Genomic DNA, 60,948 nt, shown 5'->3' with positions numbered 1-60,948 from the left:
GAATTTGATTTAAAACTATTTTAACTTCATTTTAATCATCATTTTTTTTATTTTAAAAGTTCACATTTTAGACCAAAAGGCTGAATACAGCCACAAATCCTTTTCTTATGATCTTCTATTTTCTTTTCTTTTACCAATATTAAAATGAATCTTTCCATGTAGGCTGAAACGGTTCAGTGCAGCTAATATTTTTTTTTAATAGGTTCGGAAGTCCCTGTATTTACGGGTTCGTTTTAATTGAATCTTTTAATTTTAGAAATGATCAATTGAATCCCTAATTTAACATAATTAAATAATAATACCTTTTCTTTTAAATACAACGAACGGCGTTAATTTTTTAAACAGGAGACATGCTCACGTATCATTTTATTTGCAGGTGGCAGAGTCTCTGACCTGAATACATCGACCTCGGATATATGAAGGATGTATGAAGGGTGAGGATGACGGGTGAGTTACCGCCCTTTCTATATCACTCACTCTTGCTTCTGTATCTGATTTTCTCCGACAACCAAATCTATGGCTTCCGATTCTTCTCCGAATTTCAACAACGGTTCGTGCCGCTCCTCTCTCTGTCTCTTCTTTCGGTTTTCATTTTCCGAATTTTCTGATTTGTTAATTTATTCAAACCTCCTTTCTGATAGGTCCTTCTTCCCCCGACGACTCCCTTTCCAGCCCCATCAGCAACACCTTCTCTTCTCCGGGAAGTAGGCGCCGCCGCCGCCGCTCCTCCACTCCCTCCGCATTCGCCACTCCGTCGGAGCGCTGATCTCGATTCGCCTCCTCCGAAGCCACCCCAACCGCGCCGCGCTCCCGCTAAGGCGTCGGCGGAGGTGGGCGCGTTCCCGTCACACCTACGTCCACAACATATGACGCGGCGGCCTCGTCTGACGGCGGCGATGGCTACGACATGGACGACGCCAGGCCCACCTTTGTGTGGGGCACTAACATAAGGGTGGAAGACGTGAACGATGCTATTCACAGGTTTTTGAGGGACTTTAGGGAAGTGTCTTCGTCGCAGGGCGAGGATGACAGGTTGAACTTGCACACCGAAGGGAAGTATGAGAAATTAGGGATGACGGGTTTAACCGCCTATGCCCTCTACATCAACCTCCTCAACCGCCACGCCTTCTCCTTCTCGTCCAGGAATGGATATATGAAGGATGTACTGAAAGAACAAACCTTGTCCCAGGAAGCTTCAGGATCAAACAATTTGGCAAATTTTGAAGGCGAGAAGTGACCATCCTATTTTTAAACCTATTTTTATTGTGGGAATTTCAATTTCTTTTTTTGTGTGCTCTGTCTCAGTATATTAAAAAGAAAGAAAATGGTCAGTGTTTCCGTGCTAAAAGAAAAAAGAAAGAGAAATTGAAAGATAAGCCCGGGATTGCGGTGACAAATCCATTTTGCACACCTCATTGGAAGAAATACCGAACATCTACGCATGCCCTTATAATAGTATGCTGAAGTGATGTGATGCCTCTGTGTTGTGTGTTCTGTGTTTAAGACAAAAGTGTTTTTTTTTTGTTTTTTCTATTGGTTTACATCTTGAGATGGATTCATCCATCACCTTCGATTGTGTTGTGCTGTGTGTTGTGTATGTGACTCTTGATTCTGTCCACCACAGTCCAAAGAAAAAGTAGCTTATGTTTAAATTTTTTAACGGTTTTTACATGTGTACATTTACTTTTCGTATCTCCACGTCCAAGAACTAGATCTCTTCAGCAGCCAACAGACACAGAATTTACAAGACCGGTTTTTGCTCCTTATCTTAAGCTTCTGTAAAAGTTTTATCTCGCCTTCACACAACATTGCCACCTACCATTTGCTGTAGTTTTTTTGGTTTTTCAAATCTTGGGGTTGTTGAAAGTTCTGAACTTTCTTGATTCAATTGCAAGTATGGTCTTGAATGCATACTTCTAAGAAAAGGGTACCTTTCAACTTTTTGAACGCTTCTTCTTCGTCATGTATGTATCTATGTACTTGATGAGCATGTGCTGCCTCGTGTCATTGGATGTGTGAATTTTCTTAACTCATTTCACAGAGGTCATGCATTATTCTGGCTCCTACTGCTGCTTCTCTCTGCATCCAAGACCTGGTGTCGGTTTAGACTTAGAATTCCTGATTCCGGATTGTTGAAGTAAGTAAACTTATTACCAGTGTTTGGTTAATGGGAGATTTATTATTCAGTATTCTCTTGAGATTTATTAGTGTTTGGTTTTTCTTCCTTAATTTGAATTTTCCTGAAGAAATTATGGTTATTGTATTCTGCTTATATTAAAGAAAATTTTAATTTTATTACAGCTGTAATATATGTATGTGTGTGTATGTATATGTATGTATGCGTGCGTGATTTATTTATTTACTGATAGTTATTATGTTTTTTCAGTGTTTAATTGTCTTTTTCTGCTGTGAATCTGACAAGTTTTAAGGACATGTTTGGATGTGTACCAGGTAGATTGGTATTCTATCACACATTCCAGATTCTTGTTTAAATAGGTTTATTGTTCCGTAGATCTGAATCATACCAGTGAGAAGAAATTTTGAGTGAAATTGGGTGTTGGGATTTTGGATTTAACTGACGAGGAGGCTAATTCACGTGTTTGTTACGGTATAGGTGTAAGGTGGAGACCCCTTCAATCCTCTGGCATTTGCATGTTCCGAATTTGAGAAGCTTAATAGGATTTTGCTGAAGAAATTTAGGATCTGCAGTAATTTGAATGGGGCATTCTGCAGCCGTATGGGACTATAGAGCAGCAACTGAAATTACAAAGGACTGGAATGGAATTGATCAAGTTCTGCTTCGGACCCTAAGGGGTTCTTCGGCACGGGTGAGAAATTGTTCATTGCAAAACTGGTGTCGGTTTTAACATTTGGTAAAGTTATGATTTTAAAATTTACTATGACATCCAATGCGAATTCTTGATGTGGATAACTTGGTCTGTAAAAATATTTGTAGTTTGAGTAATTTAATTACTACGATTACTTAGATTAACTGTTTTTTCTCGAAATTAGGTAAGCTTACATGGGGCGCAGGTCACTTCATGGCGGAATGAGCACGGGGAAGAACTTCTATTCACAAGCAGCAAGGTATGTCTTTCAATTTTGATTGAAAATCAATTTGTACATTTTAAATTATATGAATTTTGTTAGTTGTCAGCGCTGATAAGGAAAACATGTCAATATTTCATAATCTTAGCTTTCTGAAAATTTTCATTTTGGGATAATCTGCATTATATTGCAACTGGCATGTGAAGGGCATTGGCCGAAATAATCAATAAATTTAAGAAGAGTTTGGATTTTGATGAATCATAGTATTCTATGCTGTCCATCAATCACATCGATGCAAGAGAAAAACAGGGAAGAATGGTGCATTGTAGTGCTTTTGTCCTTTGGAACCACTGGGGTTGAATACTGGTATAATGAAAAACTTTGACGGCAAAACCAACTTCTTAACTGATGCTTTTGTAGGAACACAGAACTTTAATCAATTATACTTTTTAAAGAGGCAAGTAGTAATAACTAACTGTTTTGTTTCCTTTTCCATTATCTGTAGGCAATTTTCAAGGCTCCAAAAGCAATTCGAGGAGGAATTCCCATGTGTTTTCCACAGGCAAGCTTATTCCTTTTTACGTTCATTTTATATAACTTGTAACATGCATACTTACATATCTTGAGCTGAATTTGTTTCACAGTTTGGAAACTGTGGATCGCTGGAGCAGCATGGTTTTGCAAGAAATAGAATGTGGGCAATTGATGAAAACCCTCCTCCTCTTCCTGGGAATGACTCCAGTGGGAAATCCTTCATTGACCTGGTGCTAAAATCATCTGAAGAAGATATGAAGTGCTGGCCACACAGGTATGAATAGCATGATGTGACAGTATAACAGGGATATCCACTCTCCATGTGTTTGATAATTTGAATCTGGCATATATGCACTCGATATTACTTTTTCCTGTGTTTGGCAGTAAATTTCAAGCAGTAGTAATCTAACGATTGTTTAATAATTGTACCAGTTTTGAATTCCGTCTTCGGGTGTCTCTTGCAGCAGATGGGGACCTGACTTTGATATCTAGAGTCAGGAATATAAATGGCAAGCCATTTAGTTTCTCATTCGCGGATCACACATACTTATTGGTTTCTGACATTAGGTATGGATAATTCTTTGTTGTACTTGGTCTGCATTCCCTTTTCTGAGTGTGTGGGATGATGTCCAACCATCATTTTTCTTTTCCATAGTAAATTGATTGCTGAACACTTGATCGGAGTTTTATTAGCACTAATGGTACTTCCTTGTTCAATATTTATAGTAGACAAATATATTTGGTTTTTGTTCTGAAACGTGTAGTTTCTGCATTTGCTGAATGCTTTAAATTGTGGGATTTTAACATTCAAGCAGATCTTAGAGGACTGTTTCTCTTCTTTAGAAACTAATAACAACTTACACTCTAATCATTTGAAACTAGCATGGATACTCTATATATTAGGTGGATTCTTCTCCGAATACTGGAATTATGAGTTTTATTCATGTCAGTTATCGGGAAATATGTAAACAAGTGATCAGTCGTAATGAAAGTACAAAGTTCTTACACAGCCTATAGAATTTGTAAGCATTTGAAGCAAACTACTGTTTGCAATGCTTGTTACCTATATAGATTCTTGTTTACATATTTTTACTTGAACTACCTCTCTTTTGATTGTTTTAGAACAGGAAATTTTATTTTAAGATTGACAATCATTATTAACGTCACATTAACAATTTTTATAGTGAGATAAGGATTGAAGGTCTGGAGACACTGAACTACCTAGACAACCTTTTCAAAAAAGAACGATTTACTGAACAAGGAGATGCAATAACATTTGAATCTGAGGTAAACCCTTCTAGGTTATATTGATGTTAACAAAATGTAGACATTTATAGTTCCACGCTGCAATTTAAGCTATTACTTCAGGTTGAGATAAATAGAGCACTATATTCCTGGCCTATGCTGCAGTTTTGTCAATCACACACAGTATCCACTACTAAAGTCTTTTGGTTTTGACACAATGAAGGCTAATGAAGATGTTTTTAATATCCATACTTCCTTCATGGCAGGCGGATCGAGTTTATCTTAGCTCTCCAAACATAATTGCAGTGCTAGATCATGAGAAGAAGCGAACATTTGTTATAAGGAAGGAAGGTCTCCCTGATGTTGGTAAGCTCTAAGTAGCAAATTTTTTCCACAAACAAAATACAAACGTAGATAAGGTTTCGAGTTGTAGAAAATATAAAATCAGTCCTTTTCATCTTAACTTTTATGGTGTGTTCAGCTGTGTGGAATCCATGGGAAAAGAAATCAAAATCCATGGTAGATTTTGGTGATGAAGAGTACAAACAGATGCTTTGTGTTGACGGGGCGGTGATAGAGAAACCGGTGAGCTTGAAGCCGGGAGAGGAATGGACCGGTCGGCTGCAGCTATCAGTTGTGCCATCAAGTTTTTGCAGTTACCGTCTTGGTCTTGACAGAAGTGGTCTTTGAGGAATTGTACAAAATGGGTCTGAGTTAATGCTGCTACTACATCCAGCAATGTAGCAGCATCTAGTTGTAGAAATAGTGCTGTTCAGTAGGAGTGTCAGGTTTTATGTTGTTATGATCTTAGGCTAGAAATAGTGCTTTATAGAGGCCTATGTTTTTTGTGAGAATGGCTTTCAAGTGTTACCAGGTCATTAGTCAGTTGGTTCCTTCCGTTCTGCTATGGATGCTCCTTCTTTAAGCATTAGATTTGTTGAGTTGGTGCCGAGTTTATTCTCTCCATGGATTTGATGATATGTTCCACGGCATGGATAATTTAGCTTTGGTGTTCCAATTTGCTTATATTGGATGGTTACGGCTATGATCTGCCTCTCATGACAGAGATAAAACGAGTGATTAGTGGACAATGTGATCATGCATCTTTTTTTGGCATTTTCCATTTTACAGTGATACGTGCATAATTCAATAACCTTCACATAAATTTTGTATACTATCACTGTTTTTATTTCATGGTTAGTTGGCTGAATTATGCTATAAATGGCTTTTAAAGTAATCTAGAAGTCAATATTTTTATTATAAATGATGTTTACAATTGAATGACATTGTCAAGAATTCTGATGTTGACTGTGATGTAATTGAATTCATGTCTGTATTCAATAAAGTGGGTCAAAAGTGGTGCGTCAAAAGTGGGACCGATGGGCTGTGCATTAAAAGGTTGAAGTTGCTGAGATTCGAGACATTGCGGTTGGTTATTCAAACTATGAATCGGTATTTACTTTTTTCCAACTGAGCTTCATATGTTCATCTGCACTTATAATTATCTTAATTTTTTCATCATTTACCAGTGGTTTCTTTTAAGAGGTAAAATTTTTGTGTTCAATTATATTCTCGTTATATCACTCTCCATTCATAATTCTCATAACTTCAAACTTATTTTTATAAATAGTTAGTATTATAATATATTTTTTAATGAAGTCTGGTATTAGTTGAAAACAAACTCAACCACCAAAATACTTTCCTTTACCATAGAAATAATCCTAAAATTCTCTTGATCATTAACTTTCAGGTTAACTTTTTCTGTGAAATTTTTTTCCCAGAAAAATTAACATTTTTCCATACAATATTATTACTTCAAATACTTTTTTTTCTTCTAAATCTGTATTAGTGATGCTTCAAACTTACAGTATTCAACTCTACCAAAAAACTTCAGTATTCCGCTCTAGCATGCGTATTTAAAAGAAATAAAAAAATGTTAACTTAATTAAACTACTTTATATTTACCAGGATTTAGAAATTACTATAAATTATTTACTTTTTATATTTACATAATTAATCAGTTTAACTCGTTATATCAAGACTTTAACTGCAATACAAACATTTAACACCAAAGCTGTCTTTATCAAACTGTATCGTACCCAAAAAGGAAATTTAGGAAACTAACCATTGAAATTAGTTAGCAATTAAATTGTCAATACTGATGTCATTGCTTTTTCTGAGGATGCAATCACCGTGTACACACACTCAACCAACCCACTGATTATTTTGATTCTAACTTCAATCATTAATTCTTCATTCGTTGAAGTGTCAGATCATTAGTTCCATTCCACACGTCTTATTTTGGGGGATTGGTGGAAATTCAGAAAGTGGTCCCAAAATAAATCATAATTTTGCTACCTTTTATTCATAGTGATAAGGTGACAGAAATGAGAAACGAATTCTACAACAAATTTCCGTTTTATTCAGCACCGTATGCTAAAAACAAAATTGTTCCACGTAAATACAAGAGAATTCTCCTCCATAACCAAAAAAAAGCACAAATGCTGAAAGAACGGACCTACAAATCTGGAAAACCGTGACCACAGGTAATAATAATCATAGCATCATTTCTGCTATAAAAACTATACACCTCGTCGATACTCCAGTTGCTTTGTGTTCTCCAGCAAAATCTGCCAGCCAACAAAGAAACAGGATTTAAGCAGTGAAATTAATGTAAAACTTGTTTGGACTCCTCTTAGTATAATCACAAAAGTGTCAGCAGGTTCTTACTTCTCGAATGTAGTTTGCTATTGCTTTGCAGCCTTCGATTACCAGTTGCATAACATTTTCCAAAATGTCAATTGGTAGTTTAGAATCCATCTATAGACAGTAACAACAGAAATTAGTGCAAATAAAATTAAACTAGGAGCTTTTCCATTCTAAACTACGGAATATGGCAGGGAGTGAACGAATGAAATAAGCTGGATGAGAAAAGAAAAGCATTGCATGCTTTTCATAATAATGATAGTAGTAAATTTCTGATTAAAACTTTGAAGGTTCACAATCTCAACCAGCCTTTACATAGTGGCACGTGTTCGAAACAAATTTAACTCCATAATATCAATCTAAGAATGGGAGCAATAAACTGACTGATAAACTGTCATTGGAAAAAATCTATGCCAGCCCCACCAAATGAAGTTACCCTCCCTCTCTGTTTTGTGGACCATACATGAATTTCATCCTATAATAAGGTGGCGGAAAGAATATATCAACTATATTTCTTCAGTCAAAATTTAAAGTATCAACAAAAGATCTGCAACTAAAAAAGTAAAAGATGCTGAACTGGAATTCCAAATAAAGAGTTACCAAGTATGATACTAGTGAAAATTAAGTTACACTTGATCAAACATTAACTCAGACTAAAAAGAAGATTTGTCATGACATAACTCCATCAATGGGTACAACAGCAAATCACTCTATCAGGAACCTTCGTAAGAAGTATCTGTTGATTAAAAAACAACTGATATTTGAAAAAAGATTCATGTGTACAGCAAACTATTAAGTTGTTAAATCTGAGGCGAGCTTAGATAAGCTTCTTTTGGGGATTTCCGAACATGCACCTATTCCCTCGAGTAATCAAGGGTTAAAACTCTACTGTTCTCTCCAAAATCTCTAATAACAAGAACAGTTTTTGAAGGAAGAGGAATTACAGCTTCAACACCACCAGACTCTTTACTACGTGAGTACCAATGACTGAGAGAGCAATAAAAAGTTTTCCTTTCTGTTGAACTAATTTACCTGGTTGACTACACAATAGATACAGAGAAAATAACAAGACATGAATTAACCTGAAGCAGTGTTACTTTATCCAACTTTGGCAGAATTCCTAGGGTTACATCAGGACCTCCAGCACTGTCTTCTACACAGTTCAAATCTGTACACATTCAGAAACCTTTAATAATTAGGGCAGCCCGTGCATCAGAAGTAGACAGAAACAAAACAGACATACCACACTTGTATTTAGCCAGTTCAAATTTAGAGTAAAAACAGATATGTACCAAGCAGACTTGTGCTGTTAAGGTATCCGGCACTGCAGGATGTTACAAGATCACGCATAGGGATCCCAGCATCGGCAAGGGCCAAAGTTGCAGCATTTATACAAGCAGATCTAGTTCCTATAAAAGACATGTCAACATCACCCAAAATTAATGTACATATTAAATGAGTAAAGAGAGAAAATAAAATGGCAATGACAGAAGAGAATCACAAGATCCCATTATCAAGTCTTAGTTACCTCCATCTGCTTGGAGAACTTGGACATATATATCTATCTGCAAATTTAATAAGTAAAACATTAGGGAGGACTAGGGGAAAGCAAAGCACATGACAAAATTTTTATTTTATTCTAGCACTCCCCGAATTTCAACAAATTTCTAAAGGAGAATGAGCAGGCTTTTAGTTTAATAGTTACAGAAGAAAGATTTGGGTCAATTATATATGAGAAGGACAGTGTTCCCTTCCCACTTAATAAACTAACAACACAGAGCAATGATTTTAGTGACTCGGTTATGCTATAGATCAATTTTATGGTTGAGTGGTATGCAAGTTCAAGGTGCAGGATTTTTAAGAAGACACATCTATTGCCTCGATCTCAGGTTTTATTACACATTAAGAACTTATTTTGTCATGTGCTTTGCTTTCCCCTAGTCCTCCCTAATGTTTTACTTATTAAATTTGCAGATAGATATATATGTCCAAGTTCTCCAAGCAGATGGAGGTAACTAAGACTTGATAATGGGATCTTGTGATTCTCTTTTGTCATTGCCATTTTATTTTCTCTCTTTACTCATTTAATATGTACATTAATTTTGGGTGATGTTGACATGTCTTTTATAGGAACTAGATCTGCTTGTATAAATGCTGCAACTTTGGCCCTTGCCGATGCTGGGATCCCTATGCGTGATCTTGTAACATCCTGCAGTGCCGGATACCTTAACAGCACAAGTCTGCTTGGTACATATCTGTTTTTACTCTAAATTTGAACTGGCTAAATACAAGTGTGGTATGTCTGTTTTGTTTCTGTCTACTTCTGATGCACGGGCTGCCCTAATTATTAAAGGTTTCTGAATGTGTACAGATTTGAACTGTGTAGAAGACAGTGCTGGAGGTCCTGATGTAACCCTAGGAATTCTGCCAAAGTTGGATAAAGTAACACTGCTTCAGGTTAATTCATGTCTTGTTATTTTCTCTGTATCTATTGTGTAGTCAACCAGGTAAATTAGTTCAACAGAAAGGAAAACTTTTTATTGCTCTCTCAGTCATTGATACTCACGTAGTAAAGAGTCTGGTGGTGTTGAAGCTGTAATTCCTCTTCCTTCAAAAACTGTTCTTGTTATTAGAGATTTTGGAGAGAACAGTAGAGTTTTAACCCTTGATTACTCGAGGGAATAGGTGCATGTTCGGAAATCCCCAAAAGAAGCTTATCTAAGCTCGCCTCAGATTTAACAACTTAATAGTTTGCTGTACACATGAATCTTTTTTCAAATATCAGTTGTTTTTTAATCAACAGATACTTCTTACGAAGGTTCCTGATAGAGTGATTTGCTGTTGTACCCATTGATGGAGTTATGTCATGACAAATCTTCTTTTTAGTCTGAGTTAATGTTTGATCAAGTGTAACTTAATTTTCACTAGTATCATACTTGGTAACTCTTTATTTGGAATTCCAGTTCAGCATCTTTTACTTTTTTAGTTGCAGATCTTTTGTTGATACTTTAAATTTTGACTGAAGAAATATAGTTGATATATTCTTTCCGCCACCTTATTATAGGATGAAATTCATGTATGGTCCACAAAACAGAGAGGGAGGGTAACTTCATTTGGTGGGGCTGGCATAGATTTTTTCCAATGACAGTTTATCAGTCAGTTTATTGCTCCCATTCTTAGATTGATATTATGGAGTTAAATTTGTTTCGAACACGTGCCACTATGTAAAGGCTGGTTGAGATTGTGAACCTTCAAAGTTTTAATCAGAAATTTACTACTATCATTATTATGAAAAGCATGCAATGCTTTTCTTTTCTCATCCAGCTTATTTCATTCGTTCACTCCCTGCCATATTCCGTAGTTTAGAATGGAAAAGCTCCTAGTTTAATTTTATTTGCACTAATTTCTGTTGTTACTGTCTATAGATGGATTCTAAACTACCAATTGACATTTTGGAAAATGTTATGCAACTGGCAATCGAAGGCTGCAAAGCAATAGCAAACTACATTCGAGAAGTAAGAACCTGCTGACACTTTTGTGATTATACTAAGAGGAGTCCAAACAAGTTTTACATTAATTTCACTGCTTAAATCCTGTTTCTTTGTTGGCTGGCAGATTTTGCTGGAGAACACAAAGCAACTGGAGTATCGACGAGGTGTATAGTTTTTATAGCAGAAATGATGCTATGATTATTATTACCTGTGGTCACGGTTTTCCAGATTTGTAGGTCCGTTCTTTCAGCATTTGTGCTTTTTTTTGGTTATGGAGGAGAATTCTCTTGTATTTACGTGGAACAATTTTGTTTTTAGCATACGGTGCTGAATAAAACGGAAATTTGTTGTAGAATTCGTTTCTCATTTCTGTCACCTTATCACTATGAATAAAAGGTAGCAAAATTATGATTTATTTTGGGACCACTTTCTGAATTTCCACCAATCCCCCAAAATAAGACGTGTGGAATGGAACTAATGATCTGACACTTCAACGAATGAAGAATTAATGATTGAAGTTAGAATCAAAATAATCAGTGGGTTGGTTGAGTGTGTGTACACGGTGATTGCATCCTCAGAAAAAGCAATGACATCAGTATTGACAATTTAATTGCTAACTAATTTCAATGGTTAGTTTCCTAAATTTCCTTTTTGGGTACGATACAGTTTGATAAAGACAGCTTTGGTGTTAAATGTTTGTATTGCAGTTAAAGTCTTGATATAACGAGTTAAACTGATTAATTATGTAAATATAAAAAGTAAATAATTTATAGTAATTTCTAAATCCTGGTAAATATAAAGTAGTTTAATTAAGTTAACATTTTTTTATTTCTTTTAAATACGTATGCTAGAGCGGAATACTGAAGTTTTTTGGTAGAGTTGAATACTGTAAGTTTGAAACATCACTAATACAGATTTAGAAGAAAAAAAAGTATTTGAAATAATAATATTGTATGGAAAAATGTTAATTTTTCTGGGAAAAAAATTTCACAGAAAAAGTTAACCTGAAAGTTAATGATCAAGAGAATTTTAGGATTATTTCTATGGTAAAGGAAAGTATTTTGGTGGTTGAGTTTGTTTTCAACTAATACCAGACTTCATTAAAAAATATATTATAATACTAACTATTTATAAAAATAAGTTTGAAGTTATGAGAATTATGAATGGAGAGTGATATTGTAACATCCCAAGAAATAGTAATTACTATTAATCAGAACTAATCACATTTACAGAAATTACAGTGCAGTCTTAATATTTACAACAGCTGCTCAAAAATAAAAACCGAACGTACAAAGTTACACAGCGTTCAGTTTTCTAACTACCAGGCTTCACAAATCTGGGCGAACGGCCTTACGAAATAAATAACCGAACGTCTCAAAATACAGCACATAAACGCTAGCAATTCCTAAAGAACGAACACTCTACTGTTCAGCTTTAACCTCTACTTCTACCAAGTTAGCATCCTCCAAATTTTCTTCTTCCAGCATTGCTTCAAGGGGTGCCTCACCATCTGCTCACATCCACAACGGATGATCATTGCATTGACAAGACGGACATACAAAAACAGTAGACAACACAAGGAAATTGCAAGGGTAAGCTTAGGTAATTTAATTCATACCACCAACATAAACTTTAACATATAAAATCAATAGTACAAATCAATAACAGTACATACGCAAAGCATAATATAACTCATCCAAATTCTCATAAATGACGACTGTCCGGACTGTATGAAGCCATGTATCTACAGGCGTTCTTGCACCCGGGTGGTGTAGTAACTGGGATGCCCTCAACAGCTGCCACCCGAGGTTAACCCTATCAGTCCAAAGTACTCAGTAGGACTAGGGTCTCCTGCCATTCCCACGCATGACCTACTCCCCTCTACATGAGGATGAGCACTCACGGAATATCAGGATGAACAGCCATCAGCAGCTTTACCATGGTCATACTACATAACTTCTAACATTCACATCATGGAGACGTTCCTCCTTGGAACGCTCATTCACAATTCACTTCAATAAAGTTCATTCAAATACCATTCGCACATATTAACCAGTTCTCTTATTCACATTTTCATTCTATGTTCCACTCTCTTAATTTAAAGAACGTCCATCTTTTAATGAACAAAGACGAACGAATTACAGTACACTGCAACCTCGTTCCTGAACAAAAGAAACGAACCCTTATCCATTCACGGACGTTAAGAACACTTAATAATTTAATTGAGATTGAGACTACAAGATCAGAATAATACTTAGGAAACTTCTAAGTATAAAGACTTTAGGTTGAATCAAAAGGATAAATAGATTTTAAATATATTTAAATAAAGAATCAGAGTATTATTAAATTCGGAAGCAAACACTGCCAGTCAATGACCGAACGTAAATTAAGAATTTGGACGAACGCTAGTTACGTTCGCTCACGAAGCAATGATAAGGACGAGCGTTCAGTTATAGAACCGAACCCTGCTTAGGACGAACGCTAAGTCAATGACCGAGCACCAAATAGAACGAACGTTCGGTATTAAACCGAATGCGAATTAGGACGAACGCTCGATCTAAGACCGAGAGCTCATTTGGACGAACGCTCAGTATAATACTAAGCGCTACTTATGACGAACGCTGGTAAACAAAACCGAGCGTTCTAAATACTCTTCAATTTATTTTAAATGGTTGGATACGCTAAGCTGAGCCGAACGCTCAAAACTAGCTCTTCACACAATTAACGCTCGTTCTCAATCAGAATCCTCTCCAAATGAAAGAATTCTTATTCTAAGTTATTTTCCAGGGAAACCGAACGGTATAAGACCGTTCGATGACGAGCGTACATCATCAATCAGAAAAGATCAGATTTCCAGATTTTTCATTCACATTAACTTCAAAATTTTCATACGATCCCTAACTTAAAATTTATTTTTAACACAAATCTCATACATTACAGAATTCATATCATCATTTCCTCAATACAGAATCTTCCATTTTCCAGTTTCAAACATATCATCATCAACATCCAGTTCCAAGTATTATCATTCCAAATCATGCAGAAATTCAATCATATTCCAAATCATACATCTCATTCTCTGCATACGATTCAAACAACATTCATAATATACATCCAGGGCAATCATGCTTATTCAGGCACAATCAAAATTCATATATTTCATACATTTTAGATAACCAGTACACTTCATTACTGTCATAGACATCAAACCAGTATTAAATTAAATTACTGAAGCTTCCCTTACCTGGTCTAGCAGTGCACTTCCAAATGCTTATGATTTCTCTAGTGCTCTCACGGCTTTCTACTCAACGAGTCACCCCACGATTTTTCACTAAATCTAAGATACCAAAAATGACACAAAGTTCAGACCTATAACTCATGCATGCAACCAGAATCTGGTTCGCATGAACTAAATAGATGAAGGTGCAGAGACGAGAACTTACCAGTTCAGTTCTCAGTTCTGTTCGGATCAAAATGATGCTCACGGTGCAGAGAATGTTTCTACGGTGTCTGAAATGAGATTGGAGAGAATGACGGTGAGTTATCTTAGAGAGAAGATGAAAATGGTTTAGAGAGAAGCTGGAGAATTTGAAACGTTTGGTTCAGAGGAAGAAGAAAGGTGTATGCGTGAATGGGGAGAAGGTTTTTCAGAAAATCAATTCCCTTCTCACGTAGGACGTGTATCCAATTCACGGATGCCACTTGTCTTCCACTACAAATTTCCAAAGGTTCCAGCCTTGACACTTGGCAGGCGCATGCAGAGTGGAAGTGAGTGGGTTTTGACGTGGCACGGTGCCATAAATGATGATCAGAGAATGGATTTGTGTACTAATTAAATCAGGTTCTCACATTCCCCCTAACTACAAAAATTTTCGTCCTCGAAAATTCTAAAGCTTGCCAGGAAATAGGTGCGGGTACAATTCCTTCACAGCCTCTTCAACCTCCCATGTTGAGTCGCCAGTCTTTTCGTTCCACACCACTTTCACGAGACGAATTTCCTTTCCTTTGTAGAATCTGGTGCGGCTGTCTTCCACACAAACAGGTTGCATTTCCAGTGTCCGGTCTGGGCGAAGTTGGATGTCTTCTAACTCCAGTACGTGTGATGGATCAGCTATATATTTTCGGAGTTGAGAAACATGAAAGACTGGATGAAGGTTGGACAGCTGAGGTGGTAAAGCTAGCTCATACGCCACTGATCCAATCTTCTTCAGAATCTGATATGGCCCTACGAACTTGGGTGAAAGCTTCTTTGGACGAAGGATTCTTCCCACTCCAGTGATTGGATTCAGCCTCAGAAAAACATGATCTCCAGCAGCAAACTCTAAGGGTCTTCTTCTCTTATCAGCATACGATTTCTGCCTGCTTTGAGACGTCTTCAATCGTTCTTGAATCAGCTTCACTTTCTCGGTTGTTTGCTGGATTAATTCAGGTCCGGTTAATGCAGTCTCGCCTTCTTGGAACCAACATAAAGGAGTTCTACACTTTCTTCCATAAAGAGCTTCAAACGGTGCCATTCCTATGCTTGCTTGAAAGCTGTTATTGTATGTGAATTCAACAAGCGGCAGAACTTCATCCCATACTCCCATATGATCTATAACACACGTCCTCAACAAGTCTTCAAGAGTCTGGATGGTTCGTTCAGATTGGCCATCCGTCTGAGGGTGATAGGCAGAACTCATCTGCAATTTGCTTCCCAATTCCCCTTGCAATGACTGCCAAAAACGAGATGTGAATCTCGTGTCTCGGTCTGAAATAATGCTTGAAGGAACTCCATGCAACCGAACAATCTCTTTAACGTACAGCTTGGCCAGGTTTGTCATGGACATCTTCAAATTAACGGCCAGGAAGTGGGCGCTCTTAGTTAATCTATCTACAATCACCCAAATTGAATCATGGTTTCGGACTGTACGTGGCAGATGAGTCACGAAATCCATAGAGATGCTGTCCCACTTCCATTCTGGAATTTCCAATGGCTGCAGCAATCCTCCTGGTCTTTGGTGTTCAGCCTTTGCACGCTGACAAGTTAAACAAGAAGACACAAAACGCGCAATGTCCCTCTTCATTCCAGGCCACCAGAATGATAAACGGAGGTCTTGATACATCTTAGTCATACCAGGGTGTATGCTAAGACGACTATGATGCGCTTCTTCCAGGATGATCCGTTTCAGTTCGCCATCATTGGGAACACACGTCCTACCAAGGTAACGTAGCATACCGTCCGTCCCAGCATTAAACTCCTTGGCCTGATCTGTACCAAGCACGCTCAAAATTTTCACCAATTCTTCATCCTCACGTTGCTTCCTCCAAATTCGGTCAAACACATCACTGGAAATTCTAAGGTTACAGCACCTGATAACGTTCGTTCCTAAGTCGAACTGTAACCTTAGATCTCTAAAACTCTCCACCAAGTTCAGCTCCTTAACCATCATTGCCGAGACCCTTACTGCCTTCCTACTCAATGCATCCGCAACCACATTGGCTTTCCCAGGATGATACAGCAGTTCGAATTCATAATCCTTCAAGAATTCAAGCCACCTCCTTTGCCTCATATTCAATTCCTTTTGATCAAAGAGGTACTTGAGACTCTTGTGATCACTAAACACTTGAAATGTTGCACCATACAGATAATGCCTCCATATTTTCAAAGCAAACACCACTGCTGCCAGCTCCAAATCGTGTGTGGGGTAATTCTTCTCATGGATTTTCAACTGTCTGGAAGCGTAAGCCACTGCCCTCTTTTCCTGCATCAGTACACAGCCCAAACCTTGATACGATGCATCACAATACACTTCAAAAGGTTTGGCCGTGTCTGGAATGACCAACACAGGAGCACTCGTTAATTTCCTCTTCAATTCCTGGAAGCTCTCTTCACAACGATCCGTCCAAGCAAAAGGCTGGTCCTTCCTAGTGAGGTAAGTCAGAGGGGCTACTATCTTAGAAAATCCCTCAATGAATCTCCTATAGTAACCCGCGAGCCCCACAAAGCTTCTAACCTCCGTGACTGAACGTGGGCTCTCCCAATCCAGCACTGCTTTCACCTTGGCTGGATCCACTGCAATACCACCAGCAGAAACAACATGCCCCAAGAATTGGATCTCCTTCATCCAAAATTCACACTTTGAACGTTTGGCATACAACTCTTTCTCCCTCAACACGCTCAAGACGATCCTCAAATGTTCCTCATGTTCGTCAACGCTCTTGGAGTAAATAAGGATGTCATCAATAAATACCACCACAAATCTATCAAGGTACGGCCTGAAAATTCTGTTCATGTAATCCATGAAGATTGCAGGTGCGTTTGTCACTCCAAAGGGCATCACCACGTACTCGTAATGGCCATAGCGAGACCGAAATGCAGTCTTCTGAATGTCCTCCTCTTTCACTCTAATTTGATGGTAGCCCGAACGTAAATCAATCTTAGAAAACACACACGCACCATGCAACTGATCCAGCAGGTCGTCTATCCTTGGAAGAGGATACTTGTTCTTGATGGTCAGCTTATTAAGTTGTCTATAATCAATGCATAGCCTTGAGCTGCCATCCTTCTTCTTCACCAATAATACAGGTGCTCCCCAAGGTGAAGCACTTGGACGGATGAACCTCTTGTCCATCAATTCTTCAATCTGCTTCTTGAGTTCCAATAATTCAGCTGGTGCCATTCTGTAAGGTTGAACCGAGATTGGTGCAGCAGTAGTTACCAGATCAATCGTGAATTCAACCTCACGAATGGGAGGTAGACCCGGGACTTCATCCGGAAAGACATCCGGAAATTCATCTATTATTGTTCGTCCTCTACTGCTCTCATTGTTGGACGAACGCTCTACCTCATTGTCTTCATACGTCATGATCAAGAAACAGCTTGCTCCCTCCATGATGTCCTCCTTCAACTGACCGAGAGTGAGTGACAATTCTTCCTCTTCTTCCTCTGGAAAGACTAACTCCTTTTTCCCACAATCAATGAGGATCCGATTGGTAGCCAACCAATCCATCCCCAAAATTACTTCTAAGTCTTGAAGGGGTAAGCAAATGAGATTAACCTTATATCTACGCCCCTCAACTTCTATAGGACATCTTACACAAACTGTAGACGTCTTGATCCCACCAGCCGCTGGGGTTGACACCACCAAGTCGAACTGTAATTCACTCTCCACTAGCCCCAGTTTCTCAACACACGCCTTCGAGATGAAGGAATGAGTTGCCCCCGAATCATACAACACACCACATGGCTTTCCAAACAATAAGCAAGTGCTGGTGATGAGTGTACCTGAACGAGCAGCTTCAGCACCCGTAATAGCATAAACTCTTCCTGTTGCTTGCGCACGTCCACCCCTTCCTTGTTGCGCTCTTCCAGCATTTGGCGGCCTCATTGCCGCACGTCCTCCCATATTGCACTCGTTCTCCAAATGTCCATTCTGCCGGCAACGAGTACAATATTTTCCTCCTGATAATTGTGGACAAGCCCACCGAAAATGCGGTCCTCCACACTGATAACAAGTTAAGTTTCTCGGCTGTCCAGATTGGCCGACAGTGACCACGGCTTGGGATCCGCTTGCATGAGATGGCTGGTTTGGACGAGCGTAAGGTAGTCTCCTTTGAACAGAACCTCCCCTGGACACTATTGGTCCCCTATTCACTTGTTGTTGCTTCTTGTGCTTCTCCGCCTCTGCCATGTTCTTCTCCAACACCTTTGCCCTCTCAACCATGGCAGGAAAAGTTCGTATGCACAAGCTTGAAATCATAACCTTCAAATCACTTCTTAAACCGTTCTCGAACTTCCTGCACTGCCACTCTTCACTGGTGGCCATTGTATTGAACCGAACAAGGTGCTTGAACTTGTTGGTATACTCAGAAACGGACATACTGCCTTGAACGAGCTGTAAAAATTCAACCTCTTTGGCAAAACGTACGCTGTCAGGGAAGTATTCTTCATAAAACTTGTTTCTGAAAACTTCCCAAGTGATTGGTTGTTGAGCATCCGTTAGAATGGCCCTAGCGCTCGCCCACCAGTGGCTCGCCTCTCCCGTCAACAAGTATTCAGTGTATGCCAAGCGGTTCTCATCCGGACACCTCTTGGCATTGAAAATTCTCTCCATATCCCTTAGCCACTGGTCCGCCTCATCAGGAAGACATTTGCCACTGAACTTGGCAGGGTGATGCTGAAGGAAACTCTCCAAACTCCATTCAGCATTCGGTTGAGCAGCGGTTGAAGAAGATGCTCCAGGCGCACCTCTAGTTGCAGCCAGGATCTCCATCAATTGCCTTTGCGTGTTTTCAGAATTGACACGCGATGCCTCCAGACCTTGCATAGCAGCCTGATTTTGCTGCATCAGGGTGGCGTTCTGCTCCAGCAACGTTGTGTTCTGTTGATGCAGCCTTTCAACCACGGTTTCCAACAACCTAGTGTTGCTGGACGTATCTGACTCACTTGGTTGGGGAGGAGGAGGAAGTCTAGGCGCCATTAGTTCTCTGGATCAGAGAAAAACGAGCGTTAGTAAAGTTCAAGAGTTAAAACAATAACTCATTAACACATAATAAGCACACAGCAAAAACGTAGTGCACTCATAACCTACAGTGTTCCTTAAAAGAACAAAACTGCTCTGATACCACTAAATGTAACATCCCAAGAAATAGTAATTACTATTAATCAGAACTAATCACATTTACAGAAATTACAGTGCAGTCTTAATATTTACAACAGCTGCTCAAAAATAAAAACCGAACGTACAAAGTTACATAGCGTTCAGTTTTCTAACTACCAGGCTTCACAAATCTGGGCGAACGGCCTTACGAAATAAATAACCGAACGTCTCAAAATACAGCACATAAACGCTAGCAATTCCTAAAGAACGAACACTCTACTGTTCAGCTTTAACCTCTACTTCTACCAAGTTAGCATCCTCCAAATTTTCTTCTTCCAGCATTGCTTCAAGGGGTGCCTCACCATCTGCTCACATCCACAACGGATGATCATTGCATTGACAAGACGGACATACAAAAACAGTAGACAACACAAGGAAATTGCAAGGGTAAGCTTAGGTAATTTAATTCATACCACCAACATAAACTTTAACATATAAAATCAATAGTACAAATCAATAACAGTACATACGCAAAGCATAATATAACTCATCCAAATTCTCATAAATGACGACTGTCCGGACTGTATGAAGCCATGTATCTACAGGCGTTCTTGCACCCGGGTGGTGTAGTAACTGGGATGCCCTCAACAGCTGCCACCCGAGGTTAACCCTATCAGTCCAAAGTACTCAGTAGGACTAGGGTCTCCTGCCATTCCCACGCATGACCTACTCCCCTCTACATGAGGATGAGCACTCACGGAATATCAGGATGAACAGCCATCAGCAGCTTTACCATGGTCATACTACATAACTTCTAACATTCACATCATGGAGACGTTCCTCCTTGGAACGCTCATTCACAATTCACTTCAATAAAGTTCATTCAAATACCATTCGCACATATTAACCAGTTCTCTTATTCACATTTTCATTCTATGTTCCACTCTCTTAATTTAAAGAACGTCCATCTTTTAATGAACAAAGACGAACGAATTACAGTACACTGCAACCTCGTTCCTGAACAAAAGAAACGAACCCTTATCCATTCACGGACGTTAAGAACACTTAATAATTTAATTGAGATTGAGACTACAAGATCAGAATAATACTTAGGAAACTTCTAAGTATAAAGACTTTAGGTTGAATCAAAAGGATAAATAGATTTTAAATATATTTAAATAAAGAATCAGAGTATTATTAAATTCGGAAGCAAACACTGCCAGTCAATGACCGAACGTAAATTAAGAATTTGGACGAACGCTAGTTACGTTCGCTCACGAAGCAATGATAAGGACGAGCGTTCAGTTATAGAACCGAACCCTGCTTAGGACGAACGCTAAGTCAATGACCGAGCACCAAATAGAACGAACGTTCGGTATTAAACCGAATGCGAATTAGGACGAACGCTCGATCTAAGACCGAGAGCTCATTTGGACGAACGCTCAGTATAATACTAAGCGCTACTTATGACGAACGCTGGTAAACAAAACCGAGCGTTCTAAATACTCTTCAATTTATTTTAAATGGTTGGATACGCTAAGCTGAGCCGAACGCTCAAAACTAGCTCTTCACACAATTAACGCTCGTTCTCAATCAGAATCCTCTCCAAATGAAAGAATTCTTATTCTAAGTTATTTTCCAGGGAAACCGAACGGTATAAGACCGTTCGATGACGAGCGTACATCATCAATCAGAAAAGATCAGATTTCCAGATTTTTCATTCACATTAACTTCAAAATTTTCATACGATCCCTAACTTAAAATTTATTTTTAACACAAATCTCATACATTACAGAATTCATATCATCATTTCCTCAATACAGAATCTTCCATTTTCCAGTTTCAAACATATCATCATCAACATCCAGTTCCAAGTATTATCATTCCAAATCATGCAGAAATTCAATCATATTCCAAATCATACATCTCATTCTCTGCATACGATTCAAACAACATTCATAATATACATCCAGGGCAATCATGCTTATTCAGGCACAATCAAAATTCATATATTTCATACATTTTAGATAACCAGTACACTTCATTACTGTCATAGACATCAAACCAGTATTAAATTAAATTACTGAAGCTTCCCTTACCTGGTCTAGCAGTGCACTTCCAAATGCTTATGATTTCTCTAGTGCTCTCACGGCTTTCTACTCAACGAGTCACCCCACGATTTTTCACTAAATCTAAGATACCAAAAATGACACAAAGTTCAGACCTATAACTCATGCATGCAACCAGAATCTGGTTCGCATGAACTAAATAGATGAAGGTGCAGAGACGAGAACTTACCAGTTCAGTTCTCAGTTCTGTTCGGATCAAAATGATGCTCACGGTGCAGAGAATGTTTCTACGGTGTCTGAAATGAGATTGGAGAGAATGACGGTGAGTTATCTTAGAGAGAAGATGAAAATGGTTTAGAGAGAAGCTGGAGAATTTGAAACGTTTGGTTCAGAGGAAGAAGAAAGGTGTATGCGTGAATGGGGAGAAGGTTTTTCAGAAAATCAATTCCCTTCTCACGTAGGACGTGTATCCAATTCACGGATGCCACTTGTCTTCCACTACAAATTTCCAAAGGTTCCAGCCTTGACACTTGGCAGGCGCATGCAGAGTGGAAGTGAGTGAGTTTTGACGTGGCACGGTGCCATAAATGATGATCAGAGAATGGATTTGTGTACTAATTAAATCAGGTTCTCACAGATATAACGAGAATATAATTGAACACAAAAATTTTACCTCTTAAAAGAAACCACTGGTAAATGATGAAAAAATTAAGATAATTATAAGTGCAGATGAACATATGAAGCTCAGTTGGAAAAAAGTAAATACCGATTCATAGTTTGAATAACCAACCGCAATGTCTCGAATCTCAGCAACTTCAACCTTTTAATGCACAGCCCATCGGTCCCATTTGTACAAAGCAGGAGAAGTGCTATTGCTTTTTGACGCACCACTTTTGACCCACTTTATTGAATACAGACATGAATTCAATTACATCACAGTCAACATCAGAATTCTTGACAATGTCATTCAATTGTAAACATCATTTATAATAAAAATATTGACTTCTAGATTACTTTAAAAGCCATTTATAGCATAATTCAGCCAACTAACCATGAAATAAAAACAGTGATAGTATACAAAATTTATGTGAAGGTTATTGAATTATGCACGTATCACTGTAAAATGGAAAATGCCAAAAAAAGATGCATGATCACATTGTCCACTAATCACTCGTTTTATCTCTGTCATGAGAGGCAGATCATAGCCGTAACCATCCAATATAAGCAAATTGGAACACCAAAGCTAAATTATCCATGCCGTGGAACATATCATCAAATCCATGGAGAGAATAAACTCGGCACCAACTCAACAAATCTAATGCTTAAAGAAGGAGCATCCATAGCAGAACGGAAGGAACCAACTGACTAATGACCTGGTAACACTTGAAAGCCATTCTCACAAAAAACATAGGCCTCTATAAAGCACTATTTCTAGCCTAAGATCATAACAACATAAAACCTGACACTCCTACTGAACAGCACTATTTCTACAACTAGATGCTGCTACATTGCTGGATGTAGTAGCAGCATTAACTCAGACCCATTTTGTACAATTCCTCAAAGACCACTTCTGTCAAGACCAAGACGGTCACTGCAAAAACTTGATGGCACAACTGATAGCTGCAGCCGACCGGTCCATTCCTCTCCCGGCTTCAAGCTCACCGGTTTCTCTATCACCGCCCCGTCAACACAAAGCATCTGTTTGTACTCTTCATCACCAAAATCTACCATGGATTTTGATTTCTTTTCCCATGGATTCCACACAGCTGAACACACCATAAAAGTTAAGATGAAAAGGACTGACTTTATATTTTCTACAACTCGAAACCTTATCTACGTTTGTATTTTGTTTGTGGAAAAAATTTGCTACTTAGAGCTTACCAACATCAGGGAGACCTTCCTTCCTTATAACAAATGTTCGCTTCTTCTCATGATCTAGCACTGCAATTATGTTTGGAGAGCTAAGATAAACTCGATCCGCCTGCCATGAAGGAAGTATGGATATTAAAAACATCTTCATTAGCCTTCATTGTGTCAAAACCAAAAGACTTTAGTAGTGGATACTGTGTGTGATTGACAAAACTGCAGCATAGGCCAGGAATATAGTGCTCTATTTATCTCAACCTGAAGTAATAGCTTAAATTGCAGCATGGAACTATAAATGTCTACATTTTGTTAACATCAATATAACCTAGAAGGGTTTACCTCAGATTCAAATGTTATTGCATCTCCTTGTTCAGTAAATCGTTCTTTTTTGAAAAGGTTGTCTAGGTAGTCCAGTGTCTCCAGACCTTCAATCCTTATCTCACTATAAAAATTGTTAATGTGACGTTAATAATGATTGTCAATCTTAAAATAAAATTTCCTGTTCTAAAACAATCAAAAGAGAGGTAGTTCAAGTAAAAATATGTAAACAAGAATCTATATAGGTAACAAGCATTGCAAACAGTAGTTTGCTTCAAATGCTTACAAATTCTATAGGCTGTGTAAGAACTTTGTACTTTCATTACGACTGATCACTTGTTTAGATATTTCCCGATAACTGACATGAATAAAACTCATAATTCCAGTATTCGGAGAAGAATCCACCTAATATATAGAGTATCCATGCTAGTTTCAAATGATTAGAGTGTAAGTTGTTATTAGTTTCTAAAGAAGAGAAACAGTCCTCTAAGATCTGCTTGAATGTTAAAATCCCACAATTTAAAGCATTCAGCAAATGCAGAAACTACACGTTTCAGAACAAAAACCAAATATATTTGTCTACTATAAATATTGAACAAGGAAGTACCATTAGTGCTAATAAAACTCCGATCAAGTGTTCAGCAATCAATTTACTATGGAAAAGAAAAATGATGGTTGGACATCATCCCACACACTCAGAAAAGGGAATGCAGACCAAGTACAACAAAGAATTATCCATACCTAATGTCAGAAACCAATAAGTATGTGTGATCCGCGAATGAGAAACTAAATGGCTTGCCATTTATATTCCTGACTCTAGATATCAAAGTCAGGTCCCCATCTGCTGCAAGAGACACCCGAAGACGGAATTCAAAACTGGTACAATTATTAAACAATCGTTAGATTACTACTGCTTGAAATTTACTGCCAAACACAGGAAAAAGTAATATCGAGTGCATATATGCCAGATTCAAATTATCAAACACATGGAGAGTGGATATCCCTGTTATACTGTCACATCATGCTATTCATACCTGTGTGGCCAGCACTTCATATCTTCTTCAGATGATTTTAGCACCAGGTCAATGAAGGATTTCCCACTGGAGTCATTCCCAGGAAGAGGAGGAGGGTTTTCATCAATTGCCCACATTCTATTTCTTGCAAAACCATGCTGCTCCAGCGATCCACAGTTTCCAAACTGTGAAACAAATTCAGCTCAAGATATGTAAGTATGCATGTTACAAGTTATATAAAATGAACGTAAAAAGGAATAAGCTTGCCTGTGGAAAACACATGGGAATTCCTCCTCGAATTGCTTTTGGAGCCTTGAAAATTGCCTACAGATAATGGAAAAGGAAACAAAACAGTTAGTTATTACTACTTGCCTCTTTAAAAAGTATAATTGATTAAAGTTCTGTGTTCCTACAAAAGCATCAGTTAAGAAGTTGGTTTTGCCGTCAAAGTTTTTCATTATACCAGTATTCAACCCCAGTGGTTCCAAAGGACAAAAGCACTACAATGCACCATTCTTCCCTGTTTTTCTCTTGCATCGATGTGATTGATGGACAGCATAGAATACTATGATTCATCAAAATCCAAACTCTTCTTAAATTTATTGATTATTTCGGCCAATGCCCTTCACATGCCAGTTGCAATATAATGCAGATTATCCCAAAATGAAAATTTTCAGAAAGCTAAGATTATGAAATATTGACATGTTTTCCTTATCAGCGCTGACAACTAACAAAATTCATATAATTTAAAATGTACAAATTGATTTTCAATCAAAATTGAAAGACATACCTTGCTGCTTGTGAATAGAAGTTCTTCCCCGTGCTCATTCCGCCATGAAGTGACCTGCGCCCCATGTAAGCTTACCTAATTTCGAGAAAAAACAGTTAATCTAAGTAATCGTAGTAATTAAATTACTCAAACTACAAATATTTTTACAGACCAAGTTATCCACATCAAGAATTCGCATTGGATGTCATAGTAAATTTTAAAATCATAACTTTACCAAATGTTAAAACCGACACCAGTTTTGCAATGAACAATTTCTCACCCGTGCCGAAGAACCCCTTAGGGTCCGAAGCAGAACTTGATCAATTCCATTCCAGTCCTTTGTAATTTCAGTTGCTGCTCTATAGTCCCATACGGCTGCAGAATGCCCCATTCAAATTACTGCAGATCCTAAATTTCTTCAGCAAAATCCTATTAAGCTTCTCAAATTCGGAACATGCAAATGCCAGAGGATTGAAGGGGTCTCCACCTTACACCTATACCGTAACAAACACGTGAATTAGCCTCCTCGTCAGTTAAATCCAAAATCCCAACACCCAATTTCACTCAAAATTTCTTCTCACTGGTATGATTCAGATCTACGGAACAATAAACCTATTTAAACAAGAATCTGGAATGTGTGATAGAATACCAATCTACCTGGTACACATCCAAACATGTCCTTAAAACTTGTCAGATTCACAGCAGAAAAAGACAATTAAACACTGAAAAAACATAATAACTATCAGTAAATAAATAAATCACGCACGCATACATACATATACATACACACACATACATATATTACAGCTGTAATAAAATTAAAATTTTCTTTAATATAAGCAGAATACAATAACCATAATTTCTTCAGGAAAATTCAAATTAAGGAAGAAAAACCAAACACTAATAAATCTCAAGAGAATACTGAATAATAAATCTCCCATTAACCAAACACTGGTAATAAGTTTACTTACTTCAACAATCCGGAATCAGGAATTCTAAGTCTAAACCGACACCAGGTCTTGGATGCAGAGAGAAGCAGCAGTAGGAGCCAGAATAATGCATGACCTCTGTGAAATGAGTTAAGAAAATTCACACATCCAATGACACGAGGCAGCACATGCTCATCAAGTACATAGATACATACATGACGAAGAAGAAGCGTTCAAAAAGTTGAAAGGTACCCTTTTCTTAGAAGTATGCATTCAAGACCATACTTGCAATTGAATCAAGAAAGTTCAGAACTTTCAACAACCCCAAGATTTGAAAAACCAAAAAAACTACAGCAAATGGTAGGTGGCAATGTTGTGTGAAGGCGAGATAAAACTTTTACAGAAGCTTAAGATAAGGAGCAAAAACCGGTCTTGTAAATTCTGTGTCTGTTGGCTGCTGAAGAGATCTAGTTCTTGGACGTGGAGATACGAAAAGTAAATGTACACATGTAAAAACCGTTAAAAAATTTAAACATAAGCTACTTTTTCTTTGGACTGTGGTGGACAGAATCAAGAGTCACATACACAACACACAGCACAACACAATCGAAGGTGATGGATGAATCCATCTCAAGATGTAAACCAATAGAAAAAACAAAAAAAAAACACTTTTGTCTTAAACACAGAACACACAACACAGAGGCATCACATCACTTCAGCATACTATTATAAGGGCATGCGTAGATGTTCGGTATTTCTTCCAATGAGGTGTGCAAAATGGATTTGTCACCGCAATCCCGGGCTTATCTTTCAATTTCTCTTTCTTTTTTCTTTTAGCACGGAAACACTGACCATTTTCTTTCTTTTTAATATACTGAGACAGAGCACACAAAAAAAGAAATTGAAATTCCCACAATAAAAATAGGTTTAAAAATAGGATGGTCACTTCTCGCCTTCAAAATTTGCCAAATTGTTTGATCCTGAAGCTTCCTGGGACAAGGTTTGTTCTTTCAGTACATCCTTCATATATCCATTCCTGGACGAGAAGGAGAAGGCGTGGCGGTTGAGGAGGTTGATGTAGAGGGCATAGGCGGTTAAACCCGTCATCCCTAATTTCTCATACTTCCCTTCGGTGTGCAAGTTCAACCTGTCATCCTCGCCCTGCGACGAAGACACTTCCCTAAAGTCCCTCAAAAACCTGTGAATAGCATCGTTCACGTCTTCCACCCTTATGTTAGTGCCCCACACAAAGGTGGGCCTGGCGTCGTCCATGTCGTAGCCATCGCCGCCGTCAGACGAGGCCGCCGCGTCATATGTTGTGGACGTAGGTGTGACGGGAACGCGCCCACCTCCGCCGACGCCTTAGCGGGAGCGCGGCGCGGTTGGGGTGGCTTCGGAGGAGGCGAATCGAGATCAGCGCTCCGACGGAGTGGCGAATGCGGAGGGAGTGGAGGAGCGGCGGCGGCGGCGCCTACTTCCCGGAGAAGAGAAGGTGTTGCTGATGGGGCTGGAAAGGGAGTCGTCGGGGGAAGAAGGACCTATCAGAAAGGAGGTTTGAATAAATTAACAAATCAGAAAATTCGGAAAATGAAAACCGAAAGAAGAGACAGAGAGAGGAGCGGCACGAACCGTTGTTGAAATTCGAAGAAGAATCGGAAGCCATAGATTTGGTTGTCGGAGAAAATCAGATACAGAAGCAAGAGTGAGTGATATAGAAAGGGCGGTAACTCACCCGTCATCCTCACCCTTCATACATCCTTCCTATATCCTTCACAGAGGTCGATGTATTCAGGTCAGACTCTGCCACCTGCAAATAAACTGATACCATGTCTCCTGTTAATTTTTCATTGTATTTAAAAGAAAAGGTATTATTATTTAATTATGTTAAATTAGGGATTCAATTGATCATTTCTAAAATTAAAAGATTCAATTAAAATGAACGCATAAATACAGGAACTTCCGAACCTATTAAAAAAAAATATTAGCTGCACTGAACAGTTTCGACCTACATGAAAAGATTCATTTTAATATTGGTAAAAGAAAAGAAAATAGAAGATCTTAGGAAAAGGAAAGATTCATTTTAATATTGGTAAAAGAAAAGAAAATAGAAGATCATAGGAAAAGGATTTGTGGCTGTATTCAGCCTTTTGGTCTAAAATGTGAACTTTTAAAATAAAAAAAGTGATGATTAAAATGAAGTTAAAATAGTTTTAAATCAAATTCCAATATATTTACATATTTTTAATATTAAAAAAATTATTTTCGTACATTCTGATTTAAGGATTGAAAGTTATATTTTGTTTTACAAATTTATTGAAAGAATAATTACAAAACAAAGATTTTATATTACTTCAATAACCATAACATTGTTGATGCAATCAATAACCAACATATTTTAAAGTATAATGCTGAATTTGGTTCTAGGTAAAATGTTTGGTGGATTACATTATAAACAACGACAAGGCCATTTTCTTTTCTGGCCTAACCTCAATAGTCCAAAGACATTAATGAGTTGCGATAACTAGTCTTCAAATACATCACAGAAAAAGTTAACCTGAAAGTTAATGATCAAGAGAATTTTAGGATTATTTCTATGGTAAAGGAAAGTATTTTGGTGGTTGAGTTTGTTTTCAACTAATACCAGACTTCATTAAAAAATATATTATAATACTAACTGTAACGTCCCAAAAATATACATCATGCATATATAATAAAGAGTCATCATACATAATATAAGAAAGCAGTCAAGAGTAATTTAAGGATTACAGTCATCCTTAGAATAGTGCGGAATTGACAACAAGAGTATTTAGAATTTCTCCATGAAAATCACAGAGAATTTAAAACTTAAAATACACACGAGTTATTCCAAACATTAAGAATTATGAAATAAGACTAGCTAATCTAGGCTGCAGCACTGCCGTCTTCATCAAGAGTTGCTTCCAAAGTATTCTCCTCGCCATCTGCTCCCATCCAAGTGGATGATCATCGCCAAAGAAACATACCCAAACAACACACAACACAAACAATGCAAGGGTGAGCTAGATATAAAAAACATGTTATACAATCCAACATGATATGCAAAAGTCACTCATACATGGTAAACTAACATCACAAGACTTGTTACATTAAACCCCGACTTGTTACTTTATAGACCGACTCGTCCGGACCAGAATGATTACCGAGCTATGGCGGGTTATGCACTCGTGGTGGCCTCTACTGCTTTGCAAAGCCATTGCCAATGGGTTCCACCCTACCACCCTCACGAGGTTAGTCCGTTTCGCGCCCTGGAGCATACTGGAAGCCTCCAAGACTAGGACCTCCTGCTACTCCTCACCACATGGATCAATCCTCTCTACTTGAGAATGAAAGACCATTGGAGCGTCAGGAAAACCCTCAAGAATGAGCTACCATGAAATCATTCTGTACACCCCAAATCACCACCATATATCCTCTCCTTGAGGATCATGGAATTACGTCCACCACCATGTATCCTCTCATGAGGATCATGGAATTACGTCCCTGAATCATATTGTTACTCCCGAATCACCAGATATCCATTTTATCACAGTAAATCCAACACACCTCATACATTCACATAAATCACTTCACAGTATATATTTTCCAAACCTTGCACGTAATTCAATTCAAGAGAAAATGAATTTAAAATCCAACATTTGCATAATACTATTTGGACGAGCACTGTTCACCGAGCACAGTGGACGAACGTTACTGAACGAACACTACCTTTCAACCACTAGGCCGAACACTATTTGGACGTACGTTCGTTATCAATCACCAGGCCGAACGCTGTTGGACGAACGTTATCAAATCCTACACTATCAGGCCGAACGCTAAACCATCGAACACCAATACTAAATTCAACACTTGGACGAACGCGCAACGCTTGGAACCTAAGAATACTACTCAAGGCCGAACGCTCAACATTGCTATCCGAAAATACAATGTTAAGAACGATCGCTCAAACTCACTAATATTATAAGGCCGATCGTTAAAGATTTCAAATTATAATATCCAATTATGGCCGAACGCTCACAATCACAAATATCCATGAACGAACGCTTATGATCCAAACTAAGGAATCCAAATTAAAATCGAACGCTCAGAAGCGAGAATACCTTATCAAAACCGAACGTTCAACAGAATAAGACCGAACGCTCAAAATTCCAAAACTTAAAACTATCAAGCCAAGACCGAACGCTCACAATTAGAATCAAGGAAAGACCGAACGCTCACAATCAGAATTAAACCAAAACCGAACGCTCACAATGAGAATTAAACTATGACTGAACGGTCAAAATCCAATCCTAAGAATACCAACTAACGGCCGAACGCTCACAATCACAATTAACCAAGGCCGAACGCTGACTAATACACCGAAACCGAACGTTTAGAGATCCAAACTTAATAGTATCAACTTAAGGTCGAACGATCAAGATTAAACTTAAGAATCCGTTAAGGACGAACGACTGCAATTTCTATTACCAAATACCGAACGCTCAAGATCACGTAAATATCAATTTAGGGACGAACGCCTAAAATTACTAATTCCTGTATACAGTTGGGACGAACGTCTAATATATCACTGCAAACGAACGAACGCTCGTTAACACAAAACCGAACGCTCATGCTATTTTGGCCGACCACTAATTGGTCGAGCCATTTGGACGAACGTCCAATTTGGCTCACCAAATTGGACGAACGCGCGATCTGCAGAATTCTGCAGAATCGCACCAGATTTCCGGAGAGAAACCAGAAACCCCATTTTCATCCCCTTCTTCCCAGATTTGTGTAACATCCCAAATAATGATAATTACCATTAACCAGAACTGATCACATTTACAGAGATAAACAGTGCAGTCTTAAGAATATTACAGTAGCTCAGAATTTTAAAACTTAACATACAGCACGTACAGTAAAATCTGCAGTGTTCAGAATTCATAAAAAAATAAACAGAAACCAGTTCTGATTATCCATTCTGTAGAATTTAAATACAGAATATCAAAATACAGTCCAGCACTTGACAGAATTCCAAATTTTCAGATAAATACAAAACAGATCTGCAGAACTATATATATATATACAACTGCCAAAAATACTGCACAACACACTAGACTAAAACTGCTACGGAATCGCGCCTCTACTGTTCAGCTTTTACTTCAACTTCAACCAGGTTTGCATCTTCCAAATTTTCTTCTTCCAGTAATACTTCAAGAGATGCATCACCCTCTGCTCACATCCACAACGGATGATCATTGCATTTTGACAAGACGGATTATACATGGACAGTAAACAGCACCAGGAAAATTGCAAGGGTAAGCTTATATTGTTTAATTAATACAACATACATACAGTTCACAATTTAATTCACAGATACATCAAACAACTTAATCATAAAATTTAACATATAAATCTATATAAAACAGACTGTACTGAACTGTATGAACCATGTAGTTACAGGCGTCCTTGCACCCAAGTGGTGTGGTAGCCGGGATATACCTAATCAGCTTCCACATGCGGTTAATCCTTCGCCCCTGCTAAGTGAGGGATACGAATGACCTCCACTTGAGGTTAATCATTCGCCCCTGCTAAGTGAGGGATACGAATGACCTCCTGCCATTCCCACGCATGACTACCCCCTTCTACGTGAAGATGAGCATCACGGAATATCAGGATGGACCAAGCCATCAGTAACTTGTCCATGTTCATACTTTACAAATTTAGCATTTAATACAACTGAGAAGCTCCTCCATGGAACGCTCATTCAAGTTCAAAATCATATAATCATATCATGTCGTGTTCAACCATCATATCCTTTCATAATTATAATATCTCCATTCTGTATTTCACTCTCTTAATATTAACGTCATGCATTCTTTAATCAAATAAAATGAACTTATCACAGAACCTTTGATTTCACGTTTCTGGACAAAAGAAACGAGTCATTTATTCACTTAATATGCTTCAACTCTTGATAATTTGAAAATACTGATCTTTAGAAGAGATGAATAATACATTGAAAGATTTTAAGTGTAAAGAATCTAGATAGAACCCAAGGAATAAAACCAGTGATAAGTGTTTAGATACACCAGCAATATAATTGATTTCAGAAGAACAGCACTGGCAGTCCAAGTACGAACGTAATTTAACAATTTGGACGAACGCCAGTTATGTTCGCTCAAAATTCAATAATAGGGACGAGCGTTCAGTTTAGAAACCGAACCCCGCTTTGGAACGAACGCTAAGTCAATGACCGAGCACAATCAGAACGAACGTTGGTATAAACCGAACGTTGGGTAGGACGAACGTTTAGGTATATGACCGAACACCAGTTATGAACGAACGTTCAATATAGAAACGAACGCTCTGTAGACGAACGTTCAACAGAAGGTCGAACTTCATTTAGGACGAACGTTATTAAGGACGGACGCTCTACTTAAGGCCGAACGTCACTCATTTATAAAGTTTTAAATATTTAAATATTACTGAGCTAGACGAACGCTCAGATCATCAACTAGGGACGCTCATTCTCGGGCAGAATTCTTTCCAAATGAAAGAATTCTAGTCTAAGTAAGCTTAACTGAAAACCGAACGGTTTAAGACCGTACAGGGACGAACGTCCTTTATCAGTACAGAGACCAGATTTCTCAACTCTTAACAGAATTTTCCAGATTTCGATTTTTATGAACTTGACAACTTTCCTTTCAGATTTAATACATCAAATCATACAGATTTCAACATTTGGATCATTCCAAATATACAATCACCATACTCCATTTATACAGAATCAAATCAATATACATTTAAATCAAAAATCAGCAACAACATATATAATACAATTAAGCAGTGTTCATTCATGACAGATTCAATCGATCTAATCATTCCAACTCTATAACATTCACACATCTTTCATGCGTATCCAAAACAACATGCAAATGAACCAGAATTTATATCTCATATCAGTAAACGTTCATAAGGCTCAAATATCAGATTTCATATACATGCAACTCAGATTATAAAATCAAGCAGTATGAATTAAACATATAAGCTTCCCTTACCCGGATTGAAGTTCCAACTTGTCCTAGATGAAAATGGCTTTATCCAACTATGCTTCTATTATATTCTTGATTCTTCCAAAACAAATCTAATCAAAAATTGCAGAACTCTGAGACTACATACTTGCATGCACTAAAACTCTATTCTTCCAGAAACCTAAGAACGAAATACAGTAAGAAGGCTTACCAGATTGGATTCAGTTTCTGTTTGGTCCAAAATGGAGATCACAGCAGTACTAACATTCCTATGGTGCTGCAATTGTGATCAGAGAGGAAACGTGAGTTTTCTGATAGAGAGAAGTTAAGGATTCTTAGAGAGAAATTTGGAGAAAATGAAGAGTTTGGTTTTCTGAGGAAGAAGATGAATGAGTGTGCAGGTGAAAGGGTTCTCAGAACACTTTGGTTTTGTTAAAGTAACGTTTGCTTGAACAAACATGTCCAAGACTGACACCTGCATACTAAATTCTGATTTGTAAGTTTCTAACGTGACAAGTGGCAGGTGTGCATGTAAGGAGTGGTGCGTTTTTAATGTTGCAGAGAATGATGGTGGTTCAGTTTTCTGTGCATTGCAGAGGTGAAAATCAGAGTTGAAAGTGGGTTTTTAATTACCCGCAACAGTGACGTGGTGTGTGTGTTAGTGGTGTGATGTCAGGATTAAATTTGCTAATTATCCAGGGTCTCACATTCTCCCTAACTACAAAAATTTTCGTCCTCGAAAATTCAGAATTTACCTATGAATAAGTGTGGATATAAGTCCCTCATTGCACTCTCCACCTCCCACGTTGAATCTCCATTCTTGGCATCCCACACTACCTTCACCAATCGAACATCCTTCCTCTTGTGTAATTTAGTGCGAACATCATCAATGCGGATTGGTTGCAACTCCAGCGTTCGATCAGGTTGTAGTTGAATGTCTTCCAGTTCTAAAACATGAGAGGGATTGGCTATATACTTTCTGAGTTGAGACACATGGAAAACAGGATGAAGGTTTGATAGTTGAGGAGGCAAAGCAAGCTCATAAGCTACTGGTCCAATCTTCTTCAGAATTTGATACGGTCCTATGAACTTGGGAGACAGCTTCTTTGGACGAACAACTCTTCCCACTCCAGTGATTGGATTCAACCTTAAAAATACATGGTCTCCTGCTGCAAACTCCAAGGGTCTTCTCCTCCTATCTGCATAAGATTTCTGTCTGCTCAAGGATGTCTTCAATCTGTCCCGAATCAATTTCACTTTATCAGTAGTTTGCTGGATAAGTTCTGGTCCAGTTAGCACATTCTCTCCTTCCTGAAACCAGCAAAGTGGCGTTCTGCACTTCCTTCCATAGAGAGCTTCAAAAGGCGCCATACCAATGCTAGACTGGAAACTGTTATTGTATGTGAATTCCACCAGTGGCAAGACCTCATCCCATGCGCCTAAATGGTCCAGGACACACGTCCTAAGCAAATCTTCTAACGTCTGGATGGTCCTTTCAGATTGGCCATCTGTTTGCGGATGATACGCAGAACTCATCTGTAGCTTGCTTCCCAATTCACCTTGTAAAGATTGCCAAAACCGAGATGTGAATCTCGTGTCTCGGTCAGAAACTATGCTTGAAGGCACTCCATGAAGACGCACTATCTCCTTGATGTACAGCTTAGCCAAATTTGTCATTGACATCTTCAAATTCACGGCTAAGAAGTGGGCGCTCTTAGTTAATCTGTCCACAATTACCCAGATTGAATCGTGATTCTTGACTGTGCGTGGCAGATGAGTCACAAAGTCCATGGAAATGCTGTCCCACTTCCATTCAGGAATCTCCAATTGTTGAAGCAATCCACCTGGACGTTGGTGTTCAGCCTTGGCGCGTTGACAGGTTAAGCAAGATGCCACAAAGCGTGCAACATCACTCTTCATTCCCGGCCACCAGAAAGATTTCCTAAGATCTTGATACATCTTAGTCATACCGGGGTGTATGCTAAGACGACTATGATGAGCTTCTTCCAATATAATACGTTTCAGCTCTCCATCATTGGGAATGCAAGTTCTTCCCAAATAACGCAACATACCATCCGTTCCAGCATTAAACTCCTTAGCTTTTTCTGAACCGAGTGCATCAAATATCTTCAACAGTTCTTCATCCTCACGTTGCTTCATCCAGATTCTGTCAAACACATCACTAGAAATTCTAAGATTACAGCACCTTATTACGTTCTCTCCTAATTCAAATTGTAATCTTAGATCTCTAAAATTCTCCACCAAGTTCAGCTCCTTCACCATCATCAATGAGACTTGTACTGTATTCCTGCTTAGGGCGTCTGCCACTACGTTGGCTTTCCCAGGGTGATATAGCAGTTCAAAATCATAATCTTTTAAAAATTCCAGCCAACGTCTTTGCCTCATATTCAGCTCCCTCTGATCAAACAAATATTTGAGGCTCTTGTGATCACTAAAGACTTGGAACGTTGATCCGTATAAATAGTGCCTCCAAATCTTTAGTGCAAAAACGACAGCTGCCAACTCCAGGTCGTGTGTGGGATAATTGCGTTCATGAATCTTCAACTGGCGAGACGCGTACGCTACTGCACGTCTCTCTTGCATGAGCACACAGCCCAAACCTTGGTGAGATGCGTCACAGTACACTTCAAATGGCTTGGACGTGTCTGGAATAATCAAAACTGGCGCGCTCGTCAATTTCATCTTCAGCTCCTGGAACCGTTCCTCACACAGATCAGTCCAAGCGAATGGCTGATCCTTTCTAGTCAATCTAGTAAGAGGAGCCACTATCTTGGCGAACCCCTCTATGAAACGTCTGTAATAACCAGCCAGCCCCACAAAACTCCTCACTTCAGTGACTGAACGCGGGCTCTTCCAATCTAACACTGCTTGCACTTTAGAGGGATCTACTGAAATACCTTCAGACGATATCACATGCCCCAGAAACTGCACCTCCTTTAACCAGAATTCACACTTGGACAGCTTTGCGTACAACTCTTTCTCCCTCAACACGGTTAGTACTGTTCTCAAGTGTTCTTCATGTTCAGCATTGGTTTTGGAGTAGATGAGAATATCATCTATGAACACAACTACAAATTTATCCAAATAGGGTCTAAATATCCGGTTCATGTAATCCATGAAGATGGCTGGAGCGTTCGTTACTCCAAATGGCATTACCACGTACTCATAATGCCCATAACGTGATCTGAATGCTGTCTTCTGGATGTCGTCCTCCTTAACCCTTATCTGGTGATATCCTGAACGCAAATCAATCTTAGAAAATACTGTTGCTCCATGCAGCTGATCCAACAAATCATCTATTCTTGGCAACGGGTATTTGTTCTTGATGGTCAGCTTGTTTAATTGCCTGTAATCTATACATAACCGAGAGCTGCCATCTTTCTTTTTCACCAAGAGTACCGGAGCTCCCCATGGTGATACGCTCGGTCTAATGAATTTCTTCTCCATAAGCTCTTCAATTTGCTTCTTGAGTTCAACCAACTCTGCAGGTGCCATTCGGTAAGGTTGAACAGATATAGGAGCTGCCGTTGTCACCAAATCAATGGTGAATTCGACTTCTCTAACAGGAGGCAATCCTGGTATCTCTTCTGGAAAAACGTCCAGAAATTCACTCACCACTGCTCGTTCCGTACTGCTCTCATTGGACGTCCGTGCTTCCGTCAACCCTCCTAACTCCTTGTCTTCATGTGTCATAATGAGAAAACAGCTTGCACCTTCCATTATATCCTCCCTTAACTGACCGAATGTAACTCCCACACATTCTTCATCATCTTCAGGAAACACTAATTCCTTCTTGCCACAATCTATAATAATATGGTTGGTAGCCAACCAATCCATTCCTAGAATTATTTCCAAGTCCTTCAAAGGTAAACAGATTAAGTTCACCTTATAACTATGCCCCTCAACCACAATAGGACATCTAATGCACACGGCAAAACACAGTGCACTCATAACCCTACAGTGTCCTTAAGAGAACAAAACTGCTCTGATACCACTAATGTAACATCCCAAATAATGATAATTACCATTAACCAGAACTGATCACATTTACAGAGATAAACAGTGCAGTCTTAAGAATATTACAGTAGCTCAGAATTTTAAAACTTAACATACAGCACGTACAGTAAAATCTGCAGTGTTCAGAATTCATAAAAAAATAAACAGAAACCAGTTCTGATTATCCATTCTGTAGAATTTAAATACAGAATATCAAAATACAGTCCAGCACTTGACAGAATTCCAAATTTTCAGATAAATACAAAACAGATCTGCAGAACTATATATATATATACAACTGCCAAAAATACTGCACAACACACTAGACTAAAACTGCTACGGAATCGCGCCTCTACTGTTCAGCTTTTACTTCAACTTCAACCAGGTTTGCATCTTCCAAATTTTCTTCTTCCAGTAATACTTCAAGAGATGCATCACCCTCTGCTCACATCCACAACGGATGATCATTGCATTTTGACAAGACGGATTATACATGGACAGTAAACAGCACCAGGAAAATTGCAAGGGTAAGCTTATATTGTTTAATTAATACAACATACATACAGTTCACAATTTAATTCACAGATACATCAAACAACTTAATCATAAAATTTAACATATAAATCTATATAAAACAGACTGTACTGAACTGTATGAACCATGTAGTTACAGGCGTCCTTGCACCCAAGTGGTGTGGTAGCCGGGATATACCTAATCAGCTTCCACATGCGGTTAATCCTTCGCCCCTGCTAAGTGAGGGATACGAATGACCTCCACTTGAGGTTAATCATTCGCCCCTGCTAAGTGAGGGATACGAATGACCTCCTGCCATTCCCACGCATGACTACCCCCTTCTACGTGAAGATGAGCATCACGGAATATCAGGATGGACCAAGCCATCAGTAACTTGTCCATGTTCATACTTTACAAATTTAGCATTTAATACAACTGAGAAGCTCCTCCATGGAACGCTCATTCAAGTTCAAAATCATATAATCATATCATGTCGTGTTCAACCATCATATCCTTTCATAATTATAATATCTCCATTCTGTATTTCACTCTCTTAATATTAACGTCATGCATTCTTTAATCAAATAAAATGAACTTATCACAGAACCTTTGATTTCACGTTTCTGGACAAAAGAAACGAGTCATTTATTCACTTAATATGCTTCAACTCTTGATAATTTGAAAATACTGATCTTTAGAAGAGATGAATAATACATTGAAAGATTTTAAGTGTAAAGAATCTAGATAGAACCCAAGGAATAAAACCAGTGATAAGTGTTTAGATACACCAGCAATATAATTGATTTCAGAAGAACAGCACTGGCAGTCCAAGTACGAACGTAATTTAACAATTTGGACGAACGCCAGTTATGTTCGCTCAAAATTCAATAATAGGGACGAGCGTTCAGTTTAGAAACCGAACCCCGCTTTGGAACGAACGCTAAGTCAATGACCGAGCACAATCAGAACGAACGTTGGTATAAACCGAACGTTGGGTAGGACGAACGTTTAGGTATATGACCGAACACCAGTTATGAACGAACGTTCAATATAGAAACGAACGCTCTGTAGACGAACGTTCAACAGAAGGTCGAACTTCATTTAGGACGAACGTTATTAAGGACGGACGCTCTACTTAAGGCCGAACGTCACTCATTTATAAAGTTTTAAATATTTAAATATTACTGAGCTAGACGAACGCTCAGATCATCAACTAGGGACGCTCATTCTCGGGCAGAATTCTTTCCAAATGAAAGAATTCTAGTCTAAGTAAGCTTAACTGAAAACCGAACGGTTTAAGACCGTACAGGGACGAACGTCCTTTATCAGTACAGAGACCAGATTTCTCAACTCTTAACAGAATTTTCCAGATTTCGATTTTTATGAACTTGACAACTTTCCTTTCAGATTTAATACATCAAATCATACAGATTTCAACATTTGGATCATTCCAAATATACAATCACCATACTCCATTTATACAGAATCAAATCAATATACATTTAAATCAAAAATCAGCAACAACATATATAATACAATTAAGCAGTGTTCATTCATGACAGATTCAATCGATCTAATCATTCCAACTCTATAACATTCACACATCTTTCATGCGTATCCAAAACAACATGCAAATGAACCAGAATTTATATCTCATATCAGTAAACGTTCATAAGGCTCAAATATCAGATTTCATATACATGCAACTCAGATTATAAAATCAAGCAGTATGAATTAAACATATAAGCTTCCCTTACCCGGATTGAAGTTCCAACTTGTCCTAGATGAAAATGGCTTTATCCAACTATGCTTCTATTATATTCTTGATTCTTCCAAAACAAATCTAATCAAAAATTGCAGAACTCTGAGACTACATACTTGCATGCACTAAAACTCTATTCTTCCAGAAACCTAAGAACGAAATACAGTAAGAAGGCTTACCAGATTGGATTCAGTTTCTGTTTGGTCCAAAATGGAGATCACAGCAGTACTAACATTCCTATGGTGCTGCAATTGTGATCAGAGAGGAAACGTGAGTTTTCTGATAGAGAGAAGTTAAGGATTCTTAGAGAGAAATTTGGAGAAAATGAAGAGTTTGGTTTTCTGAGGAAGAAGATGAATGAGTGTGCAGGTGAAAGGGTTCTCAGAACACTTTGGTTTTGTTAAAGTAACGTTTGCTTGAACAAACATGTCCAAGACTGACACCTACATACTAAATTCTGATTTGTAAGTTTCTAACGTGACAAGTGGCAGGTGTGCATGTAAGGAGTGGTGCGTTTTTAATGTTGCAGAGAATGATGGTGGTTCAGTTTTCTGTGCATTGCAGAGGTGAAAATCAGAGTTGAAAGTGGGTTTTTAATTACCCGCAACAGTGACGTGGTGTGTGTGTTAGTGGTGTGATGTCAGGATTAAATTTGCTAATTATCCAGGGTCTCACAATTTGCTTCAACAACAATATTCTACCATCACTCATACAGATTCATACACAACAAAGTCACTCTAAGTACGAAATTTGTTCATCAACGACACTATATTATAGATTTCAGTACACACATACATGGTTCATAAAATCCAGAAAAAAGGATCTAGCTCCCCTTACCTCTTGAAGACCTCCTTGAATCTTGAATCTCTCTCCCAAGGTCTCCTTGAAATTCCAGAGCTCTCCTCTCACTCTTCAGATTTTTGCAGCAAAACTCCAATTCTTCTTTTCCCGAAATTGCAGCAAGCCTCTCCCTTCTCCAGATGCAGCATCCAACCCCTTCAATCCACGATTTCTACCTTTAAGAAGGAAGAAATGGTGCTCCCCATAGCCACTCCTCAGTGCTATGCCCACCAACAAAGGAGATGATGGTGTCTTTGGTGGCTGGAGAACTTTCAAAGTGGGAAGACCCCACCATCCACCAGCTGCTATTGCCACTTGAAGCGCCCCCCACCACTACACGAACGTGCAGCCAGCCGCCCACTTCCATCGTGCAGCCGCCCCCTTCCACTTCCAGGAACGTGCCTCCCTTCCCCACCACTTCTCTGTTAGGTAGCCGCCCCTCCCACTTTCAAAAGAAAGTGGGACGTGCGGTCTTTACATTCTCCCCAACAACAAAAATTTTTGTCCTCGAAAATTAGGCTTTATCAGAACAAGTGTGGGTAGGTTTCTCTCATCTCGTCCTCTAACTCCCAGGTAGAGTCGCCCGTTCCACTGTTCCAGATAACTTTGACAAGTCTGACAGTTCTTCCTCTAAGTTGTTTGTTTTGACTCTCCTCAATCTTTATTGGTTGCACTTCAATTGACAAATCTTCTCTGACTTGCACATCGTCAACTTCAAGCACATGAGAAGGATCAGACATGTATTTTCTCAGTTGAGATACATGGAACACTGGATGCAAGTTTGCCAACCGAGGTGGCATGGTTATCTCATAAGCTACGGGTCCTACACGTCGTAGAATCTGGTAAGGACCAAGATATCTAGGAGATAGTTTCCTAGCACGAATGGCTCTTCCTACACCGGTAGTAGGAGTCACTCGTAGGAACACATGATCCCCAACTGCAAATTCTAACGGCTTGCGCCTCCGATCAGCATAGGACTTCTGTCTATTCTGAGACGCCCGCATCCTTTCTTATATAAGCTTCACCTTCTCTGTAGTCTGCTGAACTATTTCTGGTCCCGTCAAAACTGCTTCTCCATCCTGAAACCAACAAAGAGGTGTTCTACAGCGCCTCCCATACAACGCTTCAAACGGTGCCATGCCGATACTAGTCTGATAGCTGTTGTTGTAAGTGAACTCAACTAGTGGCAATATCTCATCCCATACCCCTAGGTGATCCAAAATGCAAGTCCGCAACAAATCTTCAAGCGATTGGATTGTCCGCTCAGACTGTCCATCCGTTTGGGGATGATAAGCCGAGCTCATCTGAAGTCTGCTTCCCATCTCACTCTGAAGAGTTTGCCAAAACCTGGATGTGAACCTTGGGTCTCTATCTGATACCCCATGTAACCTCACTATTTCCTTAACATACAGTTGCGCCAACTTCGCCATAGACATCCTCAAATCGATCGCCAAGAAGTGGGCACTCTTGGTCAATCGGTCCACTATTACCCATATTGCATCATGTCTTCGAACAGTGCGTGGCAAATGGGTAACAAAGTCCATAGCGATGCTATCCCATTTCCATTCTGGAATTTCCAATGGCTGCAACAAACCTCCTGGTCTCTGATGCTCTATTTTAGCTTTCTGACAAGTTAAACAAGAGACAACAAACTGAGCTACATCTCTTTTCATACCGGACCACCAAAAAGACTCCTTGAGGTCTTGATACATTTTAGTCATGCCAGGATGCATGCTAAAACGGCTTTTATGACCTTCCTCAAGGATTAACCTCTTCATTTCTGAATTGCTAGGGATACAGACTCTGCCTTTGAACCTTAAGATACCATCAGCCCCCAAGGCAAAATCCTTTCCCTGCTCAGTCCCAATCAAACTGGATGACGTTTGGAGCTCAACATCCTTCGACTGCTCTTCTTTAACACGCTTCAACAAGTCATTGGACACCACCAAATTACTGCATCTGATGCTGTCAGCTTCAAATTCTACCTGCAACCTCAAATCTCTGAAGCTTTCTACCAACTCTAACTCTCTGACCATTAAGGCTGAAATATGCACTGACTTCCTGCTCAATGCATCTGCCACCACATTAGCCTTCCCAGGGTGATAAAGGAGATCAAATTCAAAATCTTTAAGAAACTCCATCCATCGCCTTTGCCTCATATTAAGCTCCTTCTGATCAAAGAGGTATTTCAGGCTATTATGATCACTGAACACCTGAAATTGCGCGCCATACATATAGTGTCTCCAAATCTTCAAAGCAAATACCACAGGTGCCAACTCCAAGTCATGAGTGGGATAATTCTTCTCATGAACCTTGAGTTGTCTTGATGCATATGCCACTACCTTCTTCTCCTGCATCAGTACACACCCTAATCCCTGATGAGAGGCATCACAAAAAACCTCAAAAGGTTTATCTGTGTCAGGGATAACCAAAACTGGTGCACTAGTCAATCTGTTCTTTAGCTCTTGGAAGCTAGTCTCACAACAGTCTGTCCAAACAAAAGGTTGATCCTTCCTAGTCAGTTTTGTTAACGGCGCCACAATCCGGGAAAAGCTCTCAATAAAACGACGATAGTAGCCCGCTAGACCCACAAAGCTCCTGATTTCTATAACAGTCTTAGGTCTCTCCCACTGAAGTACTGCTTGCACCTTAGCGGGATCGACAGCAATTCCTCCAGCTGAAATCACATGCCCAAGAAAAGGAACCTCTTCCATCCAAAACTCACACTTGGATAGCTTGGCATACAATCTTCTTTCCCTCAGCACTTCAAGCACTGCCCTAAGGTGATCTTCATGTTCTTCCCGAGTTTTAGAATAGACAAGTGTCGCAACCGAAATCGCGACGGGACAACGATCCGAAAAAGAAAACGCAGGGGTTTGAAAAAAAGATTTTTTGGGAGTCGCCACCATAGTTTATTCTGGAAAACTACGGAAAAACCATAAAATGATAAGGCATAGTTTGCGAAAATGAGATTCTAAATTCGGGAGTCGGTTACGTGTAGGGAAGGTATTAGCACCCTACAACGCCTGCCCTAGGGCAGTACCTTTAACTAAATATGCGAATGTGATGTGGTTTTCAAAATGTTTAACTATCCCCTAAAATAAAAATTCTAAAGAAACAAATATTTTTTAGTTTTTTGTGCTCGACAAAGATTGACCTTGCTCCTACGTATTCTCATTCAGAATGAGAAATCAGGGTTACGTAGTTCTTGTAGAAAACTGCTTGAAAATTTGTTTGAAAATTGTTTGAAAGATTTGTTTGATTGATTATGGATAAATTTGGATTTTTGGGGAAATGAACCTGACAAGGACTAGCCTTGCTCCTACGTATCTCCACTTTTGATGGAGAATCAAGGATCACGTAGTTCTGGCCAGAAAGATTGTTTGTTGTTTGAAAATGTGGATGTTTTTGGTTTTTGAAGATTTTATATTTTTTTGGTATTTTTTGATGTAATATTTAAATTTTTGCGTAATGAGCACTAGGCTGATGCATACGATCGCACGAGCACTCACACGGCTTTTTTCTCTTATTGTTTGCGTAATGAGCACTAGGCTGATGCGTACGATCGCACGAGCACTCACACGGCTTTGTTTGTTTTATTTTATTTTTTGTTTATATTTTTTATGAACAAACCCAACAAAATATAAGATGCAATATACAAGAGTGGAGTTATAACACAAAGGGCTACATAAAGAAATAAAAATTTAAGAACAAAGCGAGAGAAACAAACCAACAAGAATAGGGGGTGCAGAGATAAAAACCCGGAGTGCAGAGAGTAGATTTGAAGCTCCTTTGTCTGTCAGGGGTGTAAAAATGAAAACAGAAGGGCATCCTGAAACGTGTGTCAGATCCAATTCCCCTTTCCTTTTTCTTTTTTTTTTTATTTTGTTTGCACATAATGGGCTTAAGCCCAAACAAAAACGGGGTGTGAAACATGAAACCGTGGGTGCAGATAAAGTTATTTTTTTTTTGTTTAAGGGTTTGGATGGGTCTGAGTCCAGGGAATGGATGCGGGGGTGCGCGGGTGAGAAAACAGGGGGTGCGTGAAGGAGGAAAATGTTTTAGTATCATTATTTTGTTTTGATTTATTAGAGAGAGTTGGGTCGGAAAGAAATAAAAAAGAAGAGGCCCAAGGCCTTTCCATTCTTCAGCCAACATTCCTTGGGGTCTCCTTCATTCCACAATCTCAACTCAAATCAGAATTTAATTCCCTTAAACCACTCTGCCTTTATGGAAAAACGCACCCCAACATTTCATCTGTGTCACTAAAAACGCACCAAACTCTGCATGCACGCATGTCACTTGTCACGTTGGAAGTTTCTGAAGTCAGAGTGGGGGTGCAGGTGTCCGAAAATGAGACGCTCGTTCGTCTGGAGTTGGAAGGAACAAAAGTGATTTTTCGAAAACCCTTCCACTCACCTGCACCACTCATCTTCTTCCTCACGAAACTCACCCCTTCATCTTCTCCAACTTCTCTCTAGAACCTCCCAAACTTCTCTCTACTGTAACTCACCAAGCCTTTCTCCAAATTCCATTTCAGAACCGTAGGAACGTTCGTCCAGCTGTGATCTTCCTTTTGGACCGAACAGAATTGGAATCCAAGCTAGTAAGTTCCCTTCTCTAGTAGTTGTCCATTAGGGTTTCATGCGAAACCATACTCTCGGTTCATGCATAGACTATATCTGAGCCATCTCTGATTTTGATGTTTAGATCAAGTGAAAGTGTTAGTGAAACTGAGGGTAGAACACTGTAAGAGACAAACCCAACTTTTGCATTAGGGCGTACACTGCTATCCAGGTAAGGGAAGCTTATATGTTTAATTTATACCTGTATGTTGTATGATCTGAGTTGCATGTATGAAAAGTATGATGTTTGAGCTGTTATGAACGTTCACTGATATCAGATATGATTTCTGGTTTGTTTGAACTGCATGTTGGTTTGATACGTATGAATGATGGATGAATATTGTAATATATGAGTTATTAATGTGATGATGTTGAATGTGAATTAATTGGGAAATGAAAGTTATAAAGTTCATAAATTTGAAAATCATATGAAGTATAAAGTATTATTTAAAATGTTGAAATCTGGAAATCTGTTAAGGTTGAGAAATCTGAAATTTTAAATCATTCCCCTTTGATAAATGACGCTCGTCACCGTACGGTCTTATACCGTTCGATTTTCCTGGAAATAACTTAGAATGGAATTCTTTCAATTGGAAAGAACTCCGCTCGAGAACGAGCGTCCCCATTTGAATGTCTGAGCGTTCGGTTCAGCTCAGCTGTATATAAATACCTTGAACTTTAAAATACGTAGCGCTCGGTCTTATACCGAAGCGTTCGTTATATATAGCGCTCGGTCTTATACCGAAGCGTAAGTTCTATATAGCGCTCGGTCTTATACCGAAGCGTTCGTTCTATATAGCGCTCGGTCTTATACCGAAGCGTTTGTTCTATATAGCGCTCGGTCTTATACCGAAGCGTTCGTCTTAAATAGCGCTCGGTCTTATACCAAACGTTCGTCCTAAAGAGCGCTCGGTCTTGTATCGAACGTTCGTCACGATTTACTTTCGGTCATCTACTTAGCGTTCGCTTTAATGTAGTGTTCGGTCTTAAACCGAACGCTCGTCCTTATCTTTGAATCCTTAACGAACGTAAATAGCGTTCGTCCAAATAATTAGTAAATGTATATTGGCGCATTCGGTCATTGACTGGCAGTCGATCCCTTTTAAACAAAAGGTTCCCAATGTAGCTAAGTATTCATATTGATGTCTCTTAGCCAAGTTGAGTCAACCTGACCTCTTGGTACTTAAAAATATTCTGAAAATGATCTCATTATTTTGGAGTCTTCCTGATTGTTAAATGAGTTCTTTTAAATCTGGCTCCTAACGTTCGTCCTCTTCCTTCAGAAAGTTGAACGTTCGTCTTTTTAAGAGAGTGGAACATAGAATGAAAATGTTATAATTATGAAATGTTAAGACGTTTGAACACTATATTAAATGGTTATACGATTATGGAATTTGAACGAGCGTTCCAAGGAGGAACGTCTCAGATGTGTTAAATATTAAATTTGGTAAAGTATGAACATGGATAAGTTAAGACTCGCTGTCCATCCTGATATTCCGTGATACTCATCTTCACGTAGAAGGGGGTAGTCATGTGTGGGAATGGCAGGAGGTCCTTAGTCCATCACTTAGCATGGGCGACGTAAGAACGGACTAACCTCGAGTGGCAGCTGATTAGGTATATCCCGGCTACTACACCACTCGGGTGCAAGGACGCTTGTAACTACATGGTTCATACAGTCCGGACAGTCTGTCTTATATACATATTTTTACGTTAATTATATGTTGAGTTACTTGCTGTATGTATGAACTGAAACGTTAAATGTATGTGTGTTGTATGAATTAAATTATATAAGCTTACCCTTTCGTTTTTCCTTGTGTTGTCCACTGTCCATGTACGTGCGTCCTGTCTTGCAATGATCATTCGTGTGGATGTGAGCAGATGTTGGTGCATCTCTTGAAGAAGTGCTTGAAGAAGAAAATTTAGAAGATGCTAACTTGGTTGAAGTTGAAGTGAAGGCGGAGCAGTAGGGCGCTCGTCTTTTCTTTATAGTTTAGGACGATCGTTTTTGAAATGGACGTTCGGTTATATCTTTTTGTAAAACCGTTCGTCCTTATCTTTTGTAATCATGTACTTAAACCGTTCGTTCTAGTTCGCCTGATGTGCGTTATATTTTGTACTGAAGCCGTTCGACTTTTAAACCCTGTTTTATTAATGCAAAGACTGTTTATGTTACTGTTAATTGTAATTAATTCTGAATTATGGTAATTACTGTATTTTGGAATGTTACATAAACTAAAAGCCTGCTCATTCTCCTTTAGAAATTTGTTGAAATTCGGGGAGTGCTAGAATAAAATAAAAATAATAACAGTATGCAGATTGAATTTGCTTCGAGAACCACCCCTTTACAATATCTTTCTGTCCGTGGTGTACTTTCCTCTTTTTCTTTGCTTGCAGTAAGATTAAGAGCAAACTTAAATGTTTAAAAGGGTAGGGACACGACCAGATTTATTTTCTTCAAATGCGTTGTTATTTTGTTGTTTGCTGATTTCTAATATTTATTTCTGCAATATTATTTACATAGTGCCCCACTTATTGGGTAAATGTTTGTTGTTGTCTATATGATATTCATTCAAAGTTCAGATTGCTTGATTTTTTGTAACCTTGTTTTCATCCTAATCTTTACAGAGCAACTGAAGTTTGTTCGGTATGTTTTCAATTGAGCAGTGTTATTAATTCGAACTGCCCTCTCACTCATCTCACTGCATGACCCACAAACTACTTGAGCCAACACAAACTTTTAAATGGCTCAGATTCTGCAAAATCTCACCATTTTGTTTCAATAACTTTAGTAGAAAATATCATTTTTTTTGGAAGCCAAGAATATAAAGCAAAATAAAACAAAATCCAGCTGCTTATGTCTCATCTTTGTCTCCTTTTTGTCTCTGCCATAGATTGACCTGAGGATGGAATACGTCAGCCCAGAAGGACTTCGACTAGATGGTCGCAGACCCATGGAGGTACATCTATTATTTTTTTCTTGGGCTGTTTTTTTTCCTCCTTTTTTCTTCACTTAATATTCATTCCAAAAAAGGTTCCTTTAGATCTTTCAAGAATACTCATGAAGCGTATGAAATGCGGAGTATTAATAAATAATAATATCCTACATGAATTCTTACATAGTCATGAATTACTGAAGCTTTATGTTAATTAGTATATATAAGATCTGCAGATAGTTCTGCATATGGGTTATACATAGATGAGCCATGCCATGGGTAATGGAAATGTGTAAGGGCACATTTTGAACTGCAAAAAAACATATAAACAGATTAGAAGCAGTCAATAACCTTAGTTCTGATAAACATTAAAACCTATCACTTAAAAGCTACAAATGTTGTAGTTTGCTGATGGACAAATTTATGAGCACCAAAATATGATGTCACAAACTTGTTTCACAATCGGCAAGTATGACCGAATCGTTCAAGTAATAAACTTGGTAAGACCAAGTATCGTTCTCCCAAAGGACTCACGGCCTAGTTTAGTTGTGTGGTTTGTTGATTAGCTAAGACTTAAGAACGAAATATTTGGAGTTTAATATGCAAGACAGAAAATAAACATGTATGCATGAGTTTTTGATCAATGGCAAAAGCAAAAGATAAACACTTTCAATGAAATATATGAATGAATATGTTGTTGGGGGTCAATTTCATCTTATCCACTCTCATATATTTTAGGAATTCAACATTCAAATCATCATTGTTAATGCCACTCTCTAAAGTACCTTTCTAGAAGGCTTCTCCCTAATCACGAGTTCATACAATTCCTAGCATTCCTAATGATCAGTTCATAAGTTCAGGAGCTTAACGACAACCAACATAATATTGGGAGAAATTCCCCGGATCTAGACTTCCCCGTACGTTCCCGTATCGACAAAACCAATAATCATGCATCGAATGAGTTAAACAATGCAAGCATTAAGCAAAGAGGAAAAACCCTAACTAATGATGAAAGAAAGCATAAATCTTAGATGAAGATGCAAGCATAAATTCCATATATGAGAGCTTCAAGAGATTACATTGATTCCCCAACAAACATACAAGGTTTAGTTCACCATATTCATGGTGAACCTAGATGAACAATGAAAGAATGAAAGAATAAACCCTAAAAAGGTGAAGAGGTAGCCTGAGCATCCAAGATCCTCCTTCAAAGGGGTGGAAGAGAGAGTGTTTGCCTCGTTTCTGCCAAAGATACAAACCCTAGGACGTCCTAAAGCTTATATACTATTCTAAAATTACAAAGAATCTAGGCCCAAGCCCATAAGTGTGCCGCTCAGCGGTAAAGTACCGCTCAGCGGTGAGTGCGCGTCTTGTTTCTTCCCCTCAGCGGCCATTTTGCCCCTCAGCGGACCTCCCGTGACCTCCTGAGTGCCGCTCAGCGGTAAAATGCCGCTGAGCGGTGCCTTCGGCTTCTCCTTTTGCACTCTTTGATTCCTTTTCTGATTCCATCTCTCTCATTCTTCACTTCTTTCACTAAATTCACCTTAAAACCTGCACAAAAACACTGAAATCAAGCATAAACCTGTCCAGCTCTCTTATTTCTGAAAATATGGATAAAAGTATGATTTCAAGCTAGTTTCTAAGTCTAAAGGTTGCTTTTAGTATCAATTTTAAGCATGAAAATAACAGTTTTTCAACTGTTATCATTTGCCAAATGATAAAAGTAAGAAAATGGAGGGTTCTAACCCTAAGGATGTCTAACCAACCTTTTTTAGTGAGATATATGAACTTGGTCCTATGACAAAATGAGCTAATTGAAAGCAGCATTTTAAGGTCTGGCCTATGGAATTCAGACATATTTAACAGCTGTGATTTGGACATGATTTTGGGATTCGACTATTTAAAATGAGGAGATGCACTTTAGAGGATAAGGTGAAGTTATTACTATTTATTAAAAATTTAGTATTTAAGAGTGTGATAAAATATATGTACATGTATAAGAAACTATGAAGTTATTAAAATCTCAATGACTATTACTGCAGTTTATCCTCTAAAGTGTTATTCCTTCACTGCAGAGGATCTAAATCTATGATTTTATATTTCTTTCTCTACTGATCTTTTGCCTTTAACTTTTTCTCCTCTCTTTATGGTATATTGTAGATGCGACAAATTCGTGCAGAAATTGGTGCTGTATCCAAAGCAGATGGGTAAATGAATTTTAGCTTTTTAGAAAATTAAGTTGTGATATCATTTGAAGCATTTGACCATAAAGTTTTTTTATTTTGAAAACAGTTCTGCCATGTTTGAGATGGGTAATACAAAAGTTATTGCTGCCGTCTATGGCCCTAGAGAGGTACTGTTTAATTATTTACCTTGCTAATGAAAATTTGTCTATGTAATTTAAGGATTGTTAACTATCCTTTTTCAGTGTTAGTTGGTTTAGACATTTAAAAAACTTTGATGTTGTAGTTGAGCTTTAGATGATTTGCTGTTTTTCTTTAGTAACTTCTCTGCATTTCAGGTGCAAAATAGAAGCCAAATAACCAACCATGCTCTGGTAGTTTTTTTTTTCTAAGTTATGTTGTCTGTATTTATATGAATTGTAACAAAAACTTAATTGTTGCTTATGTGCAATGTATGTCTATAGGTTCGGTGTGAGTACAGCATGGCTAATTTTAGCACTGGAGATCGCATGAGGAAATCAAAGGGTGACAGGTTTTGCTCATTTACTTGCTTTTGTTTAACTTCCTATTCTTTTTGACCTTTCACTTATTTTTTATATATTCGTAGTTTTATACTTATCAAAATGGTATTGGAGCATAGACTACTAGGATGATAGTGAATGTTGCAATAGTAGAATCTATCTTAAGAGTGCCTTGTAATTTGTAAATTGGACTCTTTGATCTTTTTACTGAGGTAAGAATTTAATAGCAATGGTGGTAATGCATGTTTAGACTTTTAGAGTATAAATTTTGATTATTAATTAGTAATATATATATATTATTAATTAGTAATATATATATATATATATATATATATATATATATATATATATATATTGCATTTGTTCATGTGATACAGTATAATTTTTTTTTTAATCTTGCATTCATAATTTTCTATGTAACAACTATCTTGCTATCCACTAACGTATTGTAGTGTTTTTGGGGCTGGCTGCTCCATGCCTTTGATATAGCTGACTACAGGCTCAACAATGGGTTATGTATCATAAAACAATGAAAAGCTTAACCCCATGCACCCTTTTACTGCCTTTTCTCATTTTTAATCTTTTTTGCAAGCTTTGACTTTTTTGAGTAATCTTTGGCCAAAACTCACTGAATAGTTTTGAATGGCTTAACCATCAATGTTTGCAGATATAAATGTTATCCTGTTTTGCTTTTCCTTCATAGTTTTAATATGGTTCTCATTGTAAGGTTCTCTTACAGAAGGATAATAGGATCACTTCTTATTTTTTACTACGTGATTTGAAGTTCTCATTCTACAGGAGATCAACTGAAATTTCCCTGGTTATTCGGCAAACCATGGAAGCATCTATATTGACACATCTATTGCCTCGATCTCAGGTTTTATTACACATTAAGAACTTATTTTGTCATGTGCTTTGCTTTCCCCTAGTCCTCCCTAATGTTTTACTTATTAAATTTGCAGATAGATATATATGTCCAAGTTTTCCAAGCAGATGGAGGTAACTAAGACTTGATAATGGGATCTTGTGATTCTCTTCTGTCATTGCCATTTTATTTTCTCTCTTTACTCATTTAATATGTACATTAATTTTGGGTGATGTTGACATGTCTTTTATAGGAACTAGATCTGCTTGTATAAATGCTGCAACTTTGGCCCTTGCCGATGCTGGGATCCCTATGCGTGATCTTGTAACATCCTGCAGTGCCGGATACCTTAACAGCACAAGTCTGCTTGGTATATATCTGTTTTTACTCTAAATTTGAACTGGCTAAATACAAGTGTGGTATGTCTGTTTTGTTTCTGTCTACTTCTGATGCACGGGCTGCCCTAATTATTAAAGGTTTCTGAATGTGTACAGATTTGAACTATGTAGAAGACAGTGCTGGAGGTCCTGATGTAACCCTAGGAATTCTGCCAAAGTTGGATAAAGTAACACTGCTTCAGGTTAATTCATGTCTTGTTATTTTCTCTGTATCTATTGTGTAGTCAACCAGGTAAATTAGTTCAACAGAAAGGAAAACTTTTTATTGCTCTCTCAGTCATTGGTACTCACGTAGTAAAGAGTTTGGTGGTGTTGAAGCTGTAATTCCTCTTCCTTCAAAAACTGTTCTTGTTATTAGAGATTTTGGAGAGAACAGTAGAGTTTTAACCCTTGATTACTCGAGGGAATAGGTGCATGTTCGGAAATCCCCAAAAGAAGCTTATCTAAGCTCGCCTCAGATTTAACAACTTAATAGTTTGCTGTACACATGAATCTTTTTTCAAATATCAGTTGTTTTTTAATCAACAGATACTTCTTACGAAGGTTCCTGATAGAGTGATTTGCTGTTGTACCCTTTGATGGAGTTATGTTATGACAAATCTTCTTTTTAGTCTGAGTTAATGTTTGATCAAGTGTAACTTAATTTTCACTAGTATCATACTTGGTAACTCTTTATTTGGAATTCCAGTTCAGCATCTTTTACTTTTTTAGTTGCAGATCTTTTGTTGATACTTTAAATTTTGACTGAAGAAATATAGTTGATATATTCTTTCCGCCACCTTATTATAGGATGAAATTCATGTATGGTCCACAAAACAGAGAGGGAGGGTAACTTCATTTGGTGGGGCTGGCATAGATTTTTTCCAATGACAGTTTATCAGTCAGTTTATTGCTCCCATTCTTAGATTGATATTATGGAGTTAAATTTGTTTCGAACACGTGCCACTATGTAAAGGCTGGTTGAGATTGTGAACCTTCAAAGTTTTAATCAGAAATTTACTACTATCATTATTATGAAAAGCATGCAATGCTTTTCTTTTCTCATCCAGCTTATTTCATTCGTTCACTCCCTGCCATATTCCGTAGTTTAGAATGGAAAAGCTCCTAGTTTAATTTTATTTGCACTAATTTCTGTTGTTACTGTCTATAGATGGATTCTAAACTACCAATTGACATTTTGGAAAATGTTATGCAACTGGCAATCAAAGGCTGCAAAGCAATAGCAAACTACATTCGAGAAGTAAGAACCTGCTGACACTTTTGTGATTATACTAAGAGGAGTCCAAACAAGTTTTACATTAATTTCACTGCTTAAATCCTGTTTCTTTGTTGGCTGGCAGATTTTGCTGGAGAACACAAAGCAACTTGAGTATCGACGAGGTGTATAGTTTTTATAGCAAAAATGATGCTATGATTATTATTACCTGTGGTCACGGTTTTCCAGATTTGTAGGTCCGTTCTTTCAGCATTTGTGCTTTTTTTTGGTTATGGAGGAGAATTCTCTTGTATTTACGTGGAACAATTTTGTTTTTAGCATACGGTGCTGAATAAAACGGAAAATTGTTGTAGAATTCGTTTCTCATTTCTGTCACCTTATCACTATGAATAAAAGGTAGCAAAATTATGATTTATTTTGGGACCACTTTCTGAATTTCCACCAATCCCCCAAAATAAGACGTGTAGAATGGAACTAATGATCTGACACTTTGATGGACAAATTTATGATCACCAAAATATGATGTCACAAACTTGTTTCACAATCGGCAAGTATGACCGAATCGTTCAAGTAATAAACTTGGTAAGACCAAGTATCGTTCTTCCCAAAGGACTCACGGCCTAGTTTAGTTATGTGATTTGTTGATTAGCTAGGACTTACAAACGAAATATTTAGATTTTAATATGCAAGACAAAAAGTAAACATGTATGCATGAATTTGATCAATGGCAAAGACAAAAGATAAACACTTTCAATGATATATATGAATGAATATGTTGTTGGGGGTCAATTTCATCTCATCCACTCTCATACATTTTAGGAATTCAACATTCAAATCATCATTGTTAATGCCACTCTCTAAAGTACCATTCTAGATGGCTTCTCCCTAATCACGAGTTCATACAATTCCTAGCATTCCTAATGATTAGTTCATAAGTACAGGAGCTTAACGACAACCAATATAATATTGGGAGAAATTCCCCGGATCTAGACTTCCCCGTACGTGCCCGTATCGACAAAACCAATGATCATGCATTGAATGAGTTAAACTATGCAAGCATTAAGCAAAGAGGAAAAACCCTAACTAATGATGAAAGAAAGCATAAATCTTAATTAAAAGATGCAAGCATAAATTCCATATATGAGAGCTTCAAGAGATTACATTGATTCCCCAACAAACATACAAGGTTTAGTTCACCATATTCATGGTGAACCTAGATGAACAATGAAAGAATGAAAGAATAAACCCAATAAAGGTGAAGAGGTAGCCTGAGCATCCAAAATCCTCCTTCAAAAGGGTGGAAGAGAGAGTGTTTGCCTCGTTTCTGCCAAAGATACAAACCCTAGGACGTGCAAGTCCTTAAATAGGGCATAAAAATAACATAAAACAAGTCCAAGCCCATAAAAACAAAAGAAAACCGGTCCAAGCCCACTTAGAATGCCGCTCAGCGGTATTTTACCGCTGAGCGGTACTAGCGCATGATCCATTTTGCCCCCCAGCTGCTGTTTTGCCCCTCAGCGGTGATTTCGGCACCCGAAAAGTGCCGCTCAGCGGTATTTTTCCGCTCAGCGCCACTCGGTCACACGTTTTCTGCGTTCTGGTTGGTTTTTCAGCATTCTGGTTGACTGGTTGACTTTTCTGGTTGACTGGTTGACTTTTCTGGTTGACTGGTTGACTTTTCTGGTTTCTGGTTGACTTTTCAGCACTCCAATCATTCGGTATTTCAATTCTTCTTTCAAATCATTCAATTAGCCTACAAAATCAAGGGAATCTTGCACAAAACCATTAAATTCACTTTCAACTCTCTTATTCTCAAAACTAAAGAAAAAATATGAATTCAAGCTAGTTTCTAAGTCTTAAAGGTTGCTTTTGGTATCAAATTTAAGCATGAAAATAACAGTTTTTCAACTGTTATCACAACCCCAAACTTAGAACTTTGCTTGTCCTCAAGCAAACAAAATGTAACTCAATCTCCAACCAATTCATATGATGGTTCACTCATTCAAAAATCCTCTTTTTCAAGATAAGTAACAACTTCACTCAAACTTATGACCAAGAGTTCATTCAAGATGTGCACATGCTTTAGTGTTCACAAAGTCATTTAAATTCCAACAAATGCTATTTTTCATGAATGATCAATCAATTAAGCATGGATGTTCATGTGCTTAGGGAATATTTCCTCACTAGATAAAGTGTTTCACTCAACACACAAGTGTATACGAGGTAAAGTGTTTCACTCATTCACTCCACTATCACAATGTCACATGAGTCAACTTTGCCTTTCATTTTACCATAATCAAAAACATTCACAAGCATGCATCATCACAAGGACTTTTCAATGGCTTATAATGTGGCTGGGCTAACAAGAAAATTGGTTTTTCTGGATCACAAAGTCCTTGAGTTAAGAGAATCATAACAACACAATTATTCTTATTCATTCCCAACTTTCTTTTGCCTTTGCATTTGCATTGAGCTTTACTTCTTTTTCTTTTCTTTTCTTTTTCTTTGCATATTCTTACTTTTTAGCTCTTAGCTCAATGCTTTTCATGTTTTCCCCACAACCCCAAACTTGAACATTTAACAATACCACACAAGATCTTCTACTTAACTCAAGGTAAAGATTTTCAATCAAGGGTTTTCAGTGTATGTTCAAGGCTAAGGGTTCAAAGGATAGAACACAAAGTGTTCTCTTTTAGTGGGCTAACTTTATGAATTTGGCCAATAAAAAGGGTTCCAACAAACGGCCTTGATCACATGATGCAAAACAAGCAATTGATTCAATCATAGAAAACCTGGGCAAAGTCATTCATGTTTCCAAAGTAATAGCATTCAACAATAACAACTCTGGAGCTCAAAACCTCACATATAAGCTCATTCACATTTGACATACACATCCTGCTTAATTTCACAATCACAATCATGATATCATGCATTTGTTCACAAAGCTTGTGAATCACCTGTATAAGCATTTTAATGTGCACATCATCTCAACATCAATAAATCAATAAGCATCATCAAGCATTACTTATCACACAATCACAGTTAATAGCAAACCATCATAAGAAACCAGGTGTTCAATAGAGTACATCAACCCTAATCTAAAAACAAAAACAAATAAGTTCAGAAAACTTAAACCACAAAAGCATAAGCATATGATAGCATTCATCAATAAATGCTATCTCAGCTCCTCATCAGTCTGAGCTGTCCTCTGTATCTTCCTTCTTCTTGGATCTTATAGTCTTGATTCTTTTTGCCCGATGAGGAGGCCATCCCTGCATCAAATATAATTCACAAAACCAAAAGATACATTGTTAAGCATTAGTAAACCACAATGAAGAAATCAGCCCCTTCAATGATGCTCTCTCCCAACCCCAAACTTAGATGGAAAACTAGTGAGCAAGTGAGTGGAAGGGAGATTTTCTAAAGAGGGATGAGGGAAAAGTTGTAGAGAACCTTTGAAAAGGTATGTAGGAGTGTGTGTGAAGAGAAGAGTCTGAAAGTATGAGCAAATGAGCAACTTAGGGTATAAAAATACCCTAATGGGCTCGGATCCCGCTAAGGGGAACTAAAGCCCATCTGCGAGAGTACCGCTCAGCGGTAAGTTGCCGCTTAGCGGCACTTTCGTGATGTGCTCTTCTCCTTCTTTTCTTAACCTACGTGCCTCCTAGACATACCCCTCACTGGTTCCCTGCAATTCAATGTTGAAAATACTTATGCAAACCCTAACTAAAATAAAACAAACAAAAACAATCAATCAACTGGGTTGCGTCCCAGGTAGCGCTTGTTTAACGTCACGAGCCTGACCCAAAATCCACCAACACCCATCAGTAGGTGTTTCAAACTTACCAACACCCATCAGTAGGTGTTACAGACTTACCAGCACCCATCAGTAGGTGCAAAATTTTCTCACCAACACCCATCAGTAGGTGTTACAAACTTAGTATCCTTCAGTAGATACTTAACCACCTAGCATCCTTCAGTATATGCTGTATCCAACAAAATATTTACAAAATAATGTCCACAAATTAAAAGTTACAAAACCAAATCAAAAGTTTTTAAATCCACTGGGTTGCCTCCCAGCAAGCGCTCTTTTAACGTCATTAGCTTGACCCAGTAAAGCTCAAGTTCCTTCTTCTTTTTCTTCTTTCTACTGAACTTCTTCAGAAATTTGATCAAACCAGGAACCTGTTGCAGTGTCTCAATCATAGGAACTTTAATCTCCAATTTCTTGAAGATTTCCATAAAGCACTTAAATTTCTTTTCCTTCCTATGATTCTTCTTTAGATGAGGATGGGATTTTTCATATGATTCCTTCTTCTTTCCTCTCATCTTCTTTTTCTTATGCTTCCTCTCCCCAAATTTTCTCTTTTTCTTTTCTCTTATTTTTTTCTTCCCTTCTCTTTTTCTTCTTAACTTCTTTATTTTCACACAAATTTTCTTCCTCTCTTCTCTCTCAACCACTTCTTTTTCTTTTTCATCATCTTTATCTTTCTCACTCAACTCTTCTTTTTCTTCTCTCTCTATCTTTTCCTCATCTCTCTCTATTTTTTTCTCAGCAAAAATCTTGTCACTTTCAGTGACAATGGCTTGACCTTCCTCCTTAAGGTTAACTTCAGTATTAACCTTAACATTCAATTTTTGACTAATGAAACGAAGGTGCATCTCCATCCTTTTACATGATTCTTCAATGCTTTTCTGAGTAGAGTCGGAATTTTTCAAAAATTGTTGAAGGGTGTCATCCAAATTTACTAATGGAGAGGGTTGTTGCTGCCATTGTTGTGGTGGCGGCCTATCAAATTCTTCGACAGCTTGAGTGGTTTTGTGATGACAATCACGTATCTGTATGTACTGTTGAACTGCCTCCTCCAATGTTATCCTTCTTCCCGATAGAGAGGGTTTTTTCTGCCTTTGTTGTGGTGGTAGATTCTTAAATTGTTCGACAGCTTGCCAAAATTGATCATTATCCATGCTTGAGTGAGATCCCACCAGTGGTTGAGATTACTTTGGTAGAATTGAGTGCCCATTAAATTCTTGTTCGAATTGCATCCTGCAAACATTAGGCACAAAACTCTACAAAATATTTGTTAGCACAAAAAGATAAAGGAGAAGATATACATTCAGAAGATAAAAGATTCAGAAGATAGAATAAAATAAGATAGAATAAAATAAAATCTAACCTAATCCAAAAGATAAAATAAAATCTAACCTAATCTAAAAGATAAAATAAGATAAAATAAAATCTAATCTAATCTAAAAGATAAAATAAAATCTAACCTAATCTAAAAGATAAAATAAAATCTAATCTAATAAAATCAAATCTAATCTAATCTAATCAAATAAGATAAAAAAATAAAAACAGAAAAAAAATAAAAACAGAAATTCATAATTAAAGTCAAAGATAATCAATAATCACACAAATTAACCAGTTAAACCACGAGTCCCCGGCAACGGCGCCAAAAACTTGATGGACAAATTTATGATCACCAAAATATGATGTCACAAACTTGTTTCACAATCGGCAAGTATGACCGAATCGTTCAAGTAATAAACTTGGTAAGACCAAGTATCGTTCTTCCCAAAGGACTCACGGCCTAGTTTAGTTATGTGATTTGTTGATTAGCTAGGACTTACAAACGAAATATTTAGATTTTAATATGCAAGACAAAAAGTAAACATGTATGCATGAATTTGATCAATGGCAAAGACAAAAGATAAACACTTTCAATGATATATATGAATGAATATGTTGTTGGGGGTCAATTTCATCTCATCCACTCTCATACATTTTAGGAATTCAACATTCAAATCATCATTGTTAATGCCACTCTCTAAAGTACCATTCTAGATGGCTTCTCCCTAATCACGAGTTCATACAATTCCTAGCATTCCTAATGATTAGTTCATAAGTACAGGAGCTTAACGACAACCAATATAATATTGGGAGAAATTCCCCGGATCTAGACTTCCCCGTACGTGCCCGTATCGACAAAACCAATGATCATGCATTGAATGAGTTAAACTATGCAAGCATTAAGCAAAGAGGAAAAACCCTAACTAATGATGAAAGAAAGCATAAATCTTAGATTAAGATGCAAGCATAAATTCCATATATGAGAGNTCCTTCTTCCCGATAGAGAGGGTTTTTTCTGCCTTTGTTGTGGTGGTAGATTCTTAAATTGTTCGACAGCTTGCCAAAATTGATCATTATCCATGCTTGAGTGAGATCCCACCAGTGGTTGAGATTACTTTGGTAGAATTGAGTGCCCATTAAATTCTTGTTCGAATTGCATCCTGCAAACATTAGGCACAAAACTCTACAAAATATTTGTTAGCACAAAAAGATAAAGGAGAAGATATACATTCAGAAGATAAAAGATTCAGAAGATAGAATAAAATAAGATAGAATAAAATAAAATCTAACCTAATCCAAAAGATAAAATAAAATCTAACCTAATCTAAAAGATAAAATAAGATAAAATAAAATCTAATCTAATCTAAAAGATAAAATAAAATCTAACCTAATCTAAAAGATAAAATAAAATCTAATCTAATAAAATCAAATCTAATCTAATCTAATCAAATAAGATAAAAAAATAAAAACAGAAAAAAAATAAAAACAGAAATTCATAATTAAAGTCAAAGATAATCAATAATCACACAAATTAACCAGTTAAACCACGAGTCCCCGGCAACGGCGCCAAAAACTTGATGGACAAATTTATGATCACCAAAATATGATGTCACAAACTTGTTTCACAATCGGCAAGTATGACCGAATCGTTCAAGTAATAAACTTGGTAAGACCAAGTATCGTTCTTCCCAAAGGACTCACGGCCTAGTTTAGTTATGTGATTTGTTGATTAGCTAGGACTTACAAACGAAATATTTAGATTTTAATATGCAAGACAAAAAGTAAACATGTATGCATGAATTTGATCAATGGCAAAGACAAAAGATAAACACTTTCAATGATATATATGAATGAATATGTTGTTGGGGGTCAATTTCATCTCATCCACTCTCATACATTTTAGGAATTCAACATTCAAATCATCATTGTTAATGCCACTCTCTAAAGTACCATTCTAGATGGCTTCTCCCTAATCACGAGTTCATACAATTCCTAGCATTCCTAATGATCAGTTCATAAGTTCAGGAGCTTAACGACAACCAACATAATATTGGGAGAAATTCCCCGGATCTAGACTTCCCCGTACGTTCCCGTATCGACAAAACCAATAATCATGCATCGAATGAGTTAAACTATGCAAGCATTAAGCAAAGAGGAAAAACCCTAACTAATGATGAAAGAAAGCATAAATCTTAGATTAAGATGCAAGCATAAATTCCATATATGAGAGCTTCAAGAGATTACATTGATTCCCCAACAAACATACAAGGTTTAGTTCACCATATTCATGGTGAACCTAGATGAACAATGAAAGAATGAAAGAAT

At 37.9% G+C, this 60,948-nt stretch overlaps 6 protein-coding genes and 1 long non-coding RNA gene across 14 annotated transcripts; 3 read left to right on the top strand and 4 right to left on the bottom strand.

Annotated features, from left to right (window-relative positions):
- Positions 1-345: 345 nt before the first annotated feature.
- LOC148202319 (putative glucose-6-phosphate 1-epimerase) lies at positions 346-6,027 on the top strand. 3 transcript variants are annotated; one of them, XM_088109957.1, is made up of 11 exons: positions 346-550; positions 642-2,137; positions 2,387-2,451; positions 2,615-2,828; positions 3,013-3,087; positions 3,554-3,610; positions 3,693-3,856; positions 4,015-4,149; positions 4,767-4,869; positions 5,094-5,193; positions 5,309-6,027. In XM_088109957.1, the coding sequence occupies exons 4-11, from the start codon at positions 2,718-2,720 to the stop codon at positions 5,515-5,517; spliced, it is 954 nt and encodes a 317-aa protein (XP_087966083.1). In that variant the 5' UTR covers positions 346-550; positions 642-2,137; positions 2,387-2,451; positions 2,615-2,717; the 3' UTR covers positions 5,518-6,027. The 3 variants fall into 3 exon arrangements, with proteins under 3 accessions (XP_087966083.1, XP_087966084.1, XP_087966085.1); XM_088109958.1 differs by lacking the exon at positions 2,387-2,451 and having other exon boundaries at positions 347-550; positions 642-1,226; positions 2,042-2,137; XM_088109959.1 differs by lacking the exon at positions 2,387-2,451 and having other exon boundaries at positions 347-550; positions 642-1,226.
- A 1,382-nt stretch (positions 6,028-7,409) lies between these two features.
- Positions 7,410-8,955, bottom strand: LOC148202318 (exosome complex component RRP41 homolog). Its single transcript, XM_088109592.1, has 4 exons — positions 8,826-8,955; positions 8,616-8,701; positions 7,558-7,647; positions 7,410-7,457 (listed from the first exon to the last, which is right to left on the bottom strand). Exons 1-4 carry the CDS (start codon positions 8,953-8,955, stop codon positions 7,410-7,412), a joined length of 354 nt encoding a protein of 117 aa, XP_087965718.1.
- Positions 8,956-9,353: 398 nt separating this feature from the next.
- On the top strand, positions 9,354-11,196 carry LOC148202317 (exosome complex component RRP41 homolog). Its single transcript, XM_088109591.1, has 6 exons — positions 9,354-9,422; positions 9,508-9,544; positions 9,664-9,780; positions 9,905-9,990; positions 10,959-11,048; positions 11,149-11,196. The coding sequence occupies exons 1-6, from the start codon at positions 9,354-9,356 to the stop codon at positions 11,194-11,196; spliced, it is 447 nt and encodes a 148-aa protein (XP_087965717.1).
- Positions 11,197-22,719: 11,523 nt separating this feature from the next.
- LOC148202316 (putative glucose-6-phosphate 1-epimerase) lies at positions 22,720-28,394 on the bottom strand. Of its 5 annotated transcripts, none has more exons than XM_088109953.1 (11): positions 28,197-28,394; positions 26,610-28,105; positions 26,296-26,360; positions 25,919-26,132; positions 25,660-25,734; positions 25,137-25,193; positions 24,891-25,054; positions 24,598-24,732; positions 23,878-23,980; positions 23,554-23,653; positions 22,720-23,438 (listed from the first exon to the last, which is right to left on the bottom strand). In XM_088109953.1, exons 4-11 carry the CDS (start codon positions 26,027-26,029, stop codon positions 23,230-23,232), a joined length of 954 nt encoding a protein of 317 aa, XP_087966079.1. In that variant the 5' UTR covers positions 26,030-26,132; positions 26,296-26,360; positions 26,610-28,105; positions 28,197-28,394; the 3' UTR covers positions 22,720-23,229. The 5 variants fall into 5 exon arrangements, with proteins under 5 accessions (XP_087966079.1, XP_087966080.1, XP_087966078.1 ...); XM_088109954.1 differs by lacking the exon at positions 26,296-26,360 and having other exon boundaries at positions 26,610-26,705; positions 27,521-28,105; XM_088109952.1 differs by lacking the exon at positions 26,296-26,360.
- Positions 28,395-37,649: 9,255 nt separating this feature from the next.
- LOC148202315 (uncharacterized) lies at positions 37,650-40,339 on the bottom strand. The gene is made up of 3 exons (XR_015785284.1): positions 40,088-40,339; positions 39,904-39,989; positions 37,650-38,074 (listed from the first exon to the last, which is right to left on the bottom strand). It is a non-coding gene; the product is annotated as an uncharacterized LOC148202315 (long non-coding RNA).
- A 932-nt stretch (positions 40,340-41,271) lies between these two features.
- LOC148202314 (uncharacterized) lies at positions 41,272-41,752 on the bottom strand. The gene has a single exon (XM_088109590.1). The coding sequence runs from the start codon at positions 41,750-41,752 to the stop codon at positions 41,273-41,275; it is 480 nt and encodes a 159-aa protein (XP_087965716.1). The 3' UTR covers position 41,272.
- Positions 41,753-48,279: 6,527 nt separating this feature from the next.
- LOC148202313 (exosome complex component RRP41 homolog) lies at positions 48,280-53,664 on the top strand. 2 transcript variants are annotated; one of them, XM_088111152.1, is made up of 11 exons: positions 48,280-48,333; positions 50,470-50,516; positions 50,602-50,662; positions 50,831-50,866; positions 50,957-51,024; positions 51,812-51,890; positions 51,976-52,012; positions 52,132-52,248; positions 52,388-52,458; positions 53,427-53,516; positions 53,617-53,664. In XM_088111152.1, the coding sequence occupies exons 1-11, from the start codon at positions 48,280-48,282 to the stop codon at positions 53,662-53,664; spliced, it is 708 nt and encodes a 235-aa protein (XP_087967278.1). The 2 variants fall into 2 exon arrangements, with proteins under 2 accessions (XP_087967278.1, XP_087967277.1); XM_088111151.1 differs by having other exon boundaries at positions 52,373-52,458.
- The last annotated feature ends 7,284 nt before the right edge of the window (positions 53,665-60,948 follow it).

This window comes from Vigna umbellata, chromosome 3 (assembly GCF_029865625.1).
Source record: "Vigna umbellata cultivar VRB3 chromosome 3, Vumbellata_1.0, whole genome shotgun sequence".
Classification (NCBI taxonomy): Eukaryota; Viridiplantae; Streptophyta; class Magnoliopsida; order Fabales; family Fabaceae; genus Vigna; species Vigna umbellata.
Note: the sequence above shows the minus strand (reverse complement) of the source record. Positions and strands in the feature narration are given on the sequence as shown.

Bases quoted from the DNA above. Each gene is read 5' to 3' on its own strand.
- LOC148202319 (XM_088109957.1), top strand. From the start codon at position 2,718: ATGGGGCATTCTGCAGCCGTATGGGACTATAGAGCAGCAACTGAAATT. The intron at 3,088-3,553 runs GTATGTCTTTCA...CATTATCTGTAG, and splicing joins TTCTATTCACAAGCAGCAAG to GCAATTTTCAAGGCTCCAAA. The intron at 5,194-5,308 runs GTAAGCTCTAAG...TGGTGTGTTCAG, and splicing joins GGAAGGTCTCCCTGATGTTG to CTGTGTGGAATCCATGGGAA.
- LOC148202318 (XM_088109592.1), bottom strand. From the start codon at position 8,955: ATGTCTTTTATAGGAACTAGATCTGCTTGTATAAATGCTGCAACTTTG. The intron at 8,702-8,825 runs GTACATATCTGT...GAATGTGTACAG, and splicing joins TAACAGCACAAGTCTGCTTG to ATTTGAACTGTGTAGAAGAC. The intron at 7,458-7,557 runs GTAAGAACCTGC...GTTGGCTGGCAG, and splicing joins TAGCAAACTACATTCGAGAA to ATTTTGCTGGAGAACACAAA.
- LOC148202317 (XM_088109591.1), top strand. From the start codon at position 9,354: ATGGTTGAGTGGTATGCAAGTTCAAGGTGCAGGATTTTTAAGAAGACA. The intron at 9,991-10,958 runs GTTAATTCATGT...TACTGTCTATAG, and splicing joins ATAAAGTAACACTGCTTCAG to ATGGATTCTAAACTACCAAT. The intron at 11,049-11,148 runs GTAAGAACCTGC...GTTGGCTGGCAG, and splicing joins TAGCAAACTACATTCGAGAA to ATTTTGCTGGAGAACACAAA.
- LOC148202316 (XM_088109953.1), bottom strand. From the start codon at position 26,029: ATGGGGCATTCTGCAGCCGTATGGGACTATAGAGCAGCAACTGAAATT. The intron at 23,981-24,597 runs GTATGGATAATT...CAATTTTTATAG, and splicing joins TTATTGGTTTCTGACATTAG to TGAGATAAGGATTGAAGGTC. The intron at 23,654-23,877 runs GTAAACCCTTCT...CCTTCATGGCAG, and splicing joins CAATAACATTTGAATCTGAG to GCGGATCGAGTTTATCTTAG.
- LOC148202314 (XM_088109590.1), bottom strand. From the start codon at position 41,752: ATGCGGGCGTCTCAGAATAGACAGAAGTCCTATGCTGATCGGAGGCGC.
- LOC148202313 (XM_088111151.1), top strand. From the start codon at position 48,280: ATGGAATACGTCAGCCCAGAAGGACTTCGACTAGATGGTCGCAGACCC. The intron at 50,867-50,956 runs GTAGTTTTTTTT...GTATGTCTATAG, and splicing joins AAATAACCAACCATGCTCTG to GTTCGGTGTGAGTACAGCAT. The intron at 52,459-53,426 runs GTTAATTCATGT...TACTGTCTATAG, and splicing joins ATAAAGTAACACTGCTTCAG to ATGGATTCTAAACTACCAAT.